Here is a 72,089-nt window from a genome sequence, read left to right on the forward strand (position 1 = left end):
TAGCCTTGGAGCCAAATCCTATACAGTAAAAGATATAGTAACTGTGAAAATAACATCTCACCAGCCTTGGAAGGGCTATATTCATAGTACCACAGCATTAGCAATTTTATTCTCAGATTCTGAGAAGTATAAGGGGAAGATTATTTTTTGTTAAAAAAAAACCACTTTATTTTTTGAGTCTTTGAATCCAGTAATACCTTGCTTATGCCTTTGCACTTTGGACTGTTTGCAAAAGGGGCACAGTTTTTTGTGCAATCTCAAATTCAAAGTGTCTCACTAAGTCAGTGACATTAGGTACAACAGCTTTCAGCAATTTCATGTGCACACAAAGCATTAAACATGCTTATAAAATCTATTATCTCCAGGTCCTGGTAATGAACACACTCAAGTTCCTCATCTTGATCTTCAGGGGTCTCATTAGACTTGAAAGCAGATGGTCTCAGGGATTTAACTCTTGATTCTCAAGATTCACTGGAGAGGCAAAGGCCCCCACCAACAATAGGGGAAAGAAAGGCACTAATGTTCTCTTAAAGAGAGACATTCTTAGATGGTGACATGGAACTTCTCTCTCTACAGACATGAAAGATGTTCAGGAAGAAATGTAAACATTACTTCTTCGTAACAGTCTTTCTACTAATTGCTACTTCTAGGAGCAGTGGCTAAATGATGATAGATGCAAAGCCAGAGTGAAGAGAAAGAAATATAAGATGTAGACAGTTCCCTAGAAAAAACTGTGCAAGAAAAGGAAATAAAGCTGTATTTGTTTTAAACCTACATTTGGCTTTCTGTAATTTCCACAGGGCATTCAGATATAGCAGTAATTAATAACATGATTTAGGCTACACATCCTTGCAAATAACTACAGGAATTTACAGGAGGCACAGGTTATGGACTGCACACATAGCTGTAAAATCTCAAGACAAACTGAAGGCAGCTACGAAAGTGAACAAAAGCAACCACCTTTTCAATTCAGTTACATTTCAAAAATAATTTCTGCTTTATGAGAAATTATTAACTACACCTCCAGAGTAATATTAACAAATATAAATCAACTTTTTCTCAAGGACGAACTATAAAACTCATATGTTTGGCTTTTAGCTTTAGCTCTTGCAGTGTATATAACATTCTATATGTACATCTATTAACTCTAGGCATTTAGTTATCTTGAGATGGTTTTTGTACTCATCAGATTTATATTCAGTTAGATCAAGCAGAGAAATACAGGCCAAGTAGAGAGATAAATCATCTCTATTTTGTATGAGGTGTTGACACTTATTAATTTAAAGTTCTCATGAAGCCATTCAGGGAAACAGTTTAAAAATACAAAATCAAATCATTGGATATTAACATTATAACAAATTCAGATAAGTTACCACTATGAAGTGTGCAGGGAAATATTGTAATAAGACTGACTTTCTGAAGATGTATAGGCTCAGTACATGCAATGAAAAACCTACGCCTCTTGTTTGCTTTTTGCTTTATAGTGTAATTTACTGGTTTTGTGGGGGTTATTTTTGTTACTTTGGTTTTGTGAAACAAAATAGTAATTACACTCTACCTTAAAATTTCCTTCTTCATGGTCACAGTCAAAATTCTAAAACACCTATTGGAAAGCATAACTTGTCCACTGTAGGTATGTATTTTTTCTTCCCACTTCACTGTGAAAAGTTTGTTTAAGTGAGTAGCAACAAGGGTAGTAAACTACTGTTTATTAGAAACAGTAAAAACTTAGAATGGGAAAAAAAGAAAAAATTAATCTTATGCACAAAATATTGCCTTTAGACTCAGAATGCTTTTGACTTTCTTCTGACAAAAACTATGTCATTAAGTAAAAGAACTAGGTATTTTTATTTGCCTTTTTACATGTGTAGACTGAGGCTTTCCCAATAACACAAAATGCACCCAAGTAGTGATGAGAGGTTGAAAAAAGGAAGCTATAATAGAAGCAAACCGTTATTATATATAGTTTTCTTCTTAGATTTGTATATACATATATATTTAGAAGACATTTTAAAAAGGTTTTTTAGTGTCTCATACAAGAGTATGACTACTTCTTCTATCAGATTTGCACAAAATAAATCACCAAGGAAAGGATGTTTGAAAGCTGTAATAAAAGAGATAACTGTAAAGGATGAAGCCAGATGAATTTTTCCTAAGATTCTGAATAGCAAAATGTTATTAATAGACCTTTTTTAAACTACCATAATGTTCCAGTAGCATAACAATGCTTACTGGTAATTTATCAATTTACTTCTCTTTCCAGTTTTCATAGTCTTTATGCGTGTGCTATAAAGTTTCTACTGACAGCTCTTATCCACTGAAGATATTTTATGTTTTGCTTAGATTTTTCTTTCCTTTTGTATGAACATAGCTTGCTTTATCTTCAGGGCAAAGCATTGATCCAAGTGTGTGGCCTCTAGTTTAATCATCATTTACCTGTGCTGGATCTACCTTTCAAAAGTAATCTCCTTCCAGTCCTTTTTTTTTTTTAAAGTAACCCCTGAATTTTACCAAGCTGTCTGAGGCTGAGAGAGAAATCTAGAAGCTTGTAATGAATGAAGCTGTTACTTAAAAAAATTCTTGTTGGTCACACTGTGTAAGGAATGTTAAGGAAATGAAGCTTGGACTACTTTTCTGTAGAAACTTTCTGCATAAATGTAGGTTTTAATTCACAGCTTTTTTTTTTTTTTTTTTTTGCCACCTATGACAGCCCCAAACTGCCTAGTATTTGAGTGCAGAAACTGGTATAGTAGTCCTCATTGCACTCTGGTGATTTTAGCAAAGCACACTGAAATACCAGAAACAAACATTAATGACAGGAAAAAAATTTAGTTCTGTAGAAAGATGAAGTGAAATCTTTGTGACGAATCTCCACATGCAGCCTGAAATCTGAGTCCAGGAATAAAAGTCACTGCTGGGCTTAGGCTGCTCTGTCCTTTCGGGCTCAACCTTTGCAGCCACACAGAGGGTCACAGCAGCCTTGGGGTGATGTTGCATTGCCCATGAGACATTTTAACCATGACCCTGAATCTTTTCATACTGGATATCCACTGTGCTGAATTTTTTATTTCCCACAATATCTGATGTTACATTCAGATATGAGGCCTGCCAAGTTCCCCTGTGATCAAATATCTTCCTCTGAGGCTCACAGCCATCTAGAACTCTTTCAAACATTGAAAATGGATTAAAAAAAAAGGCTAGCCTGAAGCACGACAGCATGGCAGTAACTACCAGGAAGAGTTGCATTAGATTCCTAACTTGAGATTCCTATTCAATGCATCATTTGAATGAATTTTCTTTGGGGAAAATTTTTTAAATCCATTTAAAAAAAATTACCTTGGCTTCTATGTTTTCACATTATATTTCAAACGCAAGTATTTACCTGAGATCAGTCTTGATTTTTCTAGCTTGTCTGCTTTAACTTCTCTTTTTGTTGCTAAGAGAGGGTGTGAGTCTGTGGGTGTCAAAACCACTGACTGGCTGTGGTGCTTGTCATACAAGAAAAGTGAACGCTGAAATTTGACTGTGTATCTGCATTTTCGAAGTAACCAGTCTCCCTTTACCAGCAGTAACTTGGGAGTATCAGCCTGAGATGTTTCTGTCTTCGCTGCATGGGCAAGTTTACCACATAGGGGACTTGAGGAACACCTTATATCCTCTTCTCCATGGAGTTTAATGCAAAGTGAGTGAGTGCTTCAACCGCCTCAGCCCTCCATTTAACTTACACATATGGCAACAGAAGAAAAAGTGCATACTGTTATTTGTTTTCACGTTGGAAACAAGAAGAATATGTTCCTAGGTAGAAAATTAAATCAAAACTGAGTATCAAAAGCCTTTAAAGGCACTAAAAACTGAACAGCTTTCCTGCACTATCCACAGCCAGTACAAGCAAACATAAGAACAATGGGCAGGCTTTTTTTATTGTGAGTGCAGGAAAGAACATAAAGAGGCAAAAGCAAACAAATCAAAGCCAGGAACATTTACCTGGAAAGGGAAAGAAATGGATCCTGTCTAAATACATGTTCATCAGTTGACTACTTATTTCTTTTTTGAGAGAAATACATCAAGGATGAAGGATATTTATTATTTAAAGGAGGTATTCTTCCGGGCCTGCTGTCCTTGATAGCAAGCATTGTTCCAGATGGAAATAAATAAGTAAACAAAAACCTCCAGCTGACTAGGAAGGATTGGAAAAAGCAGCCAGGAAGGGCACTTTGATATCTTAAAGGCTTTGCAATAGTATTCCTGCATCTGCTGCACTCTGATACTTATTTTTATTCTCATTTTATTACTCTCCTTTCTGCCCATGGAAGGTTATATTTTTCTGTAATTACCACAAGCAAATCTTTCTTTGGCAACATATATAGTGATTAATCGCATTTTCTTTATTGCAGTAGTGGGTGGCTTTTGCGTATCCTCTTTTTATATATAGCCTTTAATTTTCTGTATTACAGGCAGTACTAAGTAGTTTGCTTGTAGTAACAAAGATAACAATTAGCTACATATGTTACTGAGCTGGAGCTTTCAGGCTGCCTGTGATCTTTTTGAGGCTGCAGTATCTCTTCTTTACAGTTTGCGTAACTACGACAAAAAGTGAAAGAAATACCATCTCCCTATGATAGAAAATTGTCTTTATAGTGTGAAAGTTAGAAATAAATTCTTGCTTCTCTGTCCTAAAACTTGATACTGTAGTAACTTAAACATTGGATGAGTCATCCGGCTCATTAAAGTGGAACCATCAATGAAAATGGTAATACAGAAATTGCAGTCCTCCAGGGGAGTACAGACAGAGAGAAGCAAACTGCTTGGCTGCTGGGATTTAGGGCAGATTTGGCTATGAATTCTCTGGTATGACTGTAAGCCATACTGTTCTATTTAAAACAGGAAAGAAATATTCAAGATTACTGAAGTTAGGCTTTGAAAAGCGTAAGTACTGAGTCATTGCTCTGTGTATGATAAGAAACCACAAAATTCAGTGTGACCTATGTGGTTTCATGTGTGTCGTGTTTGCGAAGAGTATGCTTAGAAATCTCTTGCATAAACCCTGAGGGTTTAGGCAATTTCTCCACAGTACCTGGAGCTGTACTTGGTTAAGGCTTGTCCATTTAAGATACTTTTCCTCCTCCACTACCAGCTCCTGAGTAGCTATGTGCATATCCTAGAAAAATGAACTGTGGTGCAGGCTATTGCAAGAGCAGCTGAATATCCCAGTGACCACAAAGAAATGGGACACTTCTTAGATTACTTATTTTTTCTTACAGATCAGAGAGATTATAAAAGACTATTTGAAACTGTGGACAACACAACAGTGATTAACAAGAAAACTGAACTACAAGAACCTTTAGTAAGACTGTACTTACACATATGACAATATTTCTGAGTTTCCTTTGTTCCTTAGTTAGCTCTGAAATATCCAATGAGCTCTGGTGAGTTGTTGGAGGTACCTCTTCATTGTATCTATTGCTAAAGATGACTGCCAGAGTCACCTGCAGCACCTATGGCTGACCAGGTCCTCCTGCAGCTGTCTGCAGAGGTCTTTCTGTGTTCTCAATTTCAGATTCTCTATACTCATTTAATGTGTTTAGATGATGGGACAATCCCCAGAAATGTGGTTATTACATTCTTTCCACCCCCCCACTCCCCACAACCAGCGTCACGCTGATAATTCCATCAAACAATATTTCTGTGGATTTTCTAGACTCTGAGGCAGTAACAATAAACCCCCAAACAGCTAGAAGACACACAGATAAAACTTTTTATTATGAGAGTGTCTTGGGGTGACTTTGTTTGCTTTTGTGATTTGTTTCCTTTTGGAATAGCTGCTGTGGAGACAGAGGGCATTAAGCAATTGAACACTTTGCCTGGCCTATCAGAGAACCCATCTGCAGTCGGCCTTCTGAAGGTGGAAGAACAAAGAGTACCAATTGCTACCTCAACAGTGCATCGCTGCCAGTCCTGAACAACTCGGGATGCTGTGATTCCCATCCACAAGATGATCCGCGAGCTGGAGAGCCAAGGGATGATCAGCAAGACCCACTCACCCTTCAATAGTCCCATTTGGCCTGTGCGCAAATAGGAAGGAGAGTGGAGATTGACTGTGGACTATCGTGCCTTGAATGAAGTGACTCCACCATTGAATTCAGCATTGAATCTGACAATGGGACTCATTTTAAGAACAGCCTTATTAACACCTGGGCTAGAGAACATGGCATTGAGTGGGTGTACCACATCCCTTACCATGCACCAGCTGCAGGCAAAGTGGAACGGTGCAATGGATTGTTGAAAACCACCTTGAAGGCACTGGGTGGGGGAACTTTCAAAAATTGGGAGCAGCATCTGGCAAAGGCCACTTGGTTAGTTAACACCCAAGGTTCCACCAATAGATGTGGTCCAGCCCAATCTGAACCCCTGCATACAGTAGACGGAGATAAGGTCCCAGTAGTGCATGTCAGAGGTCTGTTAGGAAAGACTGTTTGGAATAATTCTGCCTCGAGTACAGACAAACCCATCCATGGGGTTGTCTTTGCTCAGGGACCTGTTTGCACATGGCGGGTAATGCAGAAAGATGGAACAACACGTTGTGTACTGCAGGGAGATCAGATTGTTGGGTGAAAACCACCTGTAGTGTGGAATGCCTGTATACCACTGCTTGCTGAGTGTCGCTGTCACTGTTTGTACATAGCTGTATATATATATATATATATATATATATATGAGCATGTATTATAGTGTGTGTGTGTAGAATTAGAATATATTAGTTTGGGCATTGAGCCAACAATATAGGATAAGGGGTGGAATGTCTTGGGGTGACTTTATGATGTGTATCCCCTAGCGCTGCCCCATGCCCAGAAATTAATTTTTGTGCCTTTGTATGCCTTTAAACTGAGCCTGAGAGGGGGAAGGAAAAACTGAGCAAAACTTTTTCAAAGCAGTTTGTTTTGATGTTCCAAGGTCACACAGAGAGAGAGACTTTTTTTTTGAGCTGCGGCAGGAGAGTGAGAAGGAAGGGAAGCACCTGGCTTGCTTTTCTTTCCATCCAGCTTTTGGCCCTTTTTTCAGCTCTTTTTCCTCCAGAGAGTTGGACTTTTGTTTTCCTGGGACTTCGTTTTTTCCCTTTTCTCTCTGCTGGACTGTTTCAACATCAGAATACATCAGGAGGACTTTCCACTGAGGCCTTGGCCCTGGAGGTGGGCCCACCACCCTGTCCCAGCTCCAAGGAGGGGGAGAGAGAGATCTACGGAAGGACTCTGAATTTTCCCCCAGGTTTCTCTCAGCAGAGCGGGCAGTTTTATTATTTAGCATCATTATCCTTTTCCTGTGGGTTTCACTTTCCTTCTAGGAAAATTTATTTTTTCCCGAACCTGGTGGGGGAGGGATGGTTGTAGCCTGCCTTCTCTCAGAGGATGTATTTCTAAATTTGGCCAAACTGGAACAGAGAGAGGAGTCCTCTCAGTGATGAATCCAGTGCTGCTTTATACGGCACTGTGTAAGAACTGAATGTGATATAACAGTGGGTGAATTTAAGTACACAGTATTTGAACTATGTTTGCTCTTTACGTCTCTGTGCATACATGAACATTTTTTGAAGAATTTTCTGGGAGATTCTGACACCGTGCCTTTTCCCATATGAGTCAGTAGCAAGCAGAAACAACTTCAAAAGTTAATATTCCTTTAAGGAAGAACAGAATTTGTAAGATTTGTCCTCATTTAAATACTATTTAAATATAAAGAGCAATATCCTAGCTATGAGACTGTGCCATCTGAGGTTTGGGTCCAAAGACTACAGTCATGTAATTAGCAATACTCGAGGCTACATCTTAATAAGACCATCTGGAAATTGAAGCTGTTTCAGAGTAGGGATATCCACTTTTCAGTGCAGTTTCATGTTAAATGTAATCAATCAGTGTGTGTGCTGCACTAGAAGCTTGTTAGTTTCTACTTGGAGGTTGTTTTTAACCTATAAAACTCTAGGGCTAAGTTGCCTGCTGCTGGTTAATATTTCTAGAATTAACCTGAGGGTTTCATTCCTCAGAGAGTTGGTACTTGGTTACCTCAGAGAGGTGTACAAAGCTTATCTTAATTTTACCAGCATATGAGAAAGAGGCAAAATGAAAGATTTAGGATGAACAGATGTTGTGATCACTTCTATCATGAGGTCAGGTAAATGTCAGGGGTTTTTTTATGTGAGTTTTACTTCTGATAGTGTGCTAGATAATCCTCACAAAGGTACTGGGGAAATAGATGGTCCCTTCACAGAAATTGAGACAAATATGTAAATTATTTCCAAGTAAATGTTTTCCCTTGAAAACTAGGAAGGCTATGAAAACCAATGCAGGTGCAATTTCTAGCTCTTTAGTTCTGGATTCCCAAGTCACCTGATGAAAGCTTTTCAGAGAAAGCTCAATAACTGCATAAAAGTCTCCCTTCATTATGTGGGGAAACTGTAAAACTGAACCACTCACTCCATAGATTAACTAGAGGACTAAAAGTAGTTTTTAATCTAAAGGAATAGAGTAGATCTGATTCTTATATCACTTACACACAGATAAATAAGGAGTAATTTCTCTGAAGCCAAGGGAGTAGTGCCAGTTTAGAAAACATATAAAGAATTGTCAGAGTAGTGTCTGGTGTACTGCTGTGTCTTGGTTTTGAAAGACAGGTATCTGCTAAGGAAGGCAGAAGCCTCCCTTGAAGTGGCAGATATAACCCCTTTCCCTCTGAGTTATTATAATTTTGAAATCAAGGGCCTTTAGGCAAAGATGTGGGAAATAGGAATAACAGTTCTTTACTATATATATATATATATCTATCTAACCAGTCAAACAAAACAACAACAACTATGGCAGTAACAGCAATCACAAACCCAGTGCCAGCCCTCTCGGCTGCCGGGCCCTTTCCCCTCGGGTGCAGTTCCGCTCGCAGCCGGCAGGGGCGCTGGCGGCTCCCGGTGAGCAGGGCAGGTGCGATGGTTCCCCCGCGGCTGCAGGGGGCGCTCCGGAGCGAGCTCGGGGAGCACGCGGCACCGGTGCCCTGGGATCCCGGGAAGGGATGGGACAAAGGCTTCACAGACCGCTGGGCAGCTGATCCCGGGCTCTCGGGAACAGCAGGCTGGAGCGGCAGGCACAAACACAAATTGCGGGTGGCAGACGAGATGTATCCAAAAGGGGAACCCCCCGTAGGTCCACGCAGGCAGGGCGAGCACAGCTACAACGCAGCAAAAAACTCGAAGCAGCAGCGGGGCAGGGCGGCCACAGCCTGGCCTCCAGCAGGGCAGGGAAAGCGGCTTTTGGGATCCTGGCGTTGTTTCCAGCAGAAAGAAAAACGGCCAAAAAAGGAACCAGCAGCTCCTTTCTCTGCAGCTTCTCTCTCGGGACGCTGAGAGTGAACTGAACCCACACCCAGGTGAAACAAAAGAGTGGCCAGGCCCTTTTGTCTTCTCTTAAACACCCTGCGATTTATCGTCTTAGTAACAGAATGGGGGAAAATTCCTTTAACAGAGAAAAAAAAAAACCTAGATCTCTTAAAACCCCAGCATGCAGATCTATTTTCATACATAAAGTATTTCCCTTCAGAGTCCAACACTGACTTTTTTGACCTGCCCTGTATAATTACTCTGTTTATTTAAATAAGGGATAAATAGACTAACAACTCCGTATTTGTCATTGCATTCAGTATAGATGACAAAGGGGACAAAGTAAGTGCATTAAGAAAAAATGCCTTGTGCAAAATTCCATTTTATTTTTATTCATAAGTTGAATTACTATAATCCTTAAACTTCAGGGCCATATTGTCCCTGAGATTTGGGAAATGAGATGGGAAATTAATATTTCATTTTAGATGGCTCAGAGTGTTTCAATGAGGTGTAATATAATAATGAAAAGGAAATGTTGTCGGCTGATATATACAGTTGTTTGCCCTTCTGAAATACAATTGAATTGTGCAATGCCTGAGTAGTGGCAGGGCAGTGGAGCTGTTATTAATGGTGGTATGCATTCTACTGGGAGGCAGTTCAAGTTATGCTGTGCCGAGCTCCAAAACTGTCCCTGCTGCCCTGATGTGAATCTACACTCATTGCTTTAAAAGGGTGTAAATTAGGTTGCATTGAAGGCAGGGATTTCAATGCCTGCTCCTCTGCATGGTAGAGCGTTCCAGTGCATGTGAAGAAGTATGACACTATGGCACATAAAATGATATCAAGGTCCTATTTTCTGTTTTGTTCACTACCCCTGAGGTAGTGTTTGCATAATAATGACTTGTGACTCTGCATAATAATGCTTTTCCAAGAAGGTTTTGAAGTGGATGTTTATTACAGTAAAGGATGCACTGCATGATGTTGGCAATAGAACCCATTGATGCTGCAGTGGATGATGTTCTGCATCAAAGGGCATTTTAGTTTAAGATATGTATATGTATGTGTTTGTTCAGACCAGAGCTGAATTGAATTCCTCTTTTTTTCCTTTTTTTTTTTTGTTTGTTTGTTTGTTTGTACAGTAAGTGGATGGGAAAGTGTGCAAAGCTTTATTTTATGTTCTTAGGATACAATTCACAATATTTAAGCTCAGTAAAGCTCAGTGTTATACAAGTGACAATTTTGTATGAAAGTGAGGCTCTGAGAAGATAGCATTCTGATCTTTATGTGACAGATTAGACTGCAAGGCCTTTTATAAGACTGCTGTCCCAGCTCAGGCACTTCCAGCTCCTTTGTACTGTGTGTAAGGCAGGTAACGATCACCGTATTAACATAAATACTGACCTTTTCAGTCTGTCTTCTAGATCTGTTGCTGAGCATTTCTTACAAGCAACCGTCTGCAATGACCCACCGAGGAAATGAGTTACTGACTTCAACTAGAGAGTCCTGGTTATTCATTTTGGTCATCACTGGCTTATCCCGAGATTAAACTTTTGTGCGATTTCCCAAGAGGGTGTCTATTTAAACAGCTTGCCTGTCTATCTTTCACCTTCTGTTCTTTGTGTTTGAAGACCCCATCTGTTCCATTAAGGCACTGCTCCATTCTTGTTCAGTCTTGTGAATTGTTATGGTGAACCATGACCAACCCCAGGGTCAGCCGAATCAAGTGGACCAAAAGGTCCATTGGTTTGATGCTTCCACAGCCCAAAAGCCCTGAGCACTCCAAAGACTGTCAAAAATATATAAATCTGTACCTTACCATTGGCCACAGCCCTCCCCTCCCCTTATTTCTCATATTTGGTTTTATTTCCAGAGAGTTCTATGTATTTCGGTTGTTAATTGGCCCTTGTTACTCCTCCCCGCCTACCCCTTCTCCCATTTGCTGCGATTCCTTCTCCCTGCCTTGGTAACACCCCCTGGCTGATGTTCCATTGGTTACTGTGTGTTTTCCACGCCCATATTATGGGGGTACAAGACCCCCTGCAAGCCACATTTCTTTGGCTTTCTCCGTGGATTTTTCCTCTCCAATAAATCCTCTTCCCCCACGAAGAAGTCCCTCCGCTTCTTCCCTACCTCCTTCACTCACCCTTGCCATCAGTGGGAAAGGCGAACCCGAGCAGGTGCTTCACCTGCCCTCCCGCGCTGCGATCGGTTTCCGTCCTCCCTGCTCGAAGCAGGCAGAAGATTGCCCAGTGCCAGGACAGCATGCTAGCCGGACGGCACCGCGGCAGTGAATGAAGTAGTGAGTGAAGTAGTAAGAACATAATCTCTGAATTCACCCTGGATTAAAACCCTGAAATAACAGAACAACTTTTTTTGTGTATGTATGTATGTGTGTTCAGGTGTATTTTTGTGGAAGGGTGATTCTTGGGGAGAGATGACTCATCTAAAGAAGTGGTTTACAACTTCCTCAAAGAGTGGCAGTGGCTGGAGAGGTATTGATTGCTCTCTCTGGTGACCAGTGGTAGGTAGCTGTCAGGGGAAGTTCAGACTGGATATTAGGAAGACGTTCCTTACTGAGAGGGTGGTTGGACACTGGAACAGGCTCCCCACAGCACCAAGCTCATCAGAGTTCAAACAGCATCTGGCCAATGCTTCTGGTCATATTTATGCTCCTGGTTTAGTTTTAGGTAGTTCTGTGAGAGGCAGGGAGATGATTTTTACCTGTCTCTTTCAATTTGAGAAATTCTGTGATCATATGATTCTATGTGGTAAAAAACCCTCTGAAATTGCATAATAATGCTTTTCTTTCTTCACCTTACTTTGACCTCTCTTTAGGGCAAAAGGGATAAAGAGTACAAGAAGACACAATCACCATAGTTTTAATTGTTATATATATTCAACTATGGCATATATGTATCTAATGGTATGTATTTTATAAATACCTAATATCTGATATTTAATGTATATTATGTATATTTAGTAATTTATGGTAATCTATGAATATATCTGTAATATTTATACTTACGTAATCCAATGGTTAATTGTCATCCAAGTAACTGAAGCAGGGGGACAGCAAACAAACTAGGAGTACTGAAAATATACTGCAAAAACTGTGCTTAAAAAGGTGTCATGTAGATTGCAGTTTCTGAAATATTAAGTATGTGCAAACTCACATTGCTGACCCTTCTGATCACCTGGATAAAGATACTGTGGTCCTGTTTCATCTTTATCACTGATGTGCAGGAATCTGTATTAAGTGGTTAGCAAAGGTTTATTAAAAAATCAGCTCCACTTCTGTGATGACAGGCCAGGTACCTGCTTTTAAAACTATGTTTTTGGTAGTTTGACTTTATTTTAGCAGTGTGTTGACATCCCAATATGAGCATTTGCTTCCCTTTCTTCTAAATGAAACTATTGATGAACTACGTGTGTGTGCTTTCAGTAGAAAATTACAATGACTAAAGCTGTAAATAACTGCTGTAAAATGCAAAAAAGGTAATTTTGTTACTAAAGCCATTTGGGTTATCTCTTAATTCACTCCTACCCCTGCTTCCTGAGGTTGAAAATTCTGCTCTTATTATGATAAATTAATCTTCATGTCAGTGCATTCAAATTCAACCAGCTTAATCAATGTTTTTGTGTGATAAAAGAACTTCAGACATCCTTTCTGCACTTGTCTCTTGCCCATTAAGTCTATATTAATGGAGGAGACTTTTAAAAGTTATTGGCATATAACATCAGATGAGATGTCGGAATCAGCCAAATTAGACAATAATCAATTTAGAATAATTGATGGTGCCTCTCAAATAAAGTCACAATGCACAGCAAAAGAGTAATTTTTTAAAATACAATGGGCAGAGGGAGCATGGAAGTGTTCTGAGATTAGCTCAATAGGGAGATTTCAGATTTTAGCACAATTACGTAACTGCTTACTTGAGAATGGAGAACTGCAGAAGTAAATGAATAAAATAGCATAGAGCGCAAAAACCTTATAAACCAGAAGCATCTCTGAGTCATTTTGAAAACTTACTAGGTCTGAATTTCTGTATGAAAAATGTCTCAATTCCTCAATGACTTCAGCTTAAAAATTCTGATCAGAAACTTCCAGATATTTTTGAGCAACAAATATTTTCATGTGCTCAATTAGACAGTCATAAGAGATACCCAAGCCAATGTTTTAAATACATGTATGCCATGCTAAGACAATATTTCTTCCTGACTTGTTACTGTTTCTTTGCTTACTGTTCAAAACTAATGCATGGGGGATTGGTAACCTTACCATTTGTACGTGACAACTTCTGCATTTGAACACTACAGAATGCAAGTTTATTGCTGCCAGTGCTCTTCATATATTCTTTCCTTCCTTCTTTTCTCCTTCTGGCCCTTTCATTTTGAACATGGAATCCACATTCCATGACAAAATTATTCTGCTCTTAACACTGCAACTTGGAGCTGATTTCTACCATTTAAAAAGCACCAATTTCTATGTAAAAATACTATATATATTTATTTTCACAGTCTTCAGTCACCTTATGTTTCATTACAAACCACTATTTTCACAAAAGAAAAGAGAAAAGAGAAAATTAGGAAGATACTTAGTATATGGGAGTGTAAAAGTATGTGGGATATGAAAAATAAAACCAAACTCTTCACTAACCATACATAGAAAGAACATTTTATGCCTAACAGAGAATGATAATGCCTCTTCAAAACAAGGGGTTTGTATCTAAATCAAACAAAATGAAAGAAAATCTACTGATTGGTAACAGCAAACCTCATGTAAAAAGACAATTTGTTCGGTCGTTTTCTCCTTCATTAGTGGAAGAGAATACATAACTTTTTTTATTTTTTGTGAAATCACAGAAAGACAGGAAGATATGGGAGAAAAAGAGATGAAAGACTAATAAAAATCAAATCTCATACTTTTAGATATCAATTATGTCATTTATTTAGAGGCAGTAACAGTATATAGGGCTCAGTTTTGTTTTATTTCAATTGTATTTGTTTAATGATAGAAAAAATACCAAGGACTGGGCACCATGTATTTTCAGGAGAACAAGACAAAGTACAGAGGACCAGTAAAATACCTTTATTCCTGAGCAAAGCTCCTTTTCTGTTCTTCTCTTCCACCTACAGATGCAGGAAGAAATATGAGGAGTATAGCCTGTTTCAAAGGGACTTTTTGCTTGATGCACTCTCTAAGTACCTGGAAGCTTACTGAGACTTTCATGCAAATTGACATAGCCTTGAGCTTCCCTAAGCTTAGGGGATCAAGGCTGCCCCGAATTAATAGAAAATACATTAAATTTTATTTCTCTCCCCCTGGAAAACCTCTTGCCTTTGGGGGCCATCACATTCAAGCATTTGAATAAGAGCCAGCTCATGCCATGTCAGCATGAAGAAGAGGCAGAGAAATCTTAAGTTTGTCTGCAGTGGACCCAGCTGATAATGGGATTGGAGAAAAGGTAAAGGTCAGAGAAAGTTAAAGGGGACAAGACAATAACATACCAACACAAGATGTCTTCCAGTTGGATGTTTTGTATTCATCGCTCTAGAAACAGAGTTAGCAGTGCTTCATTGTAGTGACTGCCATCTTGTAAATGGCCTAAACCACATTTTTGAAACATTCTTAGTTTTTAACCAAAATAATTCTCCTTTACTTATGTAGTACAATGACTAGTAATTTTGTAGGGAACACAACACATTGGTACTGTTGTACGTATTGCTGACTTCACCATCTTATTATACATTATTTAAACAAGAATGTTTACATTTACAAAAGCTACGTTCAATCTTATGACAGGAGAGTACATGACAAGGGTGTTGAGGTGGTTATTTAAGGTGTTTTTCCCCTAGGTAGGAAGCTTCATGGACAAGAAAATACTTATGCTATCCGTAATGTAGTCCTGCCAGTTTTACAAATTGTATGCAAGCAGCTTGCCATAATTTCTTTCATGAGTTTGTATAAGATGGGCTATAAGAAGGATGAGCACGATATAGGAAAATCTAATGGTTGAGAGAGAGAGTGAGAAAGAAAGTAATTTCAATATTATGCAATGTCTGCTGGGCTGGATTTAAAAAAATATGAGTGCAGGTTTTCTTCCCCTGTAGTTAATCCACTTCTGTGAATGTCCTGTGCAGTATCCTTTCAAGTAATATGCATTCTTATTTGTTTCATTAAGTTCTCTTCTAGAGGACAATGCTATATAGTTGACAGCAAGGGAGCTTGTGGATATAACAGGCATAAGCATTAAGAGCTTTCATACAGGATTAGGTTTATTTTTCACAAACTATACTTTGTAAAAGCCCAAATATATCCAATACCTAGCTGAAGAGAGTGCCAATTTGTGTTTTTTATATCCTGTTTACCAGATGTTGTCTGATATTCAGTAATATACAGTTCCTATAGCAACTGTAGGAAAACAAGGTTCATATAATACAATACTAAAGAAATTAAAAGGACAAACTCCAGCATATTTGGGGTAAAAAAATTATGCACAAAGCACCTTAAGTAGATGTAGATGCTAGCATTCTGCACTTGCATATATAGGAGACTACTTTTGAAACCTTTCAAAGCAGGCACAGTTTATCTGACTGAATTTTGGCAAAATACAAAATATGCCAAAAGTATTTAATAACCTAATATGCTTGCATTTGTGAAAATTTGCACTGAGTTCATCTGAGATTGAGTTTGAACCTGAAGATGTGTTTTCTTTCCACTTACTTGTTCAGAAAAGCCTAAAATAAACAGACCATGAAAAGAGTATTCATATGGTATAACAGAACATCCTAGGCAGCACCCTAAGAGGATCCTTTATTGGGTCTCAGTTCTGTGCCTGCAGTCCAGTTACAGCCCCAGTAACAGTATCTGCAAAGGAGCATGAAAAATTTGAGTCTGTGATATAATTAAGACAGTGTGGCTTCTAACAAGGATGTGCTCAGTACCCGTCAGTGACATAATGACATAACATGCATTGAAATAGTCATTGAGATGGTGTCCAAAGATTCCTGCAGCATGGAAAAAACATGATTTATAACATAGAAGTGATACTTTTATCTTGCAGCTTTTGTTTGAATATTAGCTCACATAGACTGAATCTGAGTTAATACACCAAAAGTTACAAGGGAAAGTTTTAGCTGAGGTCAAAACCATGGAAAGCAGTTATGATGAAAAAATAAGATTTTGGCAGAGACGTCTTGAAGTGACATAGCTGAGCTTTCGAAGACCCAGTATGTTTAAATATTTTTTTACCTTTATGTAGTAATAAAAGGCAAATATTCTTGTCTACTTTTGTAGCATCAAGATTCCTGCTGTGGTTTTGTTTCTTTTTTTGTCTTTTTTTTTCTTTGACCATACAGAATTAAAATATCTCCCAGGTGAAACTGAGGTAAACACATACTATTTTAAAAGCAATATATTCATTATATGAATGTGTGCTGCTTTAATTAATTTGAAATTTCTGATTGCCTCTATCCTTTCAATAGATAAAAACAGAGTAGATGATAATAAAATGCGATATAATTAGGAGAAAAATTGCCTGTTGCAGTATTTAGACAATGCAAAACTTCATTAGCACAAATAATTTTACTTCACATACCTGATGGATTTTAAAAGGACTTCAGTACCAAACCCAACATTTGCAGGACGGCTGGCTAACGCAGTTAGGTCAGCGGAATATTGTACATGGAGATGACAGATTAATTGGTTGTTAGCAAGTGAAAAAAGGATTCCCAGCCATTAGCCTGTGCTCAGCTATTCACACAAGATGTGTTGAAGGCTAAAGTTTGAGCCATGAAAAGCACTGTGTGCCATAGATGTCTTCTCCCAGAAACAGACACTGTAATCCTATCTGAGTTTTAAATTAAGGAAAAATGCCTGCCAGGATGAGGAACTGTCTCTTTTTGGGTACATATCTGCAAAAGACCCATGTTGCTGTCCCAGTCGTCTCCAAAGAAGAGGGAGGAATATTTATTTAATTTAGCTGTGGTATGATATGTTTCTTACCCCTGGATGGCAAACTAGGTGGGCTCTGACAAAGTGAAGACGACTCCTTTTGACTCTGTAGTGAAGGGTAGGATTTAAAAAATTAATATATTACAACAGAATATTTGGGTTCAAGTAAATACCCCAGTACACAAATGAATGCCAAAGTAGCTTTGCATGCACAGATGGGGAGTTTTGTGCAAATACTGATAACATCATGCATGAATTCGCAATCTTCTTATCCAAACATTGGTTTTGAGAATGCAAAATACAGTGTGTACGCAGTCCTTGAATGGAATTTTGAGACACCAAAAATTTGGCCCTTAGTGTGTTCATTTTTAGTGCCTATTATTCGTTTCCCAGAGCAGACTTTGTATAAGGGGTTTTTTTATAAAAGAAATAAAAGTTCTCCATGTGAAGCTTAGTGCTAACATTAGACACCAAAAGAACATCTGATGCAGAGCTAGATTTTTTTTCCTCTTATTTAGATGTTTTGTTAAGGAAAGGTATGCTCTCTTCCGTTGCTTTTTTGTTTTTATTTTGTTTTGGTTTTATTTTGTTTTGTTTGCTTGGTTTTGTTTTATTTTGTTTTGTTTGGTTTTGGTTTGGTTCAGTTTGGTATTGTTTTGTTTTGTTTTGTTTTGTTTTCCCCCTATAAGAATGTAATAACAATTTAAGAGACAGGAGATCCATAATCTGTGTACAGGTGTACGTCTTTATATCTGTTATATGTGCACAGGATATATAAAATCACTTACTTAGAACAGAAAAGATGGAGAGTTTGCCAATGTATATTGTTTAATTCGTGATTTTTTTGAATGCAAAAATCAGGAGGCTTTATTCTTCTTGATCCACTAACTTCTAAAGGTTTATACTGATGTACTAGGATGGATGACAGTAATAGACCTGGGCAATCAGACCAGAGGCTGCTTTCCTGTTGTGAGAATCTTTTGGTAAACATTCCCTACTTGAGACTACTTAGGACAGTGTAAGTGTAAATAGTACAGAATGGAACTGATATGGGTAATATAGGCTTAGATGACCAGCTGAAATACTGAAACACCAAACCAGTATTTTCTCAGAAAACTCCAAGGGAAATGGAATAATCTGTTATTAACTCGGTATTGATTAGCTTTTCTTGATGTTCACAGTTTAGTGTCCTCATATATACTATCTGAGCAAGATGTTTTTGAAAATTATTACACAGGAATGAAAGAGAAAAAAGTTTGCAATACTTTTAAGAAGGTTGAGAAGTGTCTTGAATAAATACTCCAATTATTTTAAAATATGTATTTGTAATGAGAAAAAAATGCTATTCTTGAGATAATCAATGAGTGTGATGTACATTCACTGTCAGTTATAATGACATAAGAGAAATGAGAAATAAAAGTAGTATAAAAACAGAAGTGTCATAAAAAAATTGTTAGTTTCTAGGCTGACCTTCACCTGCTATGTCTGACTTATTCCACTAGTACAAACTGCAAATAGAAATAACAGGTCTTTTCTAACATGATGTCCAAGACTGGTTTTGTTCTAAGGTTTTGCCACTACTGGAAAGAGGAAAATATCTGAGATAAATGAGGGTGGTTTTTAAGAGGTCCATGTCTTTAGGGTGTATGGATGATGTAGGGGGACCACTGTTATCACTGTAACACATCTGAAACAGACCTTAGAACATGCCTTCCCCTTGGAAAACAGTCAAACAGGAGATCAGTAGAATGGAAAAGTGTCTTAGAATCATCATCTCTTCATTCTTCTCAGATTTGCACTGAACGTTTGCATTGAACATTGAACATGCTGAGCCTGATCCTCTGCTTACTGCAAGAAAAAATTAGTCTCTTGATAAAATCATCTACAATCTGTCTGTCAAATACCATCTGCAGAACATAATGCCCTTGGACACTCAAACTCCCTTCAGACTGAAGGTTCTACTGTTTTTTTTCCCTGTTTCACCCACTGAAGGAGCAAATTATCTAGGTAAGCAACATTGTCTGATGGTGTCAGGATCCTTGAGAAGGAGAGCAGGGAGCACGTAAGTCTGCTGAGGGTTAGGGAAAGGCAATCAGTATGCTAGGTGTGCACTGGTAGAAGGCAGAAAAATTGAGGCTTCTCATCAATTTTACTAGCACTGCCATTGTTGTGAGCCAGGTATATCATCCTGTTAATATGCTTTTAGAAGGATGCTATTTTTATATCCCCCTTATAGCAATTTGGGGTAGGGTGAATGCGCAGGCCTGATGATGTTAATATCAGAATATTCTGATGATATTCCAGACACTCTGTGACTTTCCCTGTGGATCTGACAGTCTCTTTGCCTGTCTTAGAGGGAAAAGTTTCTCTTGTTTGACTAGAAGTGTTGCTGAGTTATTTATATAGGCAGGTACCTGGAAAATTTTTACCCCCTTTTCAGGAAATCTGTTAATACCCAAGACCTCTGAGGTACTTCATATCTCTACCAGTAATTAACTATTTGTAAATAATTGATCCTATTGGTCTGTGAGAAAATCCTTGCTTACTCTCTTTGTTTTGTGGGATTGTTTTGTACAGTGTACAAACACTTCTGAAACAGTAACATTTTAGAGCACTTACATATTCTAATAACTTTTAAAACTGTGCAGGTTTCTCATGAGAAAGCTTGCATAATGATTTAAAGAAATCATTGTAGGCATTAAAAAAAGCTAAAAATATTTAAAAAAATCATATTCAAAAGAAGGAAGAATTCTGAGATTTTCTAAGAATTTCCAGATTGTTTTTACAATTGTAGCTGTTGTAAACTTTAAATTCTCTCTCCTTACCTATTGTAAGTGGTTGATGAATTTTTGAGTGCTCTTAGTTTTCTCAGTGCTGTACTAAACTGGAGAAAATATTTTCCTGCTGCAGGAAAATCAATGAAGATTTTTCAGTGTTGTGAGTCCTGCTTGGTGTGAATTTTGGTCCTAAACCCAGAACGCATGTGCTGAGAAGGGTTAGGTGAGGGGAAGTTAAGGCAACACAGGGAATACGTTTGCTGCTTGCCACATGCTGTATTGCAGCTTGACTTTTCTGCACCCCGTAGAAATCATAGCTACCTAATATTTATTCTAAATTAAAGTATATGAAACTGAACTGTCTCATAGTTGAACAAGCTCTTCCCCTGAGCCGTAATGTTCAGGCACATCTGCAGATCTGGGCCCCTGAACACTGACAGGCAATTAGATGGCCATAGCCCAATCACCAGGAGGTCATGATACAATTACTACAGTTGCTAATCATTTATTTTAATTATATAGCTATTATTTATACTAAAAAACGTGACATAACAGTAAGAACCTACATAACAGAAGAATCCATCAGGCACATTTAAGCTGATTGTCATAGGGAAAATTGTACAAATTTAATAAAGTCCTCTTTGTTTTTTCCAATACTTCATTGGTATTGCAATTCCCACTGCTTTTGTTAATAAAGCAAAATTACTTTAAGACACTGACAGATAATAAATGACTTGAAGTTCCTTTGTGTACCTGGCCTTTATGTTACACCATTTGTTGGTGGGAAAACAGTTGTTCATGGTTACAAGACAAGGTGAACTGTCACAAACACGTCACACAATGCTGAGGATTGAGATGTTTTAGCGGGTTGACCATGGCTGGTTGCCAGGTAGCCATAAAAAACAGCTCAATCACTCCCCTGCCACAAGCAGGCAAGGGAGAGAAAATATAACCCAAAGTTCATGAGTGGAAATAAGGACAGGGAGAGATCACTCACCAAGTGCAATCACAGGCAAAGCAGACTGAATTTGGGGATATTAACTGAATTTATTACTAATAAAATCAGAGCAAGATAATAAGAAGTAAAATAAATTTTAAAAACACCTTCTCCCCAACCATCCCTCCTTCCCAGACTCTACCTCGTTCCCCCAGAGACACAGGGAGATAGGAATGGGGACTATGGTCTATTCATCACATGCGGTTTCCACCACTGCTCAGGGAGAGGAGTCCTTCCCCTGCTCCACTGTGGGGTCCCTCCCACAGAAGACAGTTCTCCACAAATTGCTGCAGCAATCTCCAGCATGATTCTACCCACGAGCAACAGTTCTCCACAAGTTGCTGCAATGTGTGTCCCTGTCCATGGGGTGCAGTCCTTCAGGAACAAGCTGCTCCAGCATAGGACCCCACAGGGTCACAACTCCTACCATGAGGCCTGCTCCAGTGTGGGCTCCTCTCTCCATAGGTTGGCAGGTCCCTGCCAGGAGCCTGTTCCAGCATGGACTTTTCATGGGTTCAGACCCTTCTTTTCAGGCATTCACCTGCTCTGGTGTGGGGCTCCTCCATGGGCTGCAGGTGGATCTCTGCATTCCCGATGGGCCTCCATGGGCTGCAGGGGCACAGCTGCCTCACTATGGTCTGCACCACGGGCTGCAGAGGAATCTCCGCTCAGGCTCCTGGAGCACCCTTGCCGCTCCTTCTCCACCACCTTGATGTCTGCAGAGTTGTTCTTCTCATGTATTCTCTATCTACTCTTTTCTGAACACAATTACTTCATTGCTTCATTACTTCACAGCACATTAATCTTTTTTGCCTCTTAAATATGCTATCACAGAGATGTTGCTGTCATTTCTGACTGGCCCAGCAGCACATCACTCCTGAAACTGGCTGGCATTCAATGTGTTGGACAAGATTAAAGTCTCTTACAGCTTCTCACAGAATTCACCCCCCTACCCCCCCACTACCAAAACCTGGCCATGCAAACCCAGTTCACCTTTATTAGTCCATCATTCAGGAACTTTTTTTTAATGCTTACACATCTCTCAGAATTTCACCATCTGTGGATTTCTATAGCATTGTCTTCCAGTAACCTTCACAATTCAGACTTCTCCAGCTCATGGTCAAACAGTGAAACACCCTATTGCTTTTTTTCTGGTAGAGAAAGAGTCCTCTCTAAACTTTATCCCTTCATTACAGCAAAATTAGAGATGTAGTCCAAAATTTTAAGTCCAAAAGTCTTAAGAATTGATATTCAGAGGCACTGGGGGACCTTATTTAAAGCTTAGACGTTGATCCAGGCATGGTCAATCTCAGGAGAAATGCTTGCTTTCTCTTAATATGAGTGACACACCAGCAATATAGTGTGGCTAAACCGACTAGCCACTTCAATAAAGTGGACTGGCTGCAAAGTGAACCCGATACTTTGATTGGATTACACAAAGTCGTACACATACAGTTTCTTTCATGTTTATTCTTATAAGGTTTTAAGACTTTACCTTATGGGTCTGTTTTAGTTGGCTAGTTCTTTTAAGTAACCTTGGTCTGATGGCCTTTGAGGACTGAGAGAGGAACAGCTCAAAACTAGCCTTGGCAAGTTGTTCTTGAGTAAGCAATGATTTCCTCCTTGTTAGGAGAAGTCACAGGCTCCTGGTTCCTTCTCACTCCTTCTGAGCTGCCTGGACTTTCATTCCTCTCTTCTCATATCTGTTCCCATTCTGAGCTAGGGAAAAATGAATGTATATTGGGTAGAAGTAACATATGGTTGGTGGCAAACACCACTTTTCAGACCTGTGGCAAAACACTTCCTGTGTGCAAGATCTACCTGGAATTCAGGAAACTGGAATAAGGATCTGAGCAAAGAAAATGAGAGGCCACAACTTTGAGAAAAAACAGGGACTGGGAAGGCTAAGACAATAGACAGAAGGGGAAAGAAGGTAGGTGTAAAAGGAACAAGCGAAAATCTCAAATGTAGGAGAAGAAAGAGAAATTAGTGAATAGCAAGAAAATGGAAAGAAATTTTTAAAAAATATTGAAGAAACAATTCTTTATATCATACTGAAGATTTCATAAGACATTCAGGTATTTTGTTTATGCTTTAAGTAAAAAAGAAACAGGAAAGTACACTGCTGTGAAGCTACTTAGTGTTCATTCATATCTTCCTGCTATGGCTGTTTTTTGGTATTTCTGTGGGTTTCCTGGATGTCTAGTCCTAGAAGTGGAAGGACAGCTGGCTAAAAGTAAATGCAGACTAGATATTAGGGACTGAAAAAGAGGTTTCCAACTGCATATTCCCTAAGGCTAGGGGTTGTTACCCCTCAAAACAAACTTGTAGCAGCAGACAGAAGTTTTACATGTTCAGAAGTAGAAAAAAAATGTTATACATCGATATGTTTCTGTTTATTGACTTTGAGGTTTGCTGTGCATTTTTCTTTACTTTGTCTGATCATCATTGTGTTCATGGTGCTGAAAAACACTCCCAATAAACAGCTTTTGTGGTTGTTAAATGCCTTGGCATCCCTTCACTTTTTTAATCATCCACAAAAGATTTTTAAAGCCTGACTACTCCTCCACAGTGTGGAAGAACATTATCCTTGGATTATTTTGTCTTGAGGTACTGAATTAAATTTGAAACACTGATATATTTGCTTTTACAATAATGTCTTGCTATATCAAATTGTATTTTTGAGAGTCCCCTGATCATAGAATATGGAATACTTTATACTTTGTGAATATGAGGATTCTGGGAAATACTATAATGATAGGGATGCGTGAGATCAGAGAACAGAGACTAGACAAGAATAACGGAACAAAGGTAGGTATTTATTTGAAGGGCCTTCAAAGGTACACCCTGGGCAGTCAAAAGGCTACTGCCAAGATGGACCCTGGGTCACAAGCTCTTCACACTTTTCTAAGTTTGGTTCATTTGCACATCAGGATCAATTCTCCAATTACAACCCCAGTTAATGATGTAACTACCCCAAGTTTGCCCTCCTCTTCAGGGGCCTTAGTTTACATATTTTCGTGCCTGGTACAATCTAGGTGTCCTTGGAGAGCAAACCTAGAGTGGCTTGTTACATGTAACTAGCATGAGAGAACAGCAGCTAATAGGCCACAAGAAACTTCAGAGTTACATAATAGGCAGTACGGGATTTGAAAAATATGAAAGTTAAAACCTAAGGCATCAATAGAATACCCTGAGTTGGAAGGAATCCATCAGGATTATTGAAGTCCAACTCCTGGCCCTGCACAGGGCGCCCCAAGAACCCCACCATGTGCCGGAGAGTGTTGTCCAAACACCTCTTGAACTCAGACAATCTTAGTGCTGTGACCACTGCCCTGAGGAGCCTGTTCCTGTGCCCAAACACGCTCTGTGTGGAAAACTTCCTCCTAACATCTAACCTAAACCTCCCCTGACTCAGCCTCATACCATTTTCTTGGGTCCTATCACTGGTTACAAGAGTGAAGACACCTGTGCCTGCCCCTCCTCTTCCCCTCATGAGAATATCGAAGACCCCAATGAGGTCTCCCCTCAGTCTCCTCTTCTCCAGGCTAAGCAGACCAAGTGACCTCAGCCTTCTCCTTATGTGGCTTCTCCTCCAGACCCTCCATCATCTTTGTGGCCTCCTTTGGTCACTCTGTGATAGTTTAATATATTCCTTGTATTGTAGCACCCAAAGCTGCCGCCAGCAATCGAGGTGAGGCCACCCCAGTGCAGAGCAGAGCAGGACAATCCCCTCCCTGGCCAGGCTGGCGATGCTGTGCCTGATGCCCCCCAGGACACAGCTGGCCCTCCTGGCTGCCAGGGCACTGCTAACTCATATTCACCTTGCAATCGATCCCTTTCGACCCTCAGATCCCTTCCTACAGCTTTGCTTTCCAGCATCTCATTCCCCAGTCTATGAACACCACCAGGCGTCCCATCCCACTGTAAAAGGGGGAGTAAGGGAGGACTCTTTTTGAGACTTTTCAGACAAAAATTAAGTGCAAACTTAACAATATTATACCTGAGAACTGTTTATTGATAAAGAAGGGTAAGTGTTCCTATCGAATGGGGATAGAAAAGAGAGCAGAGAGGAAAAAAGAGAGACAGAGAGAGAAACAAGACAGGGACTGATCATTACTGCTTCATTACTGCTGTACCTCCAGCGCCCTGTTAGCGTCAATTCGGCAGACAGAGCGTGCATGCTGCAAGCAGCGATGAGCCCTGCGCAACCCTTGGGACCAGCCGGGCGCGATTTGCAAGCGGCAGTGGCAGCGTGTCTCCGACGTCGGCAAACGATGGCTGCGGGCTGGGGCTGCGGCTACGCGGGAAACGCGGCGGCGACTGCGGGCTGGGTGCAGGCAGCGGCTGCTCCGTCGGGGAAACACCGGAGCATCGGACTGTCGCGGCGAGGAGCTGCCCCGGGGAAGCGGCGAAGCAGGGCAGGGGAGGTGCGGACAGGGAAACAGGACCGCAGAGAGAAAAAGGCAAAGGGGAGAGGGAGGCCAAGCTGACCTGCCAGGCGAGCCCCCGCTCCCTCCATGAAACCCAAGGAAAAATGGCCCGCGGTTGTGCTGCAGTTCGCTGCGTTTATGTGCCAAGGCTCCTCCCGTAGCCCGACTTCCCGGGCATTTTTTCCGGGCATCCAGGCATCTGCCTCACCGGCAAGTGGGGGGTTGCTTGCAGCCCAGTCGTGTAAGATTTCTGTCCGCTGTTTGGCTTTCAGGCAAAGTCTCCCGAGGACGGGGCTCCCAGCACATGTACAGCCCTGAGAGTAATTTTTCACCTCATGTATAACATATGTTGAGGCATAAATAAATATCATACTGGTCCCTCTCACCAGGGTTGCCCCATCCCAGGTGAGAATCCCTTATTAAACTCCATATAGTCGGTGACTGCCTAGCCCTCTGATTTGTTGAGGTCTCTCTACAGGGCCTCTCTGTCCTTGAGGAAGTCCTTAATTCTTGTCAGTTTAGAGTCTTCAGCACACTTACTTAGTATTCCTTTGAGTCCTGCGTCTAGCTCATTTATGAAGATGCTGAGGAGAACTGGGCTAAAACTGGAGCCTTTGTGGAACCCTACTAGAGTCAGTTGCTCACCCATCACGCAACACTGTTATCCAGCTGTGTGCTGGATATTTTGTCCAGAAGGATCCTGGGAGAGACAGTATCAAAAGCTTTACTGAAGTCCAGAATGGTTATATCAACTGGCTTTCCTTGATCAGCTAGCTGACTTACCCTGTTGTAGAAGGAAATCAGGTTCAACCAGCAGGACTTTCCCCTCATGAAAGCAAAGGAACCAATGACTGTGTTGTCTTCTAGTTTTTCTGCAATACTGCCCAGAATCTAATCTTTTCCATGATTTTACCGGACACTGAAGTAAGACTGACAGGCCTACAGTTTCCAGGGTCCTCCTTCTTTCGCTTCTTGAAAATCAAGACAATATTTACCAGTTTCAAGTCAGCTGGGACTTCTCTGTGTTCTCAAGACTGCTCAAAAATCATTGAGAGAAGCTAGCTCCTTGAGGATTCTTGGATGGATTTCATCAGGTCCCATGGTGTAGGTACTTGATGGGTGGTTCAGTCGGGACCGGGCGTAGATGGACGGTGATGAGAGATCTCTATAGTCAGATGTTGGAACAAGCGGTTTATTGCAAAGGGCGTGGGTACAGGGGCACTGCTTAGAGCTGCAGCTGGCAGCTCTGAGCAGGCCCAAGAGAGCAAGAGAGTAAGCGGATAAGAGAGAGAGAGAGCGAGAGGAATGAGAGTGAAGAAGAAGTGATGAGAATAGAATGGAATGGTGAAGTCCTGGTTACAATACAATAAATCATCTTCTGTACTGAATATTCTAATTGTCACTAACCAATCTAATACAAGATACAAATCCTATAGCATTTACATACAGCCTATAAGAGTTCTTATATTACCATAGAGTGTTACATCTTAACTTCTAAAAACTACTCTTTGGACCCCTTCTGCTGAGCTAGTAGGGTCTGCTCTGACCCTTGGACTTGCCTGCAAGCAGAGGGTATTGTTCAATCAAGGGGGGATTACCTTCAGTCGGCCATACCATTGTCTTCCAGTTGTTCAGTAACTAAGACTTGGTATTTCAAAAGTGGCTTTCATTTCGATGTTGCCTGTAGTTTTCATATTCCCAAAATCTTTTGTCAGGCAATCATATTTATAAGGCTTTCCTGTTTCATCTTCCCCAACACCATGGATTTGTAGAAATCCAGCTGGAGCACCATATCCCACACAATTTCAGGGTCGAGTGGGAGGTGATCATTCTCTCAGTCACGGTCCTTCAGCTCAGGGCACTGAGACTCCCTTGGTCCGTCATCAGTGTTGAAGACAGATGTAAAGTAAACTCCTAATGTAATGTAAATCTCTCATAAAGTTAGGTAATGCAGACTTGCTTTAGGAAATCTTTCACTTTAAGAAAACTCTATAGGTGCTCTGCCATGTACCCCTGAGAAAGTGACAAGGGAGTGACAGATAAGGCAGTCATTGGTACAGGTTGCAGCTGGGTTTTTGTTCTCTCTTTCTGTGCTTGTCTTAAAATGGGTCTTTTACATAACCAATCACTTAAAGGAGGGCTGTGCTAATGTTTTGACAAGATTCCCAGAGGTATATCCACAATTGCCTTAACTGTTAAAAAATGAACTGCATTTGGAAACTGAGTGCTTGGGGGAGTAAGTTAGTTTTTATAAAGCTTGTGTTTGAAATTGAGAAAAAAGATTTAATGCCAAGTTGGAATGTTATTTGGGAAGTGAAGGACTATAAAAGCCAATCCTAGCATCAGAGTACACATTGAGTTTAAGGTAGCCTTAAACTCAGTCTTTAATAATTGCAATCTGCTACACCCCCTGTGTAACAGATATAATTATGTTAACAGCTTTTCTACTCAGGCACCATATATTTCCATTACGAAGCCAGCCTCATTTAATTAGCATCATGTAGTAAATTAGCAGTTATCAGGACTGCTGGGTACAAGGGAATCTCCATTTTCTCACCATCTACTTAATCCTCAATCAATGTTGAGATTACTGCTTACTCAATTTACATATACAAGAAAAAATGCTGACATCCTGCTCAGATATTGTGATTCAGTCACTTTATAGACTTGGAAAAAAAGGTCTTGTGTGAACAGCAGTCAAAAGTGCTACTTTCCCATTGTATCCTTCTGAGGGAATGCAGAGTGATCACATATACTGAAATTGTTTTTTCTTGTGTGTGTTAGAGAGATTGGTTTGTTTTTACTGGAAATAACAATAGTTAATTTATAAGGTATAAAAAAGTGAGGTTTACATGGCAAAACATGATATCTGCAAAAAATTAGAAAAATCCCAAGCTGTATGTTAAAAATTAGTTTTCAGATACAATGAACATTGAGGTAAGGAGATGATTTTGGATGAAGATATTTCTGATATGAGCTAAACTAATTTGCATTATTTCATATCTCCTTTGTTTACCACTAAGTGCAGTTATGATGAGACAAAAATAACTTTTTCTATTAATGTCTGCTATTCTGTTCAAGCACATTAGAAAGAGACGTTCCTAGGAAAATATCTGGGAATATTGTTTATTTTTTTCTTTTTAAACATTTTAAACACTTTGGTAATCTTCATAGTACAGAGAAATGCTTGAATTTTATAGCATCTGATTGAGATGGGAGGAGTTCTCCAATGGCATTTTGGTCTCTACAGAGATGGTACTGTGACAATGGTTCTCATGTCCTACAGCTCAAGCAAAAGACCAGGTTAGACTTCTTCAGGGGAATGAACTGCAAATATTTACAATATTCTCTTTGAACTTGTTGGATAACTACCCATCTTGCTTAAACAAGTACAAGTTTTATCATTCCCTGTAGAGGGACTTGCTTATGGATCTGTGTGATAATGATTGCACGGAAGTAATCTTAACTTTTATCCTAATTTTTAGCAATTGCAGTTCTCAGTTGATTAGTAATTGAGAACTGAATGAATGAATGAATGAATGAATAAGGAATGTACTCAATTCACAGTAACTTGAAGATCAAAAATACACAGAAGAAAAACAAAATTTCACCATGTTTAGAGTTACTCTATGGGTTTTCAAAGCAGCAAAATTCTTTGTGCAAAAACCTGAGACCATGGAGGCAAACTGCTCTCTGAAAAACTATTCTGGTATCTGTCTGTGGAATACAGTAATTTGAGAAAGAGATACTGCTGCCTACAGGTTTGAGTAGCTTAACTGTGAGCTTATATGAGGTTACACATGAATAAATGATCATTATTATAAAGTGAAATTGTTCTAACAAGTTTGAGTTAGCTGTGTTTCCGTGGTACAGGCTTTTGATAACTAAGCTTATTTGCAGAAAACTTAAATATTTAATTTGTGGTTGTCACACTCATATCAATGCTTAAGCCAGCAGAATTACTTAGAAACATGTAATGGGACAATGATTTTCTTTGGCATTGAGTATTCTTCAGCTGACTAGAAATTAAGTAAAATGCCACTGCAGTTTTTTAAGTAGTTGGGATATTTTTAACTGCTACGTGGTAAACATATTAATGTTTTACATATGCAATAGAATTTTTAACTTGGGTGAGCTGTAGAATCACAATACTGGTAGTTATAACTATTAAAAAAATGTGAGATATATATTACTTGCAACAATTCATACAAATATATTACTCCTGATATTGTGATTGATTTTGAACTTAATCAGACAAAACTAGTCTCAAACTGGTATACAAAGGATGTCAGAATAGACATTTTCAAGGAATAACAGTAAATCTGCTTAAAATATACATAAAGTGCAAAAATTCTATAATTATTTGATACAGAAGCACTATGTTTTAACATTGACAAACTTTGCTTTGAGATTTGGAAAGAATTGTGAAGTAGTTTAAACCCTAAGAGTGGCTTATATGTTCCCAGTTTCAGGTAATGGAATCAGAGGGTCCTTCTGTGGGCTTGCCCACTGCCAGAAAGACAAAGAGTGGGTTACTTTTCTTGAAGCTCCTGGGAACCAGAAAGGCAAAACGTTTTATAGAATTCATAGGCTTCATGTGTCTGTTTCTTAGCTGAAAAGAAAAGCATGGCCAGTCATCTCTTTAACTGTGCTGTATTCTGGGGGAACAGTAAGCATTGCAATGATAATGAAACTTTTCTGTGGGGATAGGTTTAAGTAAATGCTGGCAGGAGTCAGAAACTCATTGCTTAGGCATGAGCTGTTAGACTGATATGTTCTCTTAGGAAGCAATTATCTTAATACAACTAAATGGATAAAGACTCTCTTTAGCACCTTAAAATGAGTTTTTTGGAGGACCTTATCGAGTAGGCTGTAGAAAAATATAGCAACATAAGCAGATCTACTCAATACAAGGAATCCTCAACTAATTTTCAGAAAACAGTCATTCTGTTAAAAACTTCCTGCTATAGCCATTATCTTGCAGTTTCTGAAAAAACTATAGGGATTTAGAGTAGAATATCCATTTTGCATAGCTGGAACATATCTTGAACTTACTGACCGGTAAAAAAGATATTCCTCAATTTTTCATAACATGGAAAGGAGGGTTTTGGTTTGATTTTTTTGGTGGTTTATTTGTTTGTTTGTTTGTTTGTTTTTTCCTCCAACTTCTAAATATTCTCTGACCTTTTCTTACATGTAGTTGTTTTGATCTGGGCAGTAAGATCACACTGTGTGTTATATACAACATCATTTTCTGATTTTCAAAACTGAAGTCAGAGTTAAATTTACCTTCAATTTTACATATATGAAAATGAGCGATTTTTGTACATTGCATAAGTGAAAACTGTCATGCTCTGGACTGATTATTATAGTACTTCTAAGCCAATAACATAACTAAAAACTGTGACTAATTTGCAGTTAGAAGGAGTTAAGTGCAAATGGACACAAGAAAAAGATTGATCTTTGAAAAAATTTATAGAAACCACAGTCTCTTAAGGCCAAATAAAAATGTAAGCTAAGATTAAATGCTGTAAAGTAACATTTCATAGCTAACCTTAAATACAGTATTCCCTATGATTTAAATGTTAATAGTTAGAAATAAAACTTCAATTAAACATTTTAACACAGAAAATATGGATCCCAGATTTTTACAGTGAACTCTTTGCATTAGTAATTTACACGCTTTTTTAATGGAACAGTTATCACAGGAATAAAAATGAACTTAAAGTGAGCAATAACTGTTAGCTAATGCATATTAATGAAGAATAAGTAGCCAATCCCAGTGCTGCTGACAAAATCCAGTCCACAGCCCTTTTCATGAGTGCTTTCTAGATTCAGTAGTCCAAAGTGAGTATAAATTCTTACGTATTTTTCTAATTTCAAAATACTAAAATTCTTAAAACTTAAATTCTCAGAAATGTATTATAAAGTCTGCAGAAAATTAACTAATTTAATAATAAGGTTAGAAATAGTGTAAAATATAAGCTGGAGTTTATTTATATTATGGAAAAAAATTTTAAATTCCACCATGTCTCCACATATATTTTACTACTTTTGCTTTATGAGAAGTAAGAAGAGTCTGATGGAAGAAATACCTTGGATAGTTTTTGTAGATTTTCTTGTGTCTGGGACCATCAACATAATACACTTGTGTTACTCAAAAGAACAGAGAAGACATCCATAAAGTAAATTAAATTTCTAAATTAAAAAAATTCATATCATCCTTGAGTTTAAGATATTTGTAAAGAATGACATGTTTGATGAAGAACTAGCTACTACTACATTTTTCAATTTTAATTACAAGGCTGGCAAGGCTGCCTGCATGTGAGCTAACCTAAAAGTATATATGATAGCTTTTTCAGATGGATGTTTAGACCTAAAAACGTGTAGACCTGAAAGAATTTGCACAACAGGATTTAGTAAACATTCTCCTGCCTTAGAGGTAACCTAAGATTTTACTTGCTTAATTTGCTCTCATATTTGCCTAAAAAAGTGGAGAAACAGCATTTGTCTGATTTGGAAATATCTATGGAAATATGTGAGATCTTTTAAAAAAAAAGACCAGAAATAATTTGACATTTTGACAAAAGTGTTGTGGTTTGGTTTTTTTTTTAAATGGCTGAGCCTGATTTTAAGTCTGATCTACAGAGGTAGTGCAATACATAGTTAATCAACCTTCATATATCTTGTAAATTAAACCCACTTACTGCACATTCTGTTACTTAAATAAAAATTGTAATTTTTACTTAATGACATGTTCTAATTATGTGATTTCATATACAGTACTAACTTTAATTAAATGATTAGCACATGCAATTAGAATTTTTAGGTATCTATTTGAAGATGTTTATGAACCTCTTCCTGACACTAAAACTGTTTAAAAAAATAGTTCCTTACAGATATAAATGTGAATCTTTTAAAGTAACTAAAATAAGTAATATTTTTGAACACACATGCCAGAAAACAAGTAAATTCATTACACTAGAAAGGAATCCTTTTCATTTCCTTGAAGCTACTCACTTTTTGTGAGTAATTAGTGGATTGATATTTACTGTATTTTCCAGTAATGGCTGTTCTGCTTCCAGACTTTCTATATTTCATAACCCTAATCCCTCAACTTTGAGGTATTCCTGATACACTTCAACCCCTGATTTACAGAAAACCCCCTCTAAGCATATCAGAAGTATTTGTTGCATTCATGCATAAGAATATTTTTTTGTTAGCAGAGAGTTGTCCGAATTTTAAGGTTCAAAATACAGTTCCTGCTTCATAGTAGTGGGATATTTATAGTAAAAGTTAGCTAGAGGGCAAGAAAGGAAAACAGCAAAATAACACAGAATTCTGTTTATTTATCAGGGAAAAGGTTATTTAACAACCAGAGGTTGTATAGGATCACACTGGTTCATCCCAAAAAGTTTATTTACTGCTTTAGAAAGTTGTCAAGGGGTTTTTTTTTATTCAGCAAGGACGGAAAATCCATGGCAACAGATGACCCTAAGACTATTTACTAAAATTTTAAAGATAGGTAAAAAAAAGCAAGCACAGAAGAAAGATTAAACAAAGAACTGTGAAAACGTTTAAAGGACTCCTAAGTGTTATCTCCACAAGGCATTAAAATAGCTATTGGCTAGTAAATACATGATTTGTCACATATATTGAGAGTTTTAATAAATGGTCACAATGATAAAAGCAGTTATACCACAAACTTTGCCATGCTGGATAAGAACACTAAAATGATGAAGGACAAAGAGTCTTTAGTCACAAGAGAGATATTGTTACAGGAAGGTGTGGATCAAAATGAATCTGCAAAACAGTGCAACACTTAGCCAGGTATTTTAATAGTAAAGGAAACTCCCCTCATTTTGAATATTTACAATATTTCTGTGTAAGACCTCTGAGAGAATTATATAACGTGGATGTTAACAGATGAATAATGGTGCTTCATAAGAGCATCTGTGTCTGAAAGGAGTGAAGGTAACAACACAGCTCTTAATATTGTATTCCTTATGATCTGATATACCAAAAGGCAAGGTACAGAGCAGCTTTGTTAACTGCTAGTGGTTTTTAGGAGCTGTGGCTAAAAAGGGAATTCACCTCATTAAGGAAATGTCACCTTTTTAGTGTGAAGAAGGGGCCTCAAACCTCTGTGTGTGTGTGTGTGTGTGTGTGTGTAACAAAAATATTTGAAGCTCAGATTGGTTTGGTTTGGGTTTTGACACTGGGGTGTTGAAATCTGGTTGATTTCTCGGGAAACCTGCTTTCCCAAGCAGATAGTGTGCTGGAGATTTGCGCAGCATTGTCAGACACATTCTCAAGGACATAGCTTCAGTTCTAAGACCTGCACAGGCTTCTTTCCTTTCTACTTCTAGTTTAGAGGATTAGTATTTAAATCCTGTAAAATCTGTGTTTTTCAGAATGCTGTTTCACTGGAATGTTTAGAGTCAGTGTTAATTGCTTTGGCTCTGTGCACCATGTTATTAGTTTTGGAGTTGTGTACGGAAATCTTCATCTAGCTATGTTCATGAGGGTTTTCTTTCTTTGACTGGATATCCTACTGCTTCCTATCTTCTAAAGCTAAATGTTGTGCCAAGAGATTAGTGTGTGTCTTCCACACCTTCAAATGACGTTTTAGTGAAATGTCAGTGGTGCATAAAATACACTTTCACGTTAGCATTAATTTAATGTTTTTGCTTTTGATCCCATATGGTAAACTTTTACAACTCCTAATTACTGTGAGTTTAACACATGAAGAAGAAGTTTCATTTTAGAAAGTCTTTCTGAAACAGGCTCTTTAACTGCTTGGGCTAATTATGCTGCTATTGCTCAAGCAGGAGTTCTATATGAGTGAAAATTATTGGCTGCTGTTTATATATTGTATAAATGCTATATTTATCCCTGACACTTCACTGCTTAACTATGCACATATGCATGAAATCTGGCTCCTAAGAGCCCATTTGTTCCAGCGGTAATTCTATGAGACCATAATTTTATTTCTGACATCAAAACTGGTTGCTATGGAAATGATCATGTAACAAAGCTTCAGATGAGAAGAAAATATGGACTCAACAGATAATGAAAAATCTTATTTTCATTAATGATTTTCTTGATGGAGTGTAGGGAGTGTTTATAAAACTTGTGATGCCAAAGTCAGAGAATAAGATTAAAATTAAAATGATCTTTGTAATTTGAAGAAGCCGTCTAAAAATCAACAAGAAACTCTGCAAAAGCATATGTAAAGTAGAACACAAAACCACGTTTTAGAGCAGAGAAAATGACTGAGTGCAGCAGAACTTCAGAAAAAAGATCTGCAGAACCTTGAACTCTAACACTGATTTTTAAAACAACACAAATGTGATTCTGGAATGTATTAACAGCAAGGTCATATAAAAGGCCTGGAGGTAATTATTCCATGCATGTGACCTTTTGAGAGATTTTGGCTTTCTATACTCTTGTTAGCTAGAAATACCTTTTGTGATAAATTTGAGAGCATTGAGGAAGCAGAAAGGAGAAAACAGTCAGAGACTTTGAAAATATGACTTACAGGGAAACACTGAAAAAAATATTGGGTTTTTTTAAAGTCAATTAAAAAAAGAAAAGAAAAGAAGACTACAGAAGGACATGCTAATAAAGATGAACATCAGCTTTGCTTGGAGAAGGATAAGAACAAAAGGGCTTAATTTACACCAAAGGAGATTTACCTTAGGTATTAGAGAAAAACCCACTAGCACAATAACCAGTCCTTGTGGTAAATCACTGGAACAGATTGTCCTTATAGGTTAACTAATTAAATCATCTTCTCTAGGGTCTTTGAGGAGCAGATTAGGCAAACTAATACCAGTGTGTTCCTTGTGCACTTGCTTCCAGGTCAGCGTCAGCTAATGTTTTAGGTGATCTGTTGAAGTTCCTTCAACCTCTACACTTCCCTCAGATACAATGATTTTTAATTATTATTTTAAAGCAGATGCCATACTTTTTCAAGTTGCATGAAAATACTTAAGGCATGCAGTTATTTTTAAATTTTTTGTTTAAATAATTTTTAAAGGTTTATCTAGACAGATGCAGAAATCAAGTTTCTTCTCTCCTCCCCACCAAAAAAAACCCTCATGGGGAAACCCCAGAAGGAAAGTGAGAGAAGAAGATGAATAGTTTTGAGGTGTTGGCCAATATCAAATGACACATATAGTAGTAAACATTTCTGTTGGAAATCCTAAACTCTGTAGGATTCTGGATTTCATCAACCCATCAGTTTAAAAACATAGTTGGTATAATTTGAAAATGTAAAAAGATGCAAATAGTTGTAGAAAGTTCTTCTTTGATTTTCTTTTCAACTTAAATATAAATTCTTTACTGTGATACTCAGGTGTCCTGGTTTTAGTATATGATAACACTTCTGACAGAATATGAATTGTTAGGGTTTTTTTCATTCGATATTTAGCCCAAAAGGCTTTGAGAGGTAGAATAATATTTGAAGGTAGATATATTTTGTAAAGTTTCTGCTATATTTCTCATGAACAAATTGGTCAATGGTAGGAGTAAGCTATTTGCATTTCAGAATCTCATGTAATGCAATGGCAAATTTTGATCAATTTTACATTGCAGAAAAAATTGTTAAACAGTATCAGCCTTACAAAGTTACAGACATTGTCTACAAGACAAGATATATTTTATTTTTATTCAGAACTTAGATTTCAGCCATGATTCCTATTAAGAGAAATTAATTTTCAGACTCTGTGATAAGGACTTGATAATCAAGCAGTTGCTTCTCTGTTTCTTGTTCATTATCATTTTTGTTCTGCTTTTATAGAATTATGCAAGAAGAGATATTACTCACATTTCTGCAGCTTTTTTGTAAGTAAGAATCACAGAAGCAATAACTGCAAATTATCCGTCTGCGATCTGCTTTTATAACCACACAAATGATCCACAGCAGTTATCTTTTCCACAGAGTTGCTTGGGAACTGAGCTATTTTGCCTCTGAAATTAACCCTGAAGGACTGTACAGCTCTAGGGCTGTACTAGAATTAGTTATTTACTAATATAGAATGAGTGAGTCAAGGAATGAATCTTCCATCTGCACATAAATAATGGATGAATGAAACAATAAAAGCCTCGAGATAGGAGACTTTTCTTCCATATGGGAGAAACTTAGGGCCAAGTATACTAAAGTTTTATGTCAGTACAAAATTGGCACCAGTGGCCAATTTTCTTTTAAAACGGAACAAATTGTTGCCAACTTACTTAAGAGGTTTAGTACCGCAAAAACAGCTACAAAACTGTTCAGGAAACAGCTGTTGTGAGGGGCGGCTGTTATCATTAAAAATATATTTACAGTCAGAGAAATTGTAGATGCAGAATTAGCACTTGTTTAAAGTCTAGGACACAATTTCATTCTAAGTGAGTAATAAAATGAGATTTTACAAATGTATTTAGAGTTTTCCTGTAATATGTAAAGCTTTAAAAAATATGCTTCCATACAGTACATATGAAGCTGAACTTGTGACAGATATTGAAAGAGATTATAGTGGTCTCAAGAAATACAGAATAACATGCAATATACTTGAAATGGATTGTAGTTTGCATGGTAGTAATAATCATGAAGGCAATGAAGGTTGTGTTTGGCTGGAGCAAGGTCTCTGTACACATACCTTGAAATTACTGTTTTGAATAAATGGAGAAAAAGCAAAATGCAGGAATGTGGCTGGCTTGACTGCACTAGCTTCTGTTATTGAAGAGATTAAGCCCTAATCCTTAAGAGGAGGAAGAGAAGAGACATCTGGAGAGGAAGAATTTACTTTCTTCAATCACTGGGAACTACAGACTAATGTAAGTCTTATTGATTGTCCATCATGTCACCTTAAACTTTTTGGCTATATCTGCCAAAGTAGGAATCGCTAGTATTTAGGAAGTTTAACTCACCCAATGTCTTTTTCTGTCTTATTTTTCTCTTCTTGACACCTCTCTAACAGCTGCGGTTCTTGGAATAGGCAAGTGACTGACCAAACAGAATTTTCTGTGATGGTATTAGATACAGGACAGTACAAACAAGATGGTATTGGCTGGCAATAAATGAACAATTATTCTAACGCAAATGACACAGATAATCTGACTGCTGAAGACTTATACACTCTTGTTGCATTGACTCCAAAAATCAGCCATGCATTTTCAATAACCTGCTGTTTCTGGTGGTTCAGCTATAGAAGACCCAGACTAAATAATCCTATGAGATATTAGGTTCCTAGTTTCCATCCAAATGACTTTAGTAGGAGAATTGCATGACCAAAAGCTTTTTTGTGTAGTTTTTCTCTCAGCTGTCCTGATTCCTCTGGCCATAGGTGGACTTCCTGATTGTTCATAATTAGGTGTTCTCCTGTAACTGCCTCTGATGCAGTTTTAGACTACTATCCATGCTCCAGTGTACTTAGCATTTCCCAGGCCTGGACCTGGCACCCTGAACATGCAACTCTCTCTTTATGGTACTTTGGTGATGATAGAACTGTCTTCTGGTTGATTCTCATCTGGTATAATTAGGAAAAGGTCTGATCCTTGAACTACCAATTTAACACCGTCTCAAGATCTGATTCAAATAAGGAATCAATGACAAACCTGAATGTCTTAGGTTAAGTGCACAGAAGAGGTTTTACATTGAGCAGAGAGAGATGCTGCCTTCTCTTCAAACAACTCAGTGTTCAGGTACGTGTTGGCGTGTACTGGTTTTGTCTTCATACCAGCTTGGATGAGAACACATAACAGATGGCCAAATGCACCAGTTTATTTCAACACTAATATCAGATGAGAATTGCAGTAGCAATGTCCAATTTAGCTTCACACTTTTCAGTATTCTTATTAGAAAGAAAGTATATAGAGAAACTGTTTCTGTAATAATGCTATCACCTATTTTTTGAATTATTAAATAATTTCATATAAATTGCAAATATAATAATTCTCTTTACATTTTATTTCCTTAATATTTTTTGTAGCTCCAAAGTGGCAGGAAAAAAAAAACTGGTCTTATTAAATAGTTCAACTTTAAGATTTCAGTAGATACTGCACTTGAGTTATGAAAGTAACGAAATGGATTCAAGCTATCTGGTGATCACAAAGATGATGAAAAATTGCTTTGAAGATTTAGTCATATGCAGTACTGTATGAACAAGATCAAGGCATTGCACAGATCCCACTGACAATCCACTTGTCACCCTTCTCCTACATCTGTGTCCATTTACCACTTTTCTTCGGCCATCAGCAACACCACTAAGTCAATTTATTATCTAATTTAGAATATTAATATCAATAATGCAGTGACTCACTGAACTTCTGTACATTTTTATGATTTCATTACTTACTTACTTTCTAACCTTTTATGCCAGTAGTAAAGAAAGTGTTCCTCAAATCCAGGTAGCAAGTTATTTTTGTTTTCTTTGACTTTCATTAAAATTTCTTTGCATTAAGTAGGTAAAATATTTAGTAATATGTATAGCTACTAACCTGCCCAAACATTGTACCATTTTTTTCTTAGTAAAGTAAAAAAGTGCCTTGAATTTTGTTTCTCATGCACAATTTTGAAATAGTTTCTCTTTTTACTGCTTTGATCAGACCTTGAGTTGGTGTAAGTTGCTATAGTTCACAGAAGCCCTGCAAGTTCACACTTGGTGAAAAATCTGCTTTTTTTCTTAAATATGGATGAGTTTTTGATTTATTTCCAGTCGTAACGTGTAAAGATAATAAAAATAGGAGATAATTTCACTGAAGTATGTCAGCTTTCAAATGAACACTAACAAATAAAAAAGGATATGAAATGCAGATCTTAACTTTCTCCAGTTAGCAATTTATGATTGTTTTCCGAATCTTGCTATTTAAGTTGTCATTTTCTGTCTTCCTGTAGAATTCTGAAAAATAATATTCTTTATTAAAACTTCTAGTTATGAATTTTTCATATTAGCTGAATAAATTACCTTTGCTTTCATAATGAAAAAGGTTTTTATCTTGTTAAATATAAGGTATTTCAAATATAGAAAATGCACCAAACTCTGACTAATCATTCAGCAAAGGGCAGCCAATAAAATTTTTATGTCACAATTTTTATTGGCGAGAAATCCACATTATAATCCATACTGTAACAATAATCCGTCTCTAACATAGTAAGTGCTGAACAGCTTGAAAATAACATTTTTTTTCTTTTAACTCAATGCATGTCTACAAGCATCCAAAATTAAGTCTGCATGAAAAGAGAAGAACTGTGGAAGGGTTTAAAGATGTTTTTGTTAGGCATATTTAAATATTAAAATAAGAAAGTTAAAATTTAGCTATAAGTGTCTCATTCTGCTGTGGATTAAACTACATGCTGTATTTTTACATTGTGGTCAGATTTCCATCTAAGATTTTTGCATTCTTTAATCACATATAACAATTCTTTCAGGCAAGTTGCTGCTGGGAAACAGAAAAGATGGAATGGGAAAAAGAAGAGAAGCTATGGTGAGAGTTATCACCTAATGAAGTTTGCAAATTCCTGGTTTTCTTAATTCTGAACTCCTAATTTCCATAAGAATTTTACTGATGAGATGCAATATATTTTGTTCATCTTTCCTTCCACTTACTCATATAAAGATGTGCTGATTTTGAGGTCATGTACATGTATGCATTCAAGAGTTTTATCTTGTTACAATTTTTCTAATGAGCTTTTGCTGAAATGAGTTTCAACATTTTCCATAAGAGTATGTGGAAATTCTTCACATCACAATTACATTATGTGTTGTCAAGCTGCCTTAAACACTGACATTCAGCTGGCATAATGAATCCATTCTTTCACTGCTAAATATTTCTTGGTCTTGGTTTGTAAATGGCACTATAAGACATATTTTGTCTTTCCAAGAGAGTTGGAGTGCTGGATATAGTGAGTTTTTTCACACCTGGAGAGATAAGGACTGGATGGTGACATTCTGCCTCCTGAGGCAATGACAAGAGCCCTCTTTCCCTTCTTCAAGATAAAGAAAGTGGTGCTATCAGAGAAAAAGAAGTGCAATAGAAATGTTCACCCTTTGCGGGGGAACTCTTGGAAAGACAATTTTTACCATTAGTCCTGGAGCTTATTTTGGATGTATACTAGTATATGCCCTATGCTCGATTAATTGAGAAGTGGCTCTATCCTTCCCTAAGCTTATCAAAATATACCTTTCTTTGCTTTAATTTGGATTAGAAATGCTTTCAGACAGTGCAATCTTCGTATATGCATAGCTTATTTAAAACTAAAAAGAAAAACCAGGAACACAAGAACATGAGCCTGCCTGTTTTGACTAATAAAGACTATAAAGCTCTTCAATACAGAGTATAGGGTAATATTGAACTGATTTTTCTGTGAATTTTCCTCCCTAATATGATTTTCCTTCCAGACAAAACAGGGAATCAGAGAATAAGCCAGTCTGAAAGGGAGCTTTGGAGGACACCTAATTCCTAATTCTCCTCCAAGCAGAAGTAGCTTCAAAGATTAGTCAGGTTGCTTAGCACATAGTCTATCTATTTTGAAAGACCTATGAAGAATGATATTGTACAGTGTTTTGGGGACATATGAGCTTGACCACTCACACTGTGAAATGGTATTTTTCTTCCATCTGGTTGAAATTTTACATGTTCTGACTTGTTACTGATGCCTTTCATCCTCTCTCTGTTCATGTCAGAGAAGTATCTGACTGCCTTGTAACACCCCTTAAGAAGCAGAAGGCAGCAATAAGATTCCCCTTCAACATCTGCTCTAGCACGAACAGGCAGAAGTGTTTCCTCTGTGTCTCAGGTGTAATGTAGTCCAGCTCTCTAACCATTCTACCAGCCATCTGCTGAGCTCTCTTTCTGTGGCAGTGGGGAATCCACAGCAGTATGTCAAATGTGTTCTCTCTAGTGTGGATTAGAGTGGAGTAATTACTTTCCTTAAGCTGCTATCTGTGCTTTCCCTAATGCAGCCCAGGACGGTATTGTAAGGTAGTGCTACAAGCTCATAGCTAATAGGATGACTGGGTTCCTTTTTAAAAAATATCACCCTAGCTATTTGGTCCTCAGCTGCTTGCAGCTAGTCCATTCCAGGTGCAGAACTTGGACACGCCATTTGAGGTAGCTACATGAGAGTAAATTTTATAACACCATTTTGTCTTGTGTATAGTCTTATTGATACTTTAATCGTGAAGAATAATGGTTGTGGATCTCTAATACGTATTGTATTACAACAAGTTACACTGATTTTTGCAACTTGTTTATCTTGGCAACTTGTAAAAGTACTTTGTATTGTACTCTTTACCTGTACTTTGTACCTTTACATCATATAATAGTTAGTAGACATATACGTGTGTGATTAGGTAAGTATAACTTGAAAAGTATGTTAATTTATAGAGCTTATGAAACTGCATCTAGTGATGAGCTACCAGCATTCTCTTTTCCTAGAGTACCAGAGAATAAATGGACACTTAGAGACACTTCCAGCAGGCAGTTTCTAACCAGTGAACACTGCACCTATTCAAGCTGTGACAGCCAGTTTTCCCAGGAGAATGCCATGGAAGACAATATCAAAGGCCTTGCTGAAGTCAGGGTAAACCACATCTAGAGTCTTTCCCTCCTCCACAGGAAAGAAGTGCACAGCTATCCCAGCAGTGATTACGGTGACTTAGAGTTGCCATTGCCCTCTCAGTGTGTCTGGAAGGCTAGAAGCGGAATGCAGCTGGAACAGAAGGAGGGCTGTGCTCCAGTCATAAAAACTTCTGCTGGTTCTCCTTGGTATGCTCAGGCAAGGGTTGGGGGAGACCATCCTGTGATCGGGTTGCCTAGGCCTGGATACCTGTTGTATTTTCTCCTGTGATGATTGGTGATCCTGTGATGTTGCCTAACAAAATTCTTATGTAGGATGACATGTAATATGATCTGTTTGTGCAGAAATAACACTGATATTTCAGTGTGAGTGCACACGGCAGAAAACTTCAGCCTCTCACTAAAGCAGAGTCAAACACTTCATGCAGATGGTTGTGTTAGCTCATGCCTTCCAGATCCATTGCATTTCTATTTGTGCCTTAAAACCTGGCTGCTGGGGCTGAAGGGACCTATTGGGACAGAGTGGCATCTGCAACTGGAGCTAAAGATCAGACATTCTTCAGTGACACTGGATGTGACAAGCCCTGCCCGCTTGGGACTGTGGCATCTATTTGCAGTTTGCGGCAATGTTTACCAAATAATGTTGTTATAGTCTTTGATGTGGGCAGATGGAATGCCTTCCAAATTCAACCCAGAAATGGTACTCTTAATAGAAATGAAGTGACATCTTCAAGGTTTTCTTATATTAGGTGGTCTTATCTTCTGAGGACAACTCAGAACCCCTCTTACTGTGAAAAGATGTTTAGCACATGACAGAACACTATTCCAACTGGTATGAAATGTCATCCATAGCTTAGTTCCAAAAAATGGTACCTCACCATTGCAGGATCTTCCCCTTCTCTGTGATACTCATGTCTCTCTGACTCATGTCTCAGTATGTTGTTTTCATCTCTTGATGTAACATTTCTAGATGCTTTGAGAAAATATTGTCATAGGCCTCCTTCTGCCATTTGCTGAAATCTCTGTGGAAGCTGTATTCAATATTCCTGAGATGTAATTTGTATCATTACAATAACATGTAGTGACAGTTAAATGACAGCAATCGAATACCACAATTTTGTAACCAAATGGACTGAATTAGAAAGTGGCAACATTATACTTTTTGGAAGGTCTGGAACAAACCATTGAGACCTTCAGCTATAGAAGAGGATGCAGTCAGTATAATTTCATGACTTAAATCAATAATATTCTTCACAACAGTATTTTTGTGACATTGGGAGAGTTGCTTATTGTACTTAAGTATCAGTTTCCTTATTTATATAAACATGAAAAAAAATTCTATTCAAACTGCTACACAATGTGAATTGACATGCAATGCTTTACAACTGCTACCAACTATAACAATCACCACGCATTGGGAAACCAGGATTTAGGAAAACATAGTCTCACAGCTTTATGGAATACTATGCTTAATCATTATAGATAACATTTCTCTAAGCCAAATGGAACTGAGAAATTGAAAAATGGCATATTCCCAGAATAATTCTTTCAATTTCTAATGGCATAGGAAGTTGAAACTAATCCTGACATTTGAACTTTGAATCTCCATATGCAACCCTCAGGTAGAATTAAGAGTTGGGACTTCAGAATTTGTAAAATATTTAAGCATATAAATTAAAAAAGTTTGTAGGTGCAAAGACAATTAATTATGCTCAGAATAGTGCTGCTGCAACAGGAAGAAACTGTTTTAAAATCAGTCTAAGAAAGCCATCTAGATTTATCTAAATTCTGTGAAAAATATCTATATTGTGTATGCTGAATTTAGGTGGGTTTTTAGAGTCATATCTCCACTGCTCATGATGGATTTATATGCTACAAGACTGTTTCCCATAACAGCCCTCAAGTCTCTGCTTAACCCTGGAGACACCTACAATAGTATACTACCTAAATTTTTATTTCTGACCTTGTGCAGAATTGACTTGCTTTTGGCTTTAGTGTGGAGGTTTGACTCTAGCCTTCAGTCCCACGGGAATTCAGAAGCTAGAAATTTTCTAGCCATTCTATATGCTGGTTCAAGTTCAGTAAATATTAGCACACTCCATCTACTGGGCTGAACCCACAAAAACAATTATGACTCTATATGCTTTTATTTCTGAGGCATGTCACAACATGTAAATGTCTTCCTTAAAAGAAGCATACATGTCTTAGTTTTCTTGACATATTCTATTTTGATCAAGTGCTTGCTTTTTCAGCTTCTGTGATAGTTTTAACTCACAGGTATTCCTGATTCTACAGTACATATAATACTGAACAATCTGTGGCTTCTAAAGGTTTTTGTGATCCCTAGTGAGAGACAATAGTGTTTTCTCATCCTGCAGTCAATCAGTCAGCATGGTGGTATCAGACCCGTGGTTCATCAAACAACAAGGCGGTGTGTGTTTTCCTCTCAGAAGGAGAATTTGGAGGTATTACAGTTTGTGAGCATTTGGAAAATGTGGGGGAATAGAAATGTTTTGGCATATGATGGTGAAATTGAAGGGGTAGAGGTGTTGTGGTGCATAACAAGAGATAAAGGATGACATAGCAGAAACTGGGGGTTTAAAATGATCTAGCAGTATAGCTATGACTCTTTTGGAAAGAAAGGAAAGATGGAAGAAATTATTTTACAGGGATTCAGGCCATCTAGCAGGAGAAGAATATTAGAGAGTGGAGTCACTGAGTAGACCTGAGGGAATCCTAGTAATGGGGAGGAAGATGTCTGGGGCTTTTTCTGTGTAACGGAAGGGAGAAGGACAGGGAGACAGTGTGACTGTGGGGACATATTATCTGATGGTATTCAAACTGTCTTGGACTACTGACTCCATTGTTCCATGTTTCTTTTTGTGTTCAAGATTGTGGCATATATTCTATTTCATGATATAATTCCTTGTTCTTGAACTATGAAAGGTACAGCAATATATACAGAAGCTACACGTTAAAAGATTTTCAGCATTTTCCCTGAGAGTTTCTTCTCCAGATGTCTGATTTACAATGCACAGTGCAGCCACATAACTTTACTAGGTTTTGAGGTTTAGCTAGAGCTACTTCCCTGCATAAATATTATTTATTAAACTAGTGTTTAGTATAAGTATAAAATAAGCTTCATAAACATTACTCAAGATATCCTAAGCAAAATGCAATCAGCAAAGTGTTAAAAGAAGTCTACAATTTTTTTATAAAGAAATAAATAATAAAATAATAGAATATGCTGAGTTGGAACAGACCCATGAGGATCATCAAGTCCAGCTCCTGGCCCTGCACAGCACAGCCCCAAGAGTCACACCATGTGCCCGAGAGTGTTGTCCAAATGCTTCTTGAACTCTGTCAGGCTGGTGCTGTGAGCACTTCCCTGGGGAGCCTGTTCCAGTGCCCGACCACCCTCTGGGTGAAAGACATTTTCCCGATATCCAAATTCCTAAAATTCCTCTGACACACCTTCAGGCCATTCCCTCAGGTCCTGTCACAGGTCACCACAGAGAAGAGATCAGTGCCTGCCCCTTCTCTTCCCCTCATGAGAATGTTGAAGACCCCAATGAAGTCTCCCCTCAGTCTCCTCTCCCCCAGGCTGAGCAGACCAAGTGACCTCAGCCTCTCCTTATATGGCTTCTCCTCCAGATCCTTCATCATCCTCACGGCCCTCCTTTGGATGATCTCGAAAAGCTTTATATCTTTTTTATGTTGTGGTCCCAAACTGTCCCCAGCAATCGAGGTGAGGCCACCCCAGTGCAGAGCAGAGCAGGACAATCCCCTCCCTTGCCCAGCTGGCAATGCTGTGCCTGATGCCCCCCAGGACAGGGCTGGCCCTCCTGGCTGCCAGGGCACTGCTGACTCATGTTCAACTTACCATTGAGCCCTTTTGACCCTCAGATCCCTTCCTACAGCTTTGCTTTCCAGCATCTCATTCCCCAGTCTATGCACACCGCAGGGTAGCCTCTTAAGTTTTTTATAAACTTGATAATGAAACTTGCTCAGTGACAGAAATGTTCAAAAGTAGGAAGCATGCTCACATAAGGATAATAATTAGAACACAGACAGTACATGAATTAGCACAATGGCTTTCCAAAAGTATAAATCCTATGTGATTAGTATTAGCAAAATTTAACCACCATGTAATTACAACTGCTCTAGTAATAAATACTGGACCAATTTTCAAACTTGAAGCAACTTTTATATCTATTATTTTTACACAACGTGCATAAGTTTTCTACAGAATATTGTATTGTTAAACTTTTCTTATTTTACAATTTCCTGCAAGTGGCCCCTGAGTTTTACAGTCTTAGCTTTTGTTTTTATAAAAGGCTTGTCATTTAAAAGTATAATTTGCTTTTAGTTTTTCCTACATTTTTATAGAAAATTAGTTACATTTCTTTCTCTTTCGAACTTTTTAAAGTAAGATACATTTGCTAGTTGCAGTCAGAGTCTATCACCCATTCACATGCTTTTAAAATAATGCAATTATTGATAATCACTTGATTTTCTTCTCGGTCCTGAATATTTTCTGGACATTACTATGAAGAGGTCAGTCACTTTCCAAAGGAATTGAATCTTATGTGTGAATATAATTTATGTAAAGCATGAGGGGGAATTTGTCATAGTTATGAAGGGATACACATCTGGGATGTGCCTTAATTAGTCCTGTGTTTCCTAGATATCTGCTGTAAATTTCTAAAACTTGGAGATTGTCAGATATATCAAAAATCCTTAAAGCTATCCTGTTTTCACTGTTATATGATAGAATATGAAGTGTCTTCTATTCCAGGGAAGGCATTGTGTGTCTCTCTCTCTCCTCACAGCTCAATAATATTTATTGCCAAGCATAGCTGAGATAATTTCTGCATATTCTTCAGTTCTAAATGAACATCAAATTCTGATTAAAATTCCCATTTCCCTTAAAAATCTGGAAGTGTTCCATGATATTGAATAATGTCAGGTGCTGCTAGAAGAGCATCTTCTGTTACACCAAGTCCTTATCCAGAACAAGGCAAAAGAGGCAAATGACATAAAACATTCAAGCTGAATCAGAGAAGAACAAGCTTAGAAGACGAAGAGGCAGAAGACGTGAAGCTGTCTGTGTAGAATGTCCTCTTAGCATACTGAAAATTGAAAGGAAATTAAGAGAACCAGAATTAAAATGAGGTAAGAAACAGCCCTGTTTGGAAAGTAGGTAAGCTGAAAATGTATAAAACCTCTTCTTTTTCTTGATGTGTTAAACTTTAGTGTTAATACTAAAAAATTACCAAAAAAAAGAGGGCATTGGAACTGTTGCTTACCAGCCAGGTAAAATCTCCTGATTTGAAGGTTTTATTTCTAGCAAAATTTGTCTTTGTGGAAAGACAAGAAAATGCAAGATCTTCACAGATCTTGGCCTAGAAATGATTATGGGTTTTACAAACAAAAATGAAACTGAATTAGCTGGCCTATAATTTCACTACTGTGGTCATAGCTCTGAACTATATAGGCATGAACAGCATGTGCTTTTACTTCTAGAAAATAGGTTTAGCTTCTTGGGAGACAGTGCATGGCTCTATTTGTTGTCTCATTATTTTATGATGTGAACCAAGTGTACATAAAAACACTGCATGGAAGAAATTAGAGCCCAGCAACGTCTGCTCTTTTTGTCCTCCACGTGTAAACATAGTTGAACAACTTAACTGTGGATATTATATCTGATTTCAGTGTAACTCGAACAAAGCAGATTGACCACTGGAGAACAAAGGAAAAATTATTCCAGGTAGATTTCTGGATTTAGGATTAAACTCTGCACAATCACATACTGATGGTTTTTCTGTGTCTAAAGTCTCCAGTGAACTTCATCAACAGATTACAATAATATAATCTAGTCTGACCCATCAGAAATAAATAAATTTAAAACGGGTCTCCAGTCACAAGCATTGCAGGGTTTTGTTTCATAGAAATCGCACTCAGCTATTTGTGACAGCCAGAATGTGGAGATGGAAGATATTACAGAAATGTAGAGGCTTTTACTTGACCTTTTCCTCTTGTACAAGGTAACTCAAGCTCTGGTGTAACCCACACAGAAATAATTCTTACTTTGCCAGGTTTCCAAAATACCAGAATTGTTTCTCCAAGGTATCTGGAGTCAGGCCATGGTCAAATCCATTCCATAAGCCACGATATTCCTACTGCAGAGGTTATGTATCCACAGCTTGTGTGTAGAGGCTATTCAGTAACAGTGTGTGTATAGTCAGAGAAACTGATATAACTGATATAACTGATATGGCATCACTATTTGCACCTAATGGAATAAACATGGCACGGCAGGACCCTTAAATATGTTCTTTCTTCTCAGGAACATTTTTAACATTAAGTTCATTCACTCAAATATTAAATTATCTTGCTGAAGTGGTGCAATGTTAAAAGATACACTTAATGAGTTAGTTCTTCAAAAATCTAGTTACCCATGTCAATGTTATAAAGAACAGGTCACAAAAAAGAAGATGCAAATTATGAAGTAGTAAGAGTCATCTTAATTAGTCATCTCATTATGCACAACGAATCTTTTATGCAGATATAGACTTCTTAAAAGAATACTGAATGTATTAATCTGCTTTTATGCAAAAAAAAAGGTTAAGACTGAAAGGCTCAAAGCCAAAAGAGTCCTGTAATAAAATTTGTACATTCAAAGCTTTCAAGAAGAGGAAAAGACTCTAGCATCACTTTTTTGGGATAAAATAATGAACAAGTTCACCATTCAACGGCTCTTGTCTCCACTTCATAAGCTTTAAAGTTGCAGTAAAGAGGTTTTACTACTATTATTATAGAAATTAGGGTCTTAAATGGCATGCATAAGTAGAAATCTCTACTTTTCCTGTTAGAGACGTGGATTGGTTTCTCTGGGTTTGAAATAGTTTCCAAGTTGAGCTCTACAGTTGGGAATATTTAAATTTTTTGTCTAATCTGTTTGCTTTTTTCCAATTTTTGTAAAACTATTTACATTTTCTAGAACTTTAGCTGTTAGGGACTTTTGAAAAGATTTGATCTTACAAGAGTGATGTTTACAGCCTGACAAAGAAATATACACTTTACTCTTTGAATTCAAAGATTTTTAAATAATTGATCTAACCTGAATTGTTTTAAAACCAGTTGGGTTTATATTTTCCTCAAATGAAGGCAGAAAGAAGGGAAAGCAAAAAATACTTATTTTCTGTTAAGAATGTGCCTCCTTTTCTTGTTTTGCTTTTGTTTTTTTTTTTAACTTGAATTTTTCATTGCAAATTACTTAATGATGATGAAAATTGGCAATTCACATTGAATATTCTTCCAGAAAATGATGATTTGTTGGTAGCAACAGTTTTTCTAAAAATCAGTTACCTTCGATGATAAAATTGTTTTCAGAAAAAGTGGAAGTCTTCAATAATGTCTCTTTAGAACAAAACATTTCTATTTTGAAATATTTTTGAATTCATCTCAATATTCAAAGTGCAGAGTTTGAATAAAATGGCAATACATGGGGTTTTTTTCTTTTCAAAAGTAAACAAGAAAAGTTACCTGAAATTATTTCCTTTGAACATTCTCTGGTAAATTCTGAGGGCTCAGTGTTTTGTTCATTCCAAAACAGATGGCACTCTGACAACTTAAAAAAACCTAATAAAAATGCGAACCTTGGTTCCTGCACAACTTTGGGATGTAGTAGTCACTTCTTTTGAGGGGGTAGATCATCAAGAGATGAAAACGATGAATTCATTTACATACTGTGTTCTGAGCACTTAATGAAGAACAGGCTAAAACTTCTTTTGAAATTTCTGCTGTGATTCACACCACGTGCAGGGTTTTTTTTCATTGTTCTCCACAATACAAGTTCTCTTTGATGTCATTTAAAACCTGTACTTCACCTCTTGTCTATATGGCTGTTTATAACTTCACCATTTGGTCAGGTGCTGAAAGATTGTTAGTAAAGAGAGACATTTGTCTTGTAAAGCACAGCTAACAAAGGAGAACTGTCTTAATATGCTTACAGTGTTATAATTTTTCTAAATGAAACTGCTGGAGTTATTTACACCAGATTTTCAAGAAATCAAGTATCCTTATTTAAAAGAAAACAGCTAGTGCTGTCAGGAAGAGTAATGATTGCAAAGAACTCAGATGGAATTACTCTTAGATACTAATTCTCATGCTAGTTATGTAAGTCCATTTGATCACCTAAGTTCATCCCAGGAATGAAAGAGATCCAAGACTGCATATATTAAATACAGATTACTACAGATAAGCCTTTGAACTGATTAGGAAAAAAAGTAATTTATTTTAACAAAGATATTGAATTTTTTTCATGCCAAGGCACACATCAATGAATTACTCTCTCATATCCATCATGTAAAGAATGGGAAAGACTAATAAATATCTTGGTTTCTCTAAATTGTTTTGTCCTACTGAAACAGCAAGTACGTGATACTTTTGTTTTCACAGGCATTACAATTGGTATGCGAAAACAGCCCTGAGACAAAGGAGGAGGTGCAAACTGTAGCCAGAGCGGAAATGTATTCATCCATGTTATATGTTCAGTATAAGTGCAAGACAGAAAAAGCCGTGCAAATTGCATCAAACTAATTTTTTTGTTGTTACTGCATTAGGGACCTTGAGCCAGGCATCCAGGACTGTTGTCAATTGCATAAATTCTGAAAACACAGCTAATTAGAAAGGATAGGAAAAGGGAAATTGTGCATTACAGAATGCTCCTTAGAGTTTTTTAAAAATTCAGTTTTCAGGCACTGTTTTCTATCAAATTTGCTCTCTTTCGTAACACTTCATTTGCCAGCCAAGGATTCTTTACATTTTGTAAAGACTAGTTAACAGATAAATAAAATTGTAAATCAATACAATGAATTTAGATACTAACATTATAATGAGACTAACATTAGTAAGATATGGCCAACAAAATATGGCTGAGTGGAAATAAGTTTACTTCACAGAATTTAAATACAAAATACATTGAATTTATTGTAAAATCAGGGAATGCATTTCTGCAAACAAAAATAAGAAGTTACAAAAGTAGATATATACAATTTTTGAAAGGTAAAATGTTGTAGAATTTCTGAGCACTTATGTGGCTGAAATTTAGTTCCAGTTTGCTCTGTTATACGGTATTGTCCCAGTATTTCCACTAGCTTATCTCACCCAGCATAAATTGATTTGTGGTCCTAGTTCACTGGAAGCCTGAACTTTCTTTGTTATAGTCAGAGAGAGTTATCATTGACATCAGCCTCAAGGAGCAAAGAATTGAGCCCTTTAGGTTCTCTGCTGTGACTTATTTGTACAAATGTGCGTTATATATGAAGGCATTGTGAAGTAGTAGCATAATACATTGGCCTTTGGGGCAAAAACATTGACATTTTAGCTACATACTGCTTTCATTAGTAGTTGAAAAAATGCCACCAAAACATTTTCTTTGCAAACCTTTTCTCCAGAACCCTTTCTTTTCCCCCTTAAAATACCTAGCTTCTGTCTCTTCAGTATGTAACTCTTTCCTTTATACCCAGGTTTAAACTTCTCTATTCCTTTACAAAGATAACTTATATTCCCTTTAATGTATCCTTCCAAATGAATTGAACACCACAACAGGCCCTGACATGTGTTTCCTCTTTCAAATGCTTTTTCTGGTGGTGTGGGCAAGCATTTACAAAAATAAAAAACACGTTTCAGTTCTTTAGATGAAAGGTACAGTTTCCATTGGAGTGTAGGAAGTGAGGAGTTAGAGTTCACTCTGAACATGCCACATCACTTAATATCCGTGTAATGATCACTAATGTTCAGTTTCTTGCTAGGGAGAACTTAGAAAAAAAATACACTTTTCATTTTAGGTTTCACAGGGTAACTGTTTTTAAGGATCAAATATTCTAAAATCAAACTTAAACAACTTTGTTGAAGGGAGTTGGACTTACATAAATCAGTACTGAATTTTGCTTCCATAGCACAGAACTGAGTTCAGTACTCTTGCAAGAATTTAACTGCTATGAGAAATCTATTTAACTTTGCTTTGTTCTGCCTCTGAAGTAGTAGTCTTTATCCTTCCTAAGGAAGAGAAGTCTTTCTATGAATTCTTACAGGGTATGCAGATAAATTTTCTAACTTAAGCAATCTCTGGTCCTGGAAATTTATTTTACATCTTAATTCCTCATTTTTTCCACTTCACTTCTGTGCAGTCCAGTGATCAGGAGTATTATCTTTCTTCATATGTATTCTCAGGAGGGCAAAATCTGTGTGTTATACACGACTTGCACAGTTTTCTAAACTATTTACTTTTTTGTGTGGTTTTTTTGCACTACAAGTTTGGCTGATGGCTGGGTAATATGCAAGACTAATTCTGCTTGCATTCAGTTGGAACTTCTGTATAGAAGGGGTTCTATTGTGTGTTTATCATCCAGCTGTGTTCCACTGGCTGCCTGACCAGCAGGCAAAAACTCATAGGATGCCCTGTGTTAGGACTTGAAATCTTCTTTGTGGAAATTTCATTGTCTGAAGTGTCCCAGCCCATGGAGGCAGGGATTTAAGTGTTTCCTAAACTTTATTGCAATGCAGAGGTGAAGCATAATCTCATCTACTGTAAGTGCATGTCGATGGCTATATAAGTGCTCTACTTAATAGATAATTTATAAAAAAAGAAGGCACTTTGGAGCAGTGTCTGTCAAGATGCTTTTTTTTCTGTTATAGTAATTTTTGTTACAGTAATTAGAGTGAAAAATGAAAATAAAAATGCAAGTATTTAAAAAAAAAAAATTGCTGTCTTCTACGTGTTAGATATTTAACCATCTGTACCTGTGTTTTTAGACATCCAAGTCCACCACTACTTCCAAAGTAGTTATCTTGGAAGCTGCTGCTCAGATTCAGAGCCGATGTCCAGCCTGGGAGTGGAGATTTTGAACGGTAGAAGGGTATTTAGAATTTAGACTGTACATAACAATGACTACTTATGCTTGACCAGGTAAGGGGTAGAACTGCATTAAATGTGTCACCATAAGACATCTTGCCATCTTCTCATCCACTGATACAAGTGAATACTGCTTTTTTCTAATCTGAGCTCTCACTTTTCTTTTTCTTTTACTCTGAGAAACTAGCCTGGTTAAATAGAAGTATTTATGTCTGTATTTTGTAGTAATATGAAGTTTGTACTCAGGCAGAACACATCTGTTCAAAGGAGGTGGAAATAATTCACATTTCATAAAACACACACATAACAGGTGTCTCACTACCTATCATTGTAAAACACATCATTGTCTAGAACTTAAATAAAATATAAGGGAACTGGTAGAATATTCACTGCAATGAAACAAATATTCATTTTTGCATGCCAACAACAGTGAGTATGAAATAGGGGAGGGGGGGACTTAGAGGGATTCCTTATTAAAAAGTTGTTAGCCTTTGTTTTTATTGTTTAATTATATTATTCATTATATATATATTGTTTATTAATTATATTATCTATTATTTATATTATGTAAAATTTCTTCTGATTCTTCATAAATACATTGATGTATGTTTGGTTCCAATTAAGAGAAGAGCTTTATTTTTCCAGAAAAAAATCCCCTATATTTTTAGAGAATTTTTTTTAAAATGCAGTGAAGGTGTCATTTGTCATTCAGAAATTAACCAGAGTAACCTAAGCTATTGCAGTAAAACAGTCTTCCTACAGACATATGACCTTAGCTACATCCTTGTATATGGGATTATTTTAAAAAACAGTGGGTAGTAAGATAAAACCTTAATATTTTTTAATTTGACAATGCAGCAGTTTATGAAAACCCAGTGACTTAGTGTGTGTTGTTTTATGAGACTGACTTGTGTCCCCAATAAACACCAGAAATATAGTATCTCTTTTGCTTTCATTTCTCCCCCTTTGACTCCTCTCCACCTGTATTTGATTAGGTACAAAAAGATAAAAGCATGTTACCTCAATTTTCACAATGAAAAGGTAGAATTAAAGAAAGGTTTTCGTTCTTCTCAGTTTTCTTTCTGGAGCCTCCAGGCAGCTGCTAATCATTATGTTTGTAATTTTAAAACAAGACCCCAGGTTAGTTGTGCTAGTTCATTTACAAGAGTCTCCAGTATTTGATTAGACTCCTATGTTTAATAAGGATGCTAGGTAGAAGGAATTGAGCCATTTATTTCTGTAATGTTAGTAATAGTCTGTTCTCTACAGGATCATTTAGATTCTCTGGGTAAAATGGGGTTATACATTCTAGTGAGAGTAGTCCTAACACATATTAGGCGGTCACACTGCTAACCATCACCTCCTTCCATTAATGGAATATTTTCAGTGGACCTTCATTTGGGTATGTTGTAGATCTCTAGAGTTGAGCAATTGGTTTCTAAATGCAGTAAAAATAATATTTGAAACGACAAGTAAAACTATACATTTGTTAGAAAATGAATAAATAAATCCAATTTTTTTCTCCCTTTATTTTCCAGTTCCAAAGCCTTTGACTTGGTTGGTTGTACATTTTCTGTTTCCAAGACAAAAAGAAGTAAATAAGTTCTGCCTGGCTGATGCAAAGTCCAGCATGAGACAACATTCAAGTAGCACATTCTGTTTAGAGTTTGGAGCTCATATGTAAAACTGATATTCTCTTGACACTGAAGTTGCAGAAGTCAGAAAACTTGACCTTCTATCTTTAAGTGTTATCTCTAGTAGAGGAGTACACTTACTAGGGTTGTGCAAGGGTGCAGTAACATTCAGAGTATTTCATTATTAAGTTACAGTTGTAAAGGCAAAGTATGATGCTTCCATAGAGTACGGGGAAAAAAAAGCATCAAAATACCTCAAACTTTTTGTTCTTCCTCGTCCTTTCTATCATGATGTATTTTTCTTTAAACATAATGCTTCATCAGCATTGTACAAATTTTCCTTCCTGTAAGTGCTTTAAGAAACAGATGGCACTGGCAGTGATACCTAATGTTAATTTGGAAATGGTCTCTATTATGGGACCCTTGACCTCAGCTTAAGCTTGTCAAGATTTAAGCATTTTGGACAGAATTTTCATGCTGGTTGCATGCCTTTGTTTAAAGGGCGTAAGAGAACAGCCAAACTCCATGTAGTTATGCCATTTCAGACATTAGTTTACTAAAAACTTTGGCATTTGCTAGAATTCAAACTGTGGAGTATAGAGGAACTGTCCTTTGAGATTATAAGAACTATTGTCCAGATTTAACAAAAGCATAATTTTCTGAAATTGCAGCTCAGACAACATCATAAAAACTTATCACAGACTGACTACTAGGTTCTTTTACAATGCTGATTGTCGTGAGCATGCTGAATTTTCACAGAACTGTCATGGGCTGAATGAAGCAAGCATTTTCTGTTCAGGAGATGAGCAAGGCCTTTTCTGTAATTTTCCCTGTAGGTTGTCAGGAGGTGCTGTGCAGTATAATACTGATAGCGGGGAAACTTAAATTGGAATTTGATCAGTGTTGCTTTGTCTGGTGACTCCTGTGCAGGGGGCTGGCTGCCTTGCTGATCAGTGAGATACCTGCTGGGTGGAGCAAGGGAATACAGAATTAGTGTGGCTAAGAGGAGGCATTATGAAAAACTTTGAGATGAGATGGCAGAGAGGAAGGATTAGGGTAGCAATCAGATTGGCACAGGAGACAGAGGGGAATCATAACAAGAGTAGCTGTAAGCCGAAGGACAGAAATGCACCTACTGCTTAGGCACATGTCTGTTAGGAATATGGATTTAAGCTTAAGGTTTTGGGGTTATTTTTGTTCTCAGATAGTGCAATCTATCAACAAAATGAAACAACCTCTGTATCACAGAATCAAAGAATGATAGTATAATAGAATGGCTTGTCTTGGAAGGGACCTTAGAGGTCTTCTAGTCCAACTGCCCTGCCATGGGCAGGGACACCTTCCACTAGACCAGGTTTCCCAAAGTCCCATCCAACCTGGCCTTGAACACTTCCAGAGGGGATACCCACAACTTCTCTCAGCAACTTGTTCTAGTGCCTCACCACCATCACAGTAAAAAAATTCCTTTCTAATATCTGATCTAAACCTACTCTCTTTCACTTTGAAGCAATTCCCTCTTGTCCTGTTACTTGCTCTTGTAAAGAATCCCTTTCCATCTTTCTTATGAGCTCCCTTCAGGTACTGGAAGGCTGGAACAGAGGCCTTCTTAGACCTTCCTTTCTCCTGGCTGAACAATCCCAATTCTCTCAGCCTTTCCTCATAGCAGAGCTGCTCCATCCCTCTGATCACCTTGGTGGCCTCCTCTGGACTCTCCAACAGCTCCATGTCCTTCCTGTGCTGGGACCCCAGAGCTGGAGGCAGCTCTGCAGGTGGGGTTTCACCAGAGCAGGGCAGAGGGGCAGAATCCCCTCCCTCCCCTGCTGCCCACGGGGCTTTGGATGCAGCCCAGGACACACTTGGCTTTCTGGGCTGGGAGTGCCCATGGCCAGCTCATGTCCAGCTCTCACCCCAGCACCCCCAAGTCCTTCTGGGCAGGGCTGCTCTCGATCTGTTCATCCCCAGCCTGGGTTGGCACCAGGGGTTGCGCCAACCCAGGTGTAGCACCAGAACCTGGCCTTGTTAAACTCGGGCCACTTCTCAAGCTTGTCCAGGGCCCTCTGGATGGCATCCCATCCCTCAGGAGTGTCAGCTGCACCACTTAGCTTGGTGTCATCTGAGAACTTGCTGAGGGTGCACTCAACCTCTTCATCTGTGTCATTCATGAAGGTATTTAATAGCGCTGGTCCCACTGGACTCCTGAGGGACACCTGAGAAAGAATAGGACAATTCTTCAGGAGTGGCCTATCACCCTGGTGTCTGGGGTAAAGGAATGGACAGTACTGGAATGGAGATGAACACAGCTCTTTGGTGGCCTATGGTTCAAAATGAAATAGGACATTCATCTGAGATTCAGGGAAATTTTGTGTTATGCCATTAGAAAAGTGTCTTTATTTTCACACACACACACACACACACACTCACTCACCCTTCCTAGCATTTACTGCTACTTCATAGTTGCAGCTTTGGATTTTTTCAGAAAATAAAGTCTCCTCATGTGATAATGTCTTGTCATAAGAATATAAATTGGATGGCTCATGAACCTGAATTGCCCACAGCTTCAGAGTCACAAAATGGGCAGACAGAAGAAGCACGGCAGTGTACTGTTGTGAGTGTTTAGACAGTTAACATGGCAGACTGTAGACTTACTTCAGTGAGTGGCCCAAGCATTAGGTGACAGTCCCAGAGGTTCAACAAATCAGGATTGTGTAGGCAGTGCATGTTCAAAAAACCAAAAAGCAGTAACAAACAAATAAGAAAAGAAAATTATAGGTAAAAATGAACTGTTCAAAAGATTTGTTTACCAATTTCTTACCTCCTTTAACATAACAGATAAATGAAGTCAATTGTATTATCTGATAGCTATCCAGCACATTTATCTCATGCTAGGGTTTATATTTAAAGACTGGGATTTATATAACTCTTGAATTCTATTGGGAAATCTTAGCAGAGTTAACCCTGTTTTGCTGAGGTACTAAAGCCCAGAAAAATGCAGAACTGGGTACTTGTTGAAGAGACGGTGAGATAAAATACACAGAAAGAAAATTCTCCTACACAACCAGGAAGGAAAGAAAAGGAATGGAAAGAAACAAGGAAGGAGAGGGAAATAAAATGAGATAAAATTGTGTATTTATGTGAAGTACATTAGTACATTTCCTACTTACATATAGATAATATAGCTGTGTGAAAGAACAGTTATAACTCATTATATACCTTCACTGTGATAATCCATGTCCTGTGAAAAACAGGCTCTCAGAAACTGAACTTCTCTTTGGCCATCTCATACATTTAAAGGTGATGATGTAGCAAGCTACTGCAGAAGTACTCTGTACAACTGAAAAAATGGAATATGTATGTATATGTTAGAAACTATATCAAATATGTGGATTTGTGTATGTGTAAATGTGTATGTGCTTTTAACATTATCTCTTGCCCTAACATCTCTATAAGTTATAGTTTATTTCCTCTTCAAACATAGGACCTTCAAGACCTGACATTTTATCCTAACATGGGATTTCATTACGAACCTGGCTTTCTCTCTTTTCTTCCTTAGTTTCACAACATTCCACTGACAACAAAAGAGGTATAATAGTTTAAATGACAGAGGTGAGTAGATAATCACATAATAGTGTGCCTAAAATCCTCACAATATAGATGACTTAGAGTGTAGCTATTTCACCAACAACTAGAGTATTGACTGCATTAGGAATGTATTTATCAAAGTGAAAGATTATCCTTCAGGTGGTCTGTGTACATCATGGATAATAATATACTCATAAATATGGCCAAAATTTGAAAGAGAACTTTTTTTGTTCCCAGTTGATCTGGCAGAAAATGAATAAGTTGATGTATGATGTAGTATGAAAAGGAATTAAGCATTAAAGAAAATCAAGCAAGTATTGTGGTCAAGAACATCAGCTATTCTAAGAAAGAATGTGTTGTTACAAATCCTGACCCATTCATTCAATGGACCTTCTCATCATGCTGAAATCAAACATGCCAAGTATCAGCTAAATCTAATAGGTTTTCAACCTACCACAAAAGTGAGAAATGTAGCTTTTTATTTTGGTTTGTTTGTTATTTTAATACTTTTTCTCCCATTATTCAGAATTAAACTTCACTGCTATACACAGTGAACACATCCTTATTCTAGGTAATGATCTCAGTTGTTATAAACAATTTATGAGACCTTGAAGATTGATCCAGTGGTAATCAATGTACCAGAACAAGTACTAATGCAGGAGAACCTTCACGTAATGCTCCTGTGGACTTCATGCAGACAGAGAGATACTTCCCAATAACTGCTCAGATCCAAGCTGATAATTGAATAGCACAGTCTGATTTTATGTATCTTAGTTATGCTTGTGAAATACTGAGATTATTTCTTGATCTTTGTAATAAATTTTTAGGTGACAGTTCCCTTGACTGAAGAGCAATTTGGGAAAAAAGTGGGTTGGGGGCAAAGAGACCTGTGGCCTTTTCACTTACCAGATCCATGTCTCATATAAAACTCTTTGAGAAGGAGTTGTGTTTTACTTTTCAAAGCATTATTTTATTGATTGATCCTTCATTAAAAATATTCTATAAAAGTTATATTTTATACATGAAGTTGAAATATTGGAATTGGTTTTGACCAAGGACTGTAAGTTTTGGTTTTGTACATGTTTAGGAACCTATTAAATACTAAATACTGCAGAATCTGATGCCTGAGCACAGGAAATATTTTGCATCCATCATTTTAAGAAAATACAGTCTCTGCTGAAGCACTGGTGACATACAGATATTTCAAGGTGAAAAACTTCAAAGTTTAATTTTACATGTACAAAAACTGTTAGCTCTATTTAATGTGATGACAAATATTTGAGATGTTGTGAAATATATTTGGAGAGGCACTGGAATGCTTGAATAAAAAATATATATTTGGCAAATTAGACTATATTAAAAATAAGGAACAATGATCATATTGAATCTCTGTTGAGGTTCGCATTAATGTCTTGGCTACAGAACAGTCTACCTGTTTTGAATAAAAATATTACTATACACATTTTTTCTCCATTAGAAATATGTAATTACATGATAACAATAAAAGGAAGATGGTGTGTTAAAAATTGAATCAGTCATCCTTCTGGCATAACGAAAATAGGATCATAACACTCTGCTCCTGAAGGAGATCTCACTGCTAGGCAGAAAAATTCAAGCAGCAAAATTAAAAGCACAGGGAGCATGAAAGATGATCTTTAGGAAAAGAAAGAAAGAAAGAGAATGCACTCTGAAACTGGTGTAGATCAGACATTCACAACCTTTTTGTGACTTAGCCTCCCATGATGAAGATAGAAATGTTCAATACTCTAAATTTCACAAACTCAGTGCAGATACCTCAGCATTTATTATCTTAAGCTCAATACTGTGCCTTACCTTCAGAGTGCTTGAATCACAAAGGTGATGCCTTGTTCTTTGGCTGGGAACCACTGAGATCAAGCATAAAAAACAGCAGTGAAGAGAAAAAAAATAATTTTTAGGCCTTTGTGTTACTAACTTGAAAGTGTCTGTAACATACCAGTGTTTTGGCCGTTGCTGAATGGATCTGGTCCTGCATCAAGGCTGTCCTTCCATCCACACTGAGCAGTAGGCTGGGGTGGGCAAGATTCTCAAGGTGACATAGCCAGGACAGTTGACCCAAACTGATGAGAGGGCTATTCCATACTGCATGAAGTCTGCTCATCAATAAAAGCCAAGGGAAAGATGGAGGAAGGGCGGGCACTGGCCATCATCAGCTGATGAGAAGTAGAGAATAATTGTTTTCCTTTGCTTCTGCAAGCATAACCTTTGCTTTTACTTTATTAAACTGTCTTTATCTTGGTCTTTATTTTCTCCCCTCACTGTCCTGATGAGGATGGAGGTATAGACTGGTTTTGTGGGTACCCAGCATTTAGCCAAGAGCAGCCCATCACAATGACCAAAGGTAAAGAACAGAGCCAAAAACCAGAATGTAGAGACTTGGATACAAGTAAGAAGAAATCATAACAAAGATCACACATAATGTGCATTTTGTAGGAATGCATGTTGGGCTAACATAACATAATAGCTCTACTTAGAAGCAGATAGTTGTTGACTTTCACCCTTTCTTTCCCTGTCTTGTGTAGTTGTATTGTACAGGCTTGGAGAAAGGAGGTGAAAGATTAGGGTATTTTGCTTTAGAAATTCAATTGTGTCCAAAAAATGAGATTACATAACATATATCCTCTTTTTTTATAAGAAAGAGAGAAGTAACTCCTGGAATAACAAATTACATTGGTACTTATGTGGGACTCAGAGAGTGAATCAGTTCTTATTACAGTTAACTGAAAGTAGGAGCATGGATTCATGTTGTTTATTTCTCATGTGTATAAGCACTGCCTACAGAGATCCTGCAGGTTTTGTTTTGTTTTGTTTTTTCTTCTCTGAATTCCCAGGCTTCCCACTGACATTTTAATAGAAACTGACATATTCGTCTAAATTTCCCTATTTTGAAGTCACAACATTTCTCGTCCATAGCTGTTTTGACCAGCTTTTCAGAAGATACGTTCATTTCTTTATATATTCTGTAAAAGGAATGAAGAAAATGTGGGTGTGTTGTTAAGTAGTTTATTTGACACTAAAATCCTTACAAGCAGATTGGCATGTAAGCATTAAACAGTACATGGCCAGAACTGGTAATACTTTAATCATGGGAGATCTTGGCACTATTTAATCCATTCTGTGACTAATTCCCTATGCTAAATCCATAGAGGATATAATTTTACTGGTTTTGTTCTGACTATGTCATTTCTCAATTCAAAGAAGTACGAGACAGTTTTTACCTTATATTTTTTTTGGTTTGAAGTACAGACCTCAGGCCATGGAAATAGAGGCTTCTCTGATATTCACTTTGTTGTTGGAATCAGGCTCTCAGGACAAAGTTACTCTGTTAAGAAAAGATGAAGCACTGACAGAAGTCTGAAATATCTTCCAGGATCTGTGTGAGACTTCTGCAACTTGGTTAGTGTGTCTTTTGCTACCACTGTTGCCAAATTAGAATGACAAGAAACTCTTTTGCAGGCCTTTTCAGTTTAATGAAATTTCTTCTCTCTTTCTTCTCAGAAAAACGACGTGTGGGTGTGGGTGCAGGGCTGTGTGCAGCACATATTTGTCACCAACAACTCACTATTGTTCTCTTGGCAAGGTGTAGCAGGAACACAAACTTAGGACCCTGTTCGAATACCCATGGTGGTTTCGTAGGTTTACAAATAGGTATGGTGATATTTTGTTTAACACTAATGATGAAAATTCAGAATACTCCCCGGGGAAGTTGAGAAGTATGTCAATATGATTATGCTTTGGGAAACTGGTATATGTAACTAAAATGATTTGTGGCAGAAGATTTTTCAGGTTCAATCCCTCTTATTTTTTTTTCTTTATGCAAGTGCCTCTCTTTCCACATTTCATCCATAGCTCCTCAAACAAACTTTACCCAACCTGAGACCAGGTTTGTTACTGCTGTGAAATGGACTAAATAATAATTCTTGCAATTTGATGCTGGAAATGCTTCCAAATTTAATGCTTTTCAAGAATGGCACACCAGCAGCACTTCATTGCAGACACTGTAGCTTCCTTAAGGGGTTGTATTTCCTTGGGTTTTCATCATCCCTAGACCAAGCAAAAAACATGCAGCGGTTCTGTTCATCTCCCCCAGTTTAGAACCTGTTCTTCTGCTTAATAAATGAAGTGCATTTATGGAAGCCTGCAACTGGCAGGCTCTTTGTGAATAGGCTGGATGTTCCTTGTTATGAGTATTTCTCTCTGAGCCTGTATTCCTTCCACTCAGATGCCCATTCGTCTGCATCATTTTATATTTTGGTTTTTGACAAAACCTCCACTGTTCAAGTATCCTAATTATATTTCCTGTCTCACAGCGAGAAAGTGATTTTGTTCATAAAATGCAGGAGTACAGTTTGGATTGTGGTGTTAAAATGCTGATTAAAACTGTTGCCTTTCCCCATCTTATTGGCCTCAGAGATACAACATATTTTCTCCATGCATTTCCTAAGGGACAGTAAGCAATATGCTACATGTCAGTTACATCATATTAGTTTAATAATACCTGGAATAACTCAGCTGCAAATGCTCAAATTATTCTACTTACCCACACATCTCTAATTGTGAATAGGAAACCAAGGATTCAATGAAGAATTGTATAATTCTTTAATGGCGATTTTATGACAACTTAGTTGGCTGGGTTTTCACTTTAATTTCGATCCATTTGCACAGCTGGGTGCAGCTAAGAAGTCCCTCAGGCACACAGCAGTTCCTGGCTGGCACAAATGCAATTCTGACTTGTACTTCTGCTGTCTGAAGCTGACATCTGCACTGTGGGGTTCTAAAAACTCAACAAAGCTGCAGAAAATTCTTTATCTCTATGTGTAATGCTGCGTGGCCAGACTTGAAGATCAGAGCTGGCTGTTCCTGATTTGTTATGCAGAGGCACATAAGATACCTTTAAATGGCCTTGTTTATGAACAAGATGTGATTTAGTCACATCAGCAAATCCTTTTTTTATTCTTCTGAGATCTAGGTCTGACTTCAGCTGCAGCCTTAAGAGTTGGCAAAGGTAGGAAAACAAGTTCAGGGAAAAGTGCTTTATATCAATTTTGTGATTCATGTTTAAAACTGAATAATATATACCCCTAGTTTCAGAGAACTAAATATGAAGAAGAACCTGAAGAAATTTGTAAGACAAATTTTGTACTGATCTGAAAAAATTGCTTAAAAATCCTCTGCTTCAGCATACACCACAGGCTTATTGTGTCTATCACCTGCTCCTGAAATCAGTGGATCAGAGCCCATCAATGTGCATCAAAAACAGTGTTGAAAATACTCTGCTTTCTAAGAAAATCAAATATAAAAATATAGGCAGTGCCTCTGTTTTCTATTATTGTTATTTTTTCAGTTTTGTTTAGAAGATTAGATTGAACAATAACATTAGGGTTTCATAACACTGTTTTGGATTCATTCCCATGTCTTTCTACTCACTTCTGTAAAGAGAGATCCCAGCATCCTCATCATGCTGTTCCTATGAAGGACATAAAACATTCAAAGCTGAAGCAGGGATCCCCCTGCCAAAGTTTCTTCTTGCTTAGTTTCCTGGGAAGAAGAATTTTGCCCCCAGAGATAAACATTTTCACTGTTGAAAGGCAGTGGCAGAACTGCAGTAGAAATCAGTTTTCAATCCATCCCATCTGTGGGTGAAAACAATGCTAGATTTCTTTTCAAATGTAAACAACGGATGATTTTCAGACATGATTCCTTTAGAGTTAATTTAAAATGTGAAAATTCATACAGCATATAAATGTCTGGCAGTTCAAATCATAAAATATTTCAACCTTGAATAATGGTCATATAATTCAGAAAGTGATTAAAACAACACATTGACTCTTTAACATGAGCGATGATATCCTAGGAATTGACTGTCCTATGGGACTCCCAAGCTGCCTTTTCCTCATAATCTTTCTAGAAAATTCTGTAAATTAAGTAAAAAATATAAGCAGAATTAAATGCAGATTTTGAATAAGCCCTTAGCCCACCATAAATATATTGTGTGCAACGTACCCTGTTCACAGGCTCAAGTTCAGTTCAACTTTGAGGTGACTTCAGGAACAGAATTAAGAAGCAGCAATTGTAAAAACAAAAATTTCCCAGATGTTAATGCTAGTTTTGCATCATCAGCTTCTAATCAGGCATATCTTTTCCTTTTGTAAAGGAAGAAAAACACATAGTGCAAGCATATCTCATTCATCAAGGTGTGATTCTACCTAGACACTACTTCTGAACTGTGATGATGTAAGGTATCTAACAGCCGGGAAGTAATCTGGGAACTTGACAGCTGAGAACTCAGTGATCAAAGTAAGTTTCTTTTTTTTCCCCCAGGACTTTTGGAGGTGATGTAGGTCATATGCTTGACTTCTTTAAACTCAGATAGTGCTTTGAGCTGCCACGAAGAGAGACAACCTATTTTAACTGTTTTAAATGACAAAAGTAGGAATAGAAGCAAACTCATGGATTCCTTGACAAGTAAACTGATCTTATAAAATAAATAGCTTCATTTGCTTAAAAGTCTTTCTTTTCTACCTAATTCCAGCTGATCTTTTCTAAGTCTACCATCACAGATATTTTAGTAACCACATTTTTGGGGTTACTAACTTCCAGGAAAATAAATTCAGCCAAAAGAAACTATACTTACTGAAAGTAATAACTTAATAGTATAATGTTGTTTGATCTTTTCTTCTAACAAGTATAATATAAAGGAAAGAGGATGTGACTTCTAAATTTTTGGCACATTTGATTCCCTGTCTTAACTTTTTCACTGTGTTCCAAATATAATAATCCATTCTTTATATCTAAAAGCATATACCTTATTTTATCTTAAACCGTAGTCAAACACCTAATTCAAAACAGTTCCAAAGAAAAGAACTTCCAGATTTCTTGAACATAATGTTGCATAATGATTATTAAGAATGGACTCTTTAGGATCACATTTGAGATCTGGAAATCCTCGTATACATATCTGGTTTATCAGTAGTACAAATGAAAAGAGATCACGTAATTTATGCACGTAATTTATGACAGTTACAGCTGAGAACACAGTCAGGATGGATGTAGCCCTTATCTGACTAGGGTGAGAAGGAAGAAAGGGAGGAAGGGAGACAGGGAGATAGGTGTACACCCATAGGTTTCTCAACTGCTACAGGTCATATAACCGCTCTAGAAGGCGCTAATAGGAGGGTTATGTCCCTCTATCCTTCATTGTAATGTGTCTAGCCAAAACCAGGAAATACTTTTCTTTCAGTTTACAGACCAGCTGTGGGTAGGAGTCAGACTCCATTGAATTCAGTAAGCAAGCAAATACTACCTTGCTTACTCTGAGGAATAGTTATTAATTTTGTAGTTCAAGAAAAGTGGTTTGCTCAAAGGTAACAGTTTGCATGTTGAGTAGCTGCATATCATGAAAATAGGACAGGATCCCTGTCTCTTTGGCTGTAGAGATTTTGTTTTCATTTGCTTCAACTCAGAGCTAGTCTAGGCAGTTGAAAAAAGCACACTGAAGGCTCTTTAGTTAAGAGCGAAAACAATCAAATTTGAAAATAAAGATAACCTTTTTGGACTGAATCCCACAAGCTGCAGTCTTCTGATTTCTCACACTGAAACACAGAATGCGTTTTGCCTCATTCTGCCTGCTTATCTTTAATTAGATATTTGATTTCAAGCAGAATGCTAACAGAATTAGTCAAAAGGGGAATGCAAGACATATGGGCCTTGGTTTAGCTTAGAACTGGAAAAGACTGTTGACAGCTACTAGACAATACAGTTTTAGTGAGAAAGCACCTTTGAAAGATAAATTCACTTGAGTTTTGATTAAAAGTTACCTTTGATTACACATAAAGGACAGTTTAGATAATATAAGTATTTAATAGCAAATTCTTGCAAATGAAATATTTTAATTTTTACAAAACAGCTTTTTAATTGACGCAAGTAATTACTTGAACTTCAATAAAAGATAAAATCACCTTTTATTTGTGTTTCATTAAATACTTCGAATTTCACTAAAAGATAAAATTGTCTTTTATTTTTGTTTGTTAGGGGAAATTTTAAATTTTAGATATTGTCATGTGAATCTTAGAAAGAGGAATGCTGGTTAATTAAAGATAATGCAGGAAGTATCTGCAGTTAGCAGAACATAGAGGTTATATTTAAGTTTCATAACACACTTCTAAAACAAATAGAGCATCAAGCTATTGGGGTCTTAGACAAACTCAGTTAAAATAGTTCAAATTACACCTGTTTTTAATTTAGGCAAAGCAAACACACTTTTCTTTCAAAATAAAGTTTATCAGCCTTTTTGTTTTCCACTATACCTACAGTCAAACTCCAATATAAAGAAGCAACAAAAAACAAACAAGCAAAAAATCCCAGCCGACCAACCAAAAGTATTCTGCTAATTTTTGAAATCAAATCAAATTTTATGCAAAAATTTTGACACAAAGAGGGTTAAATTAACAGAAATTTTTGAATGCAGTGAGGTAAAATTCTAATTTTAGATTCTGGCCTTAAAGAAAGAAGTGATGCCTTAGAAGTGTGTACCTAAGGAGGTACTTGGAGAACAATAAGGAAGTCTGCAAGCTGACCCAGTAGCTCATGGAGAGGGCTTAGCATTTGCGTAATCAAGAATTAGTGGATGTGCCATTCATGTAATAGCAGATGATGGTTACAGCAGCAGCTGCACAATTCTTTCTTGTTTTCAGAGAAAAGGCTACGTGAAATCCAACAAAAGTAGAACAAACAGAAATATTCAGTAAAACAATTGGGCAGTATTAGTGGAATAGAGAAAAATAGAGGAAACAATTTCATAATGAAACATAGACTGAATATTGAATTTTAAATGCTGGGATTTACTTGCTTTTGGGAATCACCATCTTTACAAATATGATGATAAAAGCTGAAGTCTACAGTAAATCAGAGAGAGTAGTTCACAGAATGTCTGTAAAAAGAGCTGGTTTTCAAAGGGGAAGTGATTTTTTCATCACTCACTTTTTAAAAATTATTTATAAACTATGTTCTGTAGTCCATTGTAAAAACAAGATTTTGCAGATCATTGTATGCTTTTGTTGGCAAGAAATGGGACCAGGTTTCCTGTTGCTGTTAACAATTATTATATCCCTGTTTGCAACAATTATTGTATATTATGTACCACATTTATGTTTCAGATCAAGTTTTGTTCTACTGACACTTCCCATATTCAGAAACCTCTCAGGTCTGTAGAGACTACCTTGCTTCCCCTTGCCTTTTTTTTTTTTCTTCCCTGGAAGAAAAGGAGGAAGATAACATTAATAAGGACATTCACTGCTACCTCCTCAAAGGAGAATGTGTTAAGATTGTTATGCCTGCTTGAAAAATGCAAACACTTCCCAGAAGGAAATGGGAGACCCTGATCCAGCTGGGGCAGAGGAAACTTCCAGAACTTTTTAAAAGTTTATATAATAAGCTGTCCAAAGACATAAAATGAGATTTTAATAGATACTTTATTGCCTGAAACTCTTGAAATTACTTAAATAGTAAGTGCTGAAGTACTCTTGTTATCTAAGTGCATTTACAAGTGGTGTTGGAATCAAAATAATGTACACAGGAAATTTTATAAAGACATTATGTTCCAAAATTATGAGGACTAGCATTTACAGATGATAATATTTCAATTTTTAATCTAGATTTATGATATGCATATGTTTTACCCACGTGCTGTAGATGTTAGGCTACATGAAGGTATCTTATAATCATTATGATATTTAAGCAACATGCTTTTCAGGCAGGAAGGAACAAACATGTGAGAGAAAAATCAAGGAAGTTGTGGGAAATCTGGAAGCAGGTGAGATAAATCAGAACAGTTTTGTGCTTTTCCCAAAAATAGGTATTTCATTCATTTCAAAGTTAGCAATCTGCATAGTCATTTTCCTTTTCCAGGCAGGGTTTTATATAGCTTTCTTATGAAAATTTTGTGTACTTTTGATTAAGTGATCCAGACAATTATGTAACAGAATGAGCAAGAAATATTAGTCACTTAAATTGATAACTAATACAAGAAATCTAATTTTTTCTAAATTACTGGTAAAGGCAAATATGCTATTTTACCTGGAAATGTACACTTCTCTAAATTCAAAGTTTTAGGAAAAATGTATAAGAACCTATCTTTTCATGCAACATGTATAAAATGCTTACTGCCCTACACTGTTCATGATGTGATCAGCAAGCACACTTTACTCCTGGAAATAATATTGTCATTAGTTTGGTCTGGTCACATTCAAGAATTTGGCAAGCTGAAATGAAATTGAACACTAATTAATTACCGTTATAATGGATGCTTGGATTCAGGAACATTTCTATCTCATCAGTTTGTGCCAAAGTAAGTAACACTTGTTTATTTCAAAACAGTCCCCACTGAAAGAATGTCAAACACATTGCTCCCATAATAAGCCTTCTCAGTAGGACAATAGTGAGGTTTTTATATTATTTCTTTAATTGCCTAACTCACTTCTATTGTGAAAAGCTTCCTAGGTTTCCAGGTCTAAAGGAGCTGTTAAAATCAGCAAATATATAGTTGAATAAAAGGACCCTCAGCAAATAATTTCTGAAATTATTCTTAAATATTGTCTGAAATGAAAAGTACTTTTTAAAAAGTGTTCTAGACTTGAAGATTTCAACAAGCTGATAATAGAGTTAAAACATACTGCTTCGAGTCCATGAGACCTTGTGACTACTAGAAATTTGCTTAGATGCAAATTGAGACAAAACAAATGGGGTTTAAAGTTTTTTTTCCTTCAGAAATAGCAAGGGTTTTTTTAAATCGATATTAGTACTTTGGTATAAGTTCACAGTTACAATACCGAGTATCAGGTTTTAGTGCTTTTATTAAGAGTGAAAAATATAAGCATAATGCCTTGACTAGAGCTTTGAGCAAAGGGGTGACTCAGGTAATTGATCTGTCTTTCACCAAATGCAAGGACAAAGAAGTGGCTAACTTTTTTACTCATCTGATAGTCTGCAATAATGGAAACCCTGATGGCTTTGCTGAGGTGTGTGCGTTAATGCTCTGAGGACTGTGCAAGATGGCCCAGGCACTTTGGCACAGGTGATTCTCACAGAATAAAACATTCTCCAAGTGAGTAAATCAGGTCAAATTTTTATCTATATTACATAATATAGAAGTTAACTGTTAGGTTCTTCAGGTCAATTAATTATCATTAACTTACTTGGTTTTTTTGTAGTTGAAGTAGATATTAGGTCGAACAAAGATTGTACAGGAATATATATATTCAGCAGTTACTTATGATGTAGGTGACTGAAGTGAACTCAGTCTTGTTTTCTGTATCATCAATGTCCTGCCATGCAATATAAGAAGTGAAGATGAGAAAAAGGAAATATATATATTTAAGATTGGTGCCCCAAAAGGTAATCTTTTCAACGGAGTGTAAATTACCTGAATAAAAGTGAGGATTAAATAAAAATAAGGATTAAGTTAAACCCATGATTTTTTTCAATGGGCTGACCTCAAGCCCAATAAGTTGTCCAAAAGTTTTGTTGAATATAGATAGACTTCCACTGAGGACAGTAGATTTTATATCAAGCTGAAATTAAAGGGCTGAAGTTTTTCAGCGGTTCAGTAGTTGGTTTTTTTTCTGAGGTTTCTCCTGAAATGGAAGGCTAAAATTTAGCCCGGCATATAACCTTTCAAGTATACTCACTACCACAATTATTTTATACATTTTAGCATAACAATAGATACAATATGTGTGTTTTCATAAAAGAAGTTGCACATTTCTTTCATTTGAAAGAAACACAGTAATGCTCTCATATAATGGAAAAGCACTCTGACCTCCCATTAATTTACCTAGAAGCATTACTCTGAAGATTGCTGTAATATGCCAATCAAAAGGAGTATCTTTTATGAAGTCTTTTTACCAAGCCAGTTTTTCTCTTGAGAAGTTACCAAAGAGTTGTGTATTTTAAAAGAAAGCCATCTGTGTATTCAAACCTGTTTTGTCTTTCTCTTCCTCAGTTCACAGATATGTTGTCCTCAGCTTAAAGAAACTTCAAATATGCTGTTTTGAATACACTGAGTTACTTGTGCCAAAAGTTTCTGTTTCTGGAAAGAGATCTGCTGAACTTAACTATGTTTGACATTTCTGCTGTCAATTTAGAACTACATAGAGATTGCATAATGGAATTACATATAGATTTCAACACAAAATGGACATTCAACCTGTCTAGTATGACTTGTGACAGCATGCCTGGGATTCGGGTGGGGAATTTCAGCAGAAGGGAGGGCAAAGAAGCTTCAACAATTCAACGTCACTGCAGTCCACTCAGATTGTGACTAGCTTACTTCCGAATTGCTGCAGAAGAAACCATTTTCCACACCAAGTTAATCTTGGATGATGCCTAGATGATATCTATATTTGAAGTGACTCCAGTTTGCCAAGACAAATACTGTTCTCTTCAACATTTCATTATTTCACTCCATCCTCATGTCAGACTACAAAAGGACGTCAGACACTCTGGTGATTTGACATAATGATTGACATAATGGTAATTGGTCATAAATAATGTCAAATTGATACAGAGTGGTTAAGACACCAATAGTTATGAACAATGGGTTATGAATTACAGAAAATTAACTAAACATATACCTGAAGTTTGCCAATTTTTATTTAACCTCAGCACTGCCCATTGTACAAGAACAGGCTGTGGTAGTTTTCTTGCATTCTTCTTTTGTTGTATTGTATTACTTCATATACATTACAGTAAGTCACTATAATTAAATTGAACCCACATGCTTTAAAATCTGGACCATAATTTAATCTACTGTGATATTCAGGATATAGGCAACCAGCAGTAACATATATTTTCTGTAAGGAAATAACCTGGACATTATCTGACTCATTTAAATTAAAAATAAATTAGAAAATATAGGAACACCTATGGTTGGTTTGTACACAGAGTGGAATGTTTCCTGATTTCCAAGAAAGGACTTGCACTGGAATATGATTTGAATCCAGTCTAAGTTGTGTTCACAAGTTAAATATTCCTGAAACACAGTGTTAGTATTTTCTGTGCAATATTGCCCAAAAAAGGCCACACTTGATTCTGATAATACAAGAAACTATATGCTGGTGCCTAATTTTGTGTTTTGATCAAATACAAAAGTTATGTTTGTATAACTGTCTGCATAGTCCAATCCTTCAGAATTTAGCGAACAATATATGAATAGTTTTGTATGACTGAAAGACACTTCTTGTTCTATAATAATCCCCTCACTTCTGATGTGTGACACTGCAACTAGCTGGAGTTAGTTTCAAAGACTAACAATATTTATGGGACTGGAAAATCCACAATAAACTTGAGGGTGAGTCAGTTTTAGTTAAATTCCCCAACCCCATCCCTAAAAAATAAATCTTAAATTTGAAATATAAATTAGATACTTTCTACAGGACAAAATCAAGTCCTTTACTAAGTTCAGAAAAATATGACTACATTATTTTCCCCCTGGCATAACCTTCAGATCCTTATGAAAACAGAAGTCCTCTGTGAGAAGGATTGGTCTGTTGACTTTTTCAGCCAGTTCAGCTGTTCAGTTTCAGCCAGTTCAACTGTTAGACCAGCACCTGATTTTCTAGGGGTTGTTCTGAACCATAGTTCTTAAAAGGCTGAAATTACCTGTCATGCATTCACAGAAACACTAAAATTATTTTCTAGCTATTTAACGCTGTTGGAAACTACCTTTTGCTGTTGTTGTTTGGTTTGTCTCAGATTAGTGACAGAAAGGAAAGGACTTCATTTTATCAGTCCTGGAAATGTGTAGTTAATCAGAAATGTATTTAACAAAGAGTTCTTGCAT

Source organism: Corvus cornix, chromosome Z, assembly GCF_000738735.6.
Source record: "Corvus cornix cornix isolate S_Up_H32 chromosome Z, ASM73873v5, whole genome shotgun sequence".
Classification (NCBI taxonomy): Eukaryota; Metazoa; Chordata; class Aves; order Passeriformes; family Corvidae; genus Corvus; species Corvus cornix.